The sequence below is a fragment of the Rhincodon typus genome, chromosome 7, assembly GCF_021869965.1.
Source record: "Rhincodon typus isolate 14 chromosome 7, sRhiTyp1.1, whole genome shotgun sequence".
Lineage (NCBI taxonomy): Eukaryota > Metazoa > Chordata > Chondrichthyes > Orectolobiformes > Rhincodontidae > Rhincodon > Rhincodon typus.
Window position 1 is genome coordinate 75,355,942 of NC_063338.1, and position 72,089 is coordinate 75,428,030.

A 72,089-nucleotide genomic window follows, 5' to 3' on the forward strand; every position below is an offset into this window, starting at 1 on the left:
ATATGCATACATGGAGTGCAATATTTCAAAATTGCCTTAGTCCTTTATTTAGAGTTGACGAAATGCTGAAAAATAAATGTTCCTTCAATTCTCTCCAAATTATCCAAATTTAAGTATTTAAATCAGAAGGCTGATAAATAGATGTCAAAAGCTGTGCTTTAATGTTCATTGATAAATTACCGAGCAACAATATTAAATCGAAAAAGAATGCCCCAACCTTTCCTGCACACCTCAACAGACAGATGGATTTTAAAAAAAGCTAATTATGTTGATGTCTTTGTTAAAGACTTAACAATCAGATTGTAAAGTTGATAAATTATCCACCACTGGCCCAAGAATGTTGCAAGATTTAAATTCCACGACCTTCTTTAGTAGGTATTTTGTCAATGTAACAGTGATGATACATCATTGGCTGTATGTGCTGTGCCATTCGGCTAATGTGAGAAGATTAACGCAGTTGTTTCACTTTGTCACCAATACAGCTGCAGCAATTTTAACCCATTCCTACCAGAACATACTATCATTCTTAATATTCTTAATATTGTATCATATGCAGTTGTGGAAGGCTCATGATGCTGATTTGCACCCAAGCTGACCTAGAGCAAGTGAACTCAAAACCAAATGAAATAGTAAAAAATACCTTCAGAAAAGTGCATCTCCTGTAACATTTAATATAGGGATATATAGTATATAAGCACAGTAACAAGAGCAAGTCAGAAGCTAGGAACCCTGCTGCACATAACTCACTTCTTGACTCTTCAAAACCTATCCACCATCTACAAAGCACAAGTCGGGAGTGTTATGGAATACTGCCTACTTGCCTGGATGGGTGCAGCTCCAATAACACTCAAGAAACTTGACACCATCGAGGACAAAGCAGCCCACTTTGATTGGCAACATATTCACAAGCATTGATGCTCAACAGCTGCGGTGTGTACCATCCGCAAGTTACACTGTAGAAATTCACCAGCAAATAAACTGCAGCAGTTCAAGAAGGAAGCTCACCACCACCTTCTTGGCCCAGCAAAGTTCACATCTCATGAATGAATTAAAAATTCTAAACAGAACTGGAATTTTATGCTCTATATTTCACTGATTTGGTATGATACCATGGGTGATTTGGATTCCATTTTGAGCCAAATACTGACTTGTGCACATGTGCAGATACACACACACAGATGAGTAGATATTTTAATTCAAGAATATTATTGTCACTTTCTGCAGTTTATCATATATTTTAAAGGTTCCAAAATTAGCCAAAGCCTTCTATTACATCCTTCAATTGAGATGCGTGGAAGTTTTATTCTTTATTTGTTAGTTTGTTTGTTATTAACAAATCTAAATAAAAGGATGAATTTCATAAAATTTGGTTTACAGATAGGGTATGGGCCAATGTAGAACTTATCAATTCTTGACAAAGGTACAGGTACATGATATTAATATTTCTAAAATGATCCATTATCATTAGGAAGTGGTGTAAATTAATCATTTTTCAGAATATTGTGAGTTGTTTTATTTAAACAATTGTTGATTGTCTTAGAACATCGTAGACTGTCACAGTGTGTGTGTTGTAATTTGTCTCAGCTTTAAAATGTGAACGGAGTTTTCAGAGCAGGTTGTTAAATAAAAGTGGTCCAAAAGTGCAGTTTTGGTCTCCTTACTTGAGAAGAGATATATTAGCACTGGAGGGGGTGCAAAAGAGATTCACTCAGTTGAATCCAGAGTTGAGAGATTATGAGGAGAGACTGACTGGACTGGGATTATACTCATTGGAATTCAGAAGAATGAGGGGAGATCTTATAGAAACATATAAGATTATGAAGGGAATAGATAAGGTGGAGGCAGGGAGGTTGTTTCCGCCAGCAGGTGAAACTAGGACTAGAGGGCATTGCCTCAAAATAAAGGGAAGCAGATGTAGGACTGAGGTCAGGAGGAACTTCTTCACCCGAAGGGTTGTGAATCTGTGGAATTCCCTGCCCAGTGAAGCAGTTGAAGCTACCTCGCTGAATGTTTTTAAGGCAGGGCTAGATAAATTTTTGAACAGTAAAGGAATTAAGGGTTATGGTGTGTGGGAGGGTAAGTGGAGCTGAGTCTCAAAAAGATCAGCCATGATCTCATTAAATGGCGGGGCAGGCTTGAGGGGCCAGATGGCCTACTCCTGCTCCTAGTTCTTATGTTCTTATAAAGTCTTCTCAGGGATTAGAAGTTCTAAATAAAAGAAATCTTTTTTCAGCACTTTCGTAACAGAGAGTCAATCAGGCTAATAGAAAACGTTGCATAATTATAATACCATTGTATTAACACAACATGTTGGAAGTACATGTTCTCCTGAGCATCTTCTTCACTTGTTTTATTATTTAATTCAGTGACATTTTATTGTCAGTCTTACTTATTGCCTCATTTGTAAAAAACATTTTGTGGTGAAATTCAGTATAGCATCATTTCACTGTTATAAGCTCTAATTACAAATAAATATCTGTATCTCCTTCTAAATGAGAAAAAAGTATTCTATTTGTGGAAAATTGCAATGCACTCACTTCAGAAATTATCACTTCTTTTAGAGAGGGTTTATTGCAAGATACTTTCTATTGAATCCTTCTCCATGGAGAACCACATTGGTATGAAATGGGAACTCTAGATTGTCATCTCATACTCACTCGTGTAATTTTGTGCTTGCTTGTGGGTTGGTGATTTGGAAACAAAAATGAGAAGAACTGTCAAGAGGCTATTCTGACCTCACTGTAAGGGCAGTGGTTGTTCCAAAATACCCCGCTAACCTGTATAATGCCAAATAACATTCAAGATGCAATATTCTACTCTCAAAGCATATTGCAGTATAGCTTCTAAATGTTGCACCAATTTTAATTTTCTAGATATATAACCAGTACAAGGTCATCTCAACTTCTTGACATTGTAAATGACAGCTCTATTGTTTTAAAACAGGCATTTTGGAAGTTTTTCTTTATTTCTTCCATGTTGAAAATACACAACACAGTGGTAAGCTCTGCTGTACATTTTAGGCATCAGCAAAGTCATCCTGGATAATGTCAAGTGCTAGAAGGTGAAAAGGAGATTGCAATTTAGGAGAACTTTGAAGCCAGATTAATTTAGCAGAACAATAAGGAACAGCCTGTTCTTAGTTCATTCAATTCCAGTTCATATGTTCCCAGTTTTTAAAGGATATATTACATTTAATTAATTAGTTTTGTTTTCTCTCAGAGCTAGAGTTTCCTGAGTGCTTCCCTGGCTGGGAGGATTCATGCTTCAGCCCAACAAAATAATGTTGTCTACAGTCAACTGCTAAAAGTTGAGCATAAACTGTCTGGGATGGTGACTGTTCTTTAAGTTTTTCATTTTTATCTGTGCAATGCACTTGCCTGCAATATGGCCATTTCTATTTGGAATAATTAATATGAAGTTTGAGAGGCCTTGGTATGACAGATTGTCCACAGGCAATAGAAGGAATGGCTTTGATGAGATGCATAAGTCTTTGTTCATTTCTTCATTGCCTAAGCTGCTCTTTGTCTATCTCCTGGAACTGCATGAACAGCCAGCAATGGGAAAGGCTTGGGAATAATTGACTGGCTCCTTTCCTGTTTGTGTGACAAACAGCTTCCAGAATTATGAGAGGGTGGGGTGTATTTGAGGGTGAGGGAAGTAAAGTAACAAATCAATCCAATTCTTTTAGTCATTCCATTGGCACATTTTCTTCAAAGTGTTCTAGTCAGGTATTTGAAATGTTATTAAAATGTCATGTGCAAATGCTGGGAGAATGCATGAATACCATGATCTTAGTTCTTGCTTAAACAAATGTTTTCTGCATTATTCAAGTTATTAGCTGGTATCCAAGTGACTGTATTTTCCCAGCTTTGGAGATTAACAGTTCTGACCTGCAGCCGATGAATGCTGGCAAGAGGGCTGATCTTTTGTTAACCATGTCATTACTCTTGTGTTTAGAGTGGTGAAAGGCAGAGGTCACAGCACATAATTGTCCAGTGATTATTTGACATGATTTCTAACTACCAGACATTTAGACACAGGTATAAGCAGTTTGCTTGGGAAGAATAATTAAAAACAATCCAGGCCAAAAAAATAACTTTTGAAATGCCAACTCTTATTTGGGGAGCTCTCACTGAGCACTGTGAAGATGAACCTTGTGGGGAACAGATAGCAGACAATTGCACTTATTGTAACAAATAAGAAACAAAAAGTTTGTTTCACTGCCAGTCAGTCTCTGTTAAAAGTCAGTCTCTGTTAAATTTTGAGTGCTGATCTGTGTCTGTGTAAAAAGAAAAATGTGTAGAATCTGTGCCCACTTTGTAAACAGTGCATAAGCTTTTTGCAAAAAGATTACCCATGGGGCTTAAATCGGAAAATTCATTCCAGATGCTTTACAGGTTACATTGTTCAATGGATAATGTGTGTTCCAGCAGAAACTGAACAAGTAACTGGGTTTGTTGTGAACTTTTTAACCATTGCATTTTGATGATTTCATTTCCATTTATTGTGGCAACTGTTTGAGAAATATTCTCACCTTTCTGAGTTTTAGATTCTATTCATAGGATATACATCACAGAAAGTTTTGATGTCCTTTTGCACAAGAGTTCTTTGAATCTCATCTGATAGAACAGCTCGGATTTTGTCCAGTCAACAGGGGTCTTCCCAACTGGTTGGAGAACAGACAGGGAACCTGCAACAGTTCCTTGGCAGTGGTTTGATGCAGTGAAATGCCCTTCAAGCATTTTAGTTGGCCACTATCAGGCCTTCCCTGCGATTGATGTTCTTGATAGTGGAAGTCCTGCCCACCAAGAGCTGCCAACTAATCAGAGACCAGAATCTCTTCAGCTGCCAGCACAAACAGGAATGGTAGCTGCTGTTGGCATTGAACCCACTGGGGGCCCAGGATCATTGTGAGGGTAGGATGGAGACAACAAAAGAGGGGCTCATTGGAGATGGTCTTGGGAGGATGCCAAATTTCTTGATCGGGACTGACTGTACCCGACTGTGAGGAGCCGCCTGTACAAGAGGCACCAAACAGGGTTTGTTGAGCAACTTTCTGAGGGGTTGGGAGAGCCCATATCACTCCCATTTAATCCCTGATCTACTGCCCATATCACTCCCATTTAATCCCTGATCTAAATTGCAGTGGGCCGAGGCAGAATGAGTGTCAATTGACTCAATAATGATTCTCATTGAAATCCTGCCACTGGTGTTCAGGAATCCCACATTAACTCCTTCTTCAACCTAATCAGGGGAAATTGTTACTGCTGCCTGGAGACTGGCCTGATTAAGTGGGCCTGCCCTACCATGTTAACATTGCCACAATAATTAAACAAATGATCCAACATTCTAGAATATTCTCCTTCTGGAAAATTCAGCTTTTGCAGTTGGCAATTTGAAATATAGATATTTTTCAGAATCTGTGAGCAAATTCTGCCCATTTCTCTGAGGTAATTTGTCACCATCCCAGCCCTCTTTTACAGGCTCTTCCTGTCAGTGGTTCAGACTCTGGGTAGATACAATAAGCTCTCCTGTTCGGTAAAGAGCACTAACATGTAAAAACTGATTCCAAAGGGCAACATTCTCTTGGTCATTCATCTGGTGCTGTTACTGCATAGTTAAATGCACGAGTGAATGTGCAGGCTAGGTACAGTGCATGTTATTTTTATGAAATTACATCTTCCGGGGGAGTTGCCTTATCAGCATGTGGCTTTTTCATTGCAGAAACTAGAGGGTGAGACAATGATGACCAATTAGTTTGTATAACTGATTTAATTATGATTAATATGACCTGTAAACTGCAGTTTTCAACCACTCAGCAGCAGCAGCCTGTTTAGATATTTGATCAAAGGCTTATTTAAGTTATTTAACTTAATTCTGAAATGGACTGAAATTGAAATTAATTTGTGTTCTTGTCCTAATACTACTCTCAGAAGATTTTTTTTAGTAACAAGCTGCACCCTGTTTAAAAAGATATGATTCCATTAAACTCTTCACCCTCCAGTGGTAATTTTTACAGCAAACTTTGGTAGAGGACAAACATTTGCTCATTTCTCAAGTTGGTTTTTCTCTAACAATGCATGGATAATGATTTGTGGGATTGTTCACATGCCCACTATAAATCTATTTAATTTGCATTTAACTCTTGAATTATAATACAACTATAACTTTTTAAAGGAAACAGGAATATACATTTGCTAACGTTCAAATTTTACTTTGGTCCAATCTTAACTATAGGTTTCTATTCATGAAGTAAGTTTTGAATTAGGCACAAAAAGAAGACCCTATCCTTAGATACTAAGTAAGATCTGATAAGCTGAACTAATGTAAGATTAAAAAAGTACCCTTTTGCAAACATAATTATGTATCAAGTGGTATAGTACATATTGTCACATTATGCACAGTGCCACTCAGTCTTACAATAGCTTGTTCTATCACCCGCATTAAAGATATAATGTTACAGGCCACCAGTTGCTCAAAAGTATTAATTATTTTTCACAACATTTCCTTTCTATTACCTTTCTTTAGATTTTTGCATATTTGCAACTCCCTTTTCTGGGCTGAAGAAGTGCTATTTTAACATTTTAAACTAGACAAAACTGAACATGCACCAACTCAGCAGAAAGCGCCTTTTTTTTCTCATAATCCTAGCTTCTGCAATTGGTTTGGTTCATATCTCAATAAGAGGCCAGAAAGCATTTCTTTTAGTGAGTGAGCAGTGAGGAGTTCAAGGAATGTAAAACCTTAAATTTAAGTAGTTAATGCCATTGCAAGGAAACAGATGAAAATTTTACGCTCGCCAGTCCAAAACAATGGTTCATCTCAAAAATCTAGTTGTAGACAAGTCTTCTTCACTGGATTACTATTGAAGTTATACATACTATGACCAGTGCCATTTATTTCTTGCTTCTGACATATCTTATCATTTGTGAAACACACACTCTTGGTGAGTTATGTCAGTTGTATAAGATGAATTTTCATTTCTGCAATATTCTTTGTTCTCAACATCATCTAGCCAAAAACTTTTACTATATTATACAACAGACAGTCTGAAAGCCTCAGTGGAAGAACTTCAACTGCAGACAGAAAGCCAAGTGAGGCAAGAGGCAAAACAGTTTTTTTTTCTGTTGAGAATGTAAAAAGTACATCTCACGATGGGAAAGCTCAGGGTTTGTTTATTTAGAAAATTTTGTCAGATGAAATTGCTTTATCCTCTTCTGCCTCTTTTCTGTTTTCTTTCCTTTTTGCCTATCTGTAACGTTATTTTTCCATGTTTGTGAATGAATATCTTAAAAGCAGTAATTGCAGTTTGTATCTTCAGTGTCATTCTTCTACACATGGTTTTAGGCTAGAAATTCTGGATGGATAAATTTAGTCAGATCTAAGCCTGAGTTCGCATGGCACAAAAATTCCAGGAGGTGCCCATGTGATAAATTTACTTCACCTGAGATCAAACCTGGGTTACAATGTCAGAATGATAATGGACAATATTCAGTTTATAATTTCTTTCTCTTTCATCTGGGGAACGGAGAAATGGAGAACAGACACTAGTCGTGAGCAGAAGAGCAATATTTTGAATACTGAAGTGTGACGCTGCAAATGGATGGAAGAGGTACAGAGAGTTTGAAGAAAAAAATTGAAAAAGTGGGAGTGAGAGCTATGACTAATTTAAATGGAAGCATGAAATATGAGCTAATATGGAAGTACACTTACAGTACAGAACATGAGTCAGAGAGCGAGGTATATGGTGACTGACTTTACAATCACCATATCTGTGGAAAGAAATCATTGACGAATGTTAAAAATATTTTCTCACAGATGTTAAACATTTCTGTGGATAACTGCAAACCATGATAGGCTTCAATATGCACTGACTTGTGCAATTGTTGTGCTATAGTTTATCAATACCTGTAGAGGTGGTTTATAGTCCAAACTGTTAGACACAAAGCTAGTGGGAGGGTGAACTATGAGGAGGATGCAAAGATGCTTCAGTGTGATTTGGACAAATTGAGTGAGTAGGCAACTGCATGGCAAATGAAATATAATGTGGATAAATGTGAGGTTATCCAGTTTGGTAACAAAAACAAGAAGGCAGATTATTATCTGAATGGTGATAGATTGGGAAAGGGGGAGATGCAATGGAACTTGGGAGTCCTTGTACACCAGTCACTGAAAGTAAACCTGCAGGTACCACAGGCAGTGAAGAAAGCAAATGGCATTTTAGCCTTCATAATGAGAAGATTAGCATACAGGAACTTAGTGAGATCATATCTGGAGTATTGAGTGCAGTTTCGGTTTCCTCATCTGTGGAAGGATGAACTGGCCATGTGGCCATGGAGGGAGCGCAACAAAGGTTTATCAGACTGATTCCTGGGATGTCAGGAGAATAAATGGATCTGTTGGAGTTTAAACAGGTTAAATGCAGGAAAGATATTCCCGATGTCCAGGGAGTCCAGAACCTGGAGTCACAGTTTAAGGATATGGGATAGGCCAATTAGGACTGAGATGGGAGAAATTTCTTCACTCAGAGACTGTTGAGCCTGTGGAATTCTCTGCCACTGAAAACAGTTGAGACAAAGTGTTCAATGTTTTCAAGAATGAGTTAGATACAGTTCTGAAGGCTAAAGAAATCAAAAAACATGGCAAGAAAGCAGGAATATGATACTGAGTTTGATGATCAGGCATGATCATATTGAATGGTAGAGCAGGCTCAAAGGGCTGAATGGTCTACTCCTGCTCCTGATTCTATGCTTCTTTGTTTAGTACAAATTATTGGCTACATGCATTAGGTGTTGTTTATGACGTCCCTGTAACTACAGAATAAATATCAAAAATAATAAGTAGATAAACTTGGAATTAACCGTAAATGATAGAAAGGTAAAGTCATCATAGTATGAAAAGGGTGACATTGCATTGGTGCAATGTAGGGTCATACCCTAGAATCTTCACATAAATTTTCAGTCCAAATAACTTTCAGGAAATGAGGTGAAATAGAGTCTGTGTTTCCCTGTAATGATGGAGAAATAGTGAATATCCAATTTCTTTAGTGTTTGTACTGAAACTTGTACAAGCATTTGAATAGGTTTCCAGGCTGTTTCTTGTTAAACATCAGCAATAAAATACAAAAGGGTGGTGTTATTTATCAGCTATTTTAAAACTGACCAATCAAAAACTTTACTCACAAATAGATTGAATAGTTAATTAAGAGAATTGGATTTAGCACCTTAGGGAGCTAAGGTTGAACGACAGCTCTGATGATTGGGTGCACGTTTTATTTTCCAGAACTTAAATATTCCAAGTAAAATTAATTTCGATAGTTCAAAAATAGTTGCATGAATCCACAGTATGTAATTCCCTCTAGAATTCATAATTGGCACAAATAACAATAACAAAATGAAATACAGTTTTTCTTTAATTGATAATGACGATGGATGAAATTGTAATGGTGCCTTGATAAACTCCCACTTGTCTGGAACATGCATTCAATATCCTGAAGTCTCCATCTCAACAGCATGCCAGAACCAGTCAGATAAACCTTGGACTAATATGTGAATCTCAATGTTCAATATGAGAGGTGCAAAAGCTGAAGTGTGAGCCAATGTCCCGCTGTTTTGAGTAAGGACAGGGAAAATCATATACTTAATAACCAAAAGCAAGTTAACACAATTTTTTGTGGTGCCTCTATTTCAGCTGTGTAATAACTTAATTTTCTGTTTGTACCAGGGTATATTTTTAAATTAAATCTGTCTGCTTTTGAAACTATAACAAAGAACTGGGGAGCTTGTTTGGTGCTTTTTCCATAGTGAAGGCCTTGTTACCATCTGTTTGTGTGTCCCCATTAGGAATTTGTTCCCACTTTTCTAAAATAGTTGGAGCTATAACAATTGTGTCGATGATATAGAATATCCATCTCCAGAATAATAAAGAGTTGAGTCTTTCCATTCCCTGAATGACATTCACATTGGAGAAAAAGCTAAGACAATCATGAAAGATAAACAGTAAGGGGATTCTTGACATTGTGAGCAAAAAATCCCATTTTTCAACCAAGTGCTGAACGGAGGCAAGATTCTTGCTCGTGAGTGGTGAGAGTCCCATTTGTCTGTTTAAGCTTGCATGTATGTCCTCAGTATTACGTCAACTCACCTCACCATGCACCTCCTACATGGAAAAATATGCAGTTTCCCATTATTCTACCTGCTGGATAGAAACTAGCCAGTGACAACTCCCATCATACAAACTGGCTCCATTAGTCCTTCAGCTTGGACACAAGGCACCAACATCTCAGGGCAGTGACCACATGCACACCCCGTCCACAAGGATCTCCATGTCCCTTTTGTCAAAGTGGGTTAGCAAAATTCCCCTGTCCAACATACCTGGGGCAATTAACAGGAACACTGTCAGAGCATTGGACTGCCAACATTTGATCAGAGCATGGCTGTGCTTTAAAGATAGTGCCAGCTATGGTAAGTGGTAATATTACGAGCAGGGTGCCATATGGGTGAGGTGTATAAGGTTTGAGAAGATAGCATGAAGAAATTCATTCAGGCTTGCAGAGAGAAAACTCCCATTAAACTTGCCAATAAACTTGACAATGAGGTGATCACTAGTAAAATTCAGCCGAATGCATTTGGGTAAATTCTGCCTTTTGGACTGGAAAATAGGAAGCCTGAGTAGAATATGGTTGAAGAAAGCCCTAACAGTTTTACTTTCTCTAATTACCTAACCACTGAAAAGACTTGTTTAGGTATGACAGCCTCAAGAACCTCCAAAACAGTTTAAAGTTGATGAAGCTCCGTCATTATTGTAACAAAGTCATAGAGTCATACAGTATGGAAACTAATGTAGGAAGAAGAAAAAGGCCAGGGATGGGGAAAAGGAGCATTTTGAATAATGCTGGGACAGTGCTCTTGACAGACATAGGCAGAGAATAGAGGAGTATGGACTGCGTAGAGGCAAAGGGTTTTTAGTTTAGAAAGGCATAATGTATCAGTGCATGAAGGGTCTGCTCCTGTGCTGTACTGTTCTTTGTTCTTAATATACCACACCATGGATGATATTTAATGGCAGCGACTGAGGTCATACTTGCTAGCTGGAGAGACATCTAGAGCCATGCATCGACTGTTTTAGGAAAGGCCCAAAGTAATAAGTGCCACTCATGCACTTAACCAGCCAACAGTGGGCATACCTCAGGATCGAGGACCTTGGCATACCCATCGAGACCGACTGACCAATCAAAATCTGGCTGCCTTATTGAACTGCAGCACCATTGGTGATTCAGCGCTGCTGCAATTGCAACACCCAGTCACAGTTTAGGATTGTCACAAGATTCCAGGTCACAGGTGTATGACCCCAGATGAGGTTTGCAAACGCAGGGGGCTCAACAGCAAAGGCAATGTCATGGCTCACAAAAAACTCGCCTGGCCTCTGGCATAACTGCCTTAATTGTCTGTGGGCTTAACTGAGGTGAGCCGGCTAGGTGGCAGGGTCCTAATCCACCATGATTCTACCTGGAAAATGCTCCCACCACCAAACTCACCAGAAGGAAGGGCATTAAATGCCATTGTGTCCAATAGCTTAATGCACTCAATGTTGCAAATGGAGAAGCTAAATACAGGTAATTTCGTTTTACAAATTATTTTTTTCAGAAACTGGTTTTGTGCAATGAGAACACAAACAGATGTGATATTGAGAAGCCTCAGTCATGTTTTTCATAGTGCTTGTCAGGGATTTTAAATATTTTAAAAAATTAAGGAAATTATAGTAAAGAGAATTTCCTTTCATTTGACCGCTTCTATTTTTCCATGCAAATGTTTATCAGTTTCTGCTTTTAGTTCAGTGGTAGCCTAAGATTCTAGGCTCAAGCCTAACTCCAAAGATTCAGGATTGGACTTTCTGCACAGTTGTGTCCATCCCCCAGACCCTCAAAAATGGCAGGTGGGACCCAGATGTAGCAGTCCCACCCCAGCTTCTGACAAATTCCATTTTTGCAAATAGGAGAAAAGGCCAGGGTGTATTTCACACAGGGGGATAGTGTAACTCACAGAACCATTTAAACTTAGTGCTGAGTTCCAAATGGTCTTGTTTTTGCTGTTCCGATACCCTTTATCCTTTATGTGTGAGTCAAGAATTTAGGGAATAAACATTGCAGCTCTTGAAGGTTGGATGAAGTGTGTTTAACTGTCATGATTGAAGCTTTTTAAATTTCCCGCTCTTTAAACTATATAAGGAAATGACCTGTAGTGGTCAGTGACTGTTAATAAAGCTTCAAGCAGATTCTTCAATTATGTGCCGACTTGTAGAACATCTGTTTAACCAATTTCAAGGGAGCTTCTTGTTGAAAATTTTCAATGGGTTATTATTATGTAATTGTAAATGATTGGCTGAGTTTAAAAAGAAACAATTATTTGCATCAGTTATCTGAGTTCATACCATAATCAAAAGCAATTAAAGGACTAAGGAATGAACAGGCGTTTGTTTTTATAACTGGCTGATGATTTGAAGAGATTGGAGAATAGTAATGTTTGCATGAATGGTAGATCTTCTCATACCAAGTCTGTCTAATGAGAGTTGGATTGGGTGTTTTAAAAGTTCTTTTTTCATCTCCACATGTCTCCTGAGGCTTGCACATGCTAGATACTAGTCATGGAATAGGAGATATGATGAGTCATGGTGAGGTGTATAGAAAGTATAATTTGACAGTCAGTTGACATGGACAGTTTTCAGGGCCAGATGAGATGGCTTCTGGAATGAGGGGATGTAAGGGAAAAGATCACTGGGCTTAAAATCATGTAAAACAATCAGAACTATGACTCAGAGAACAAAGGTGGGCCTTCTAACCAGTCTGCCTTAGTTCTTACCCCACGGAGGTGGTAGGTTGGTAGGGAAACTTGGGGTGCAGACAAAACCACATAGGTGTTCACAGGGCAGATATCTGCTGTAATAACAAGATGTGGAGCTGGATGAATACAGCAGGCCAGGCAGCATCAGAGGAGCAGGAAAGCTGACGTTTCGCGTCTGGACCCTTCTTCAGAAATGGGGGAGGGGAAGGGGATTCTGAAATAAATAGAGAGAGGGGGAGGCGGTGTTAGAAGGTGGATACTGGATCATATCGGTGGAGACAAGACAGACAGGTCAAGGAGGTGGGGATGAAGCTAGTAAAGGTCAGAGTAGGTAGGAAGTGGAGGTGGGGTTTGGTCAGTGAGGTGGGAGGAGTGGATAGGATGGAGAGAAGATGGACAGGTCAAGGAGGCGGGGATGAAAGGGGTGGCTGATCTTGGGATGAGGTTGGGGGTGGGGAGATTTTGAAGCTCGTAAAGTCCACATTGAGACCATTGGGTTGTAGGATTCCAAGGCAGAATATGAGGTGCTGTTCCTCCAGTTTTCGGGTGGCATTGTTGTGACACTGGAGGAGGCACTGTTGTCGTTTGTCACGTACCGAACGTAGGTGATCCACAAAGCAGACAAACGACAACACCTCCCAGTCGTGAACCACTTCAACTCCCCCTCCCACTCCTTGGACAACATGTCCATCCTGTGCCTCCTCCAGTGTCACAACAATGCCACCCGAAAACTGAAGGAACAGCACCTCATATTCCGCCTTGATAGAAAATTTTCTATCCATTTTCTGAAGAAGGGTCCAGACCTGAAACATCAGCTTTCCTGCTCTTCTGATGCTACCTGGCCTGCTGTGTTCATCCAGCTCTAACCTTGTTATCTCAGATTCTCCAGCATCGGCATAGTTCCTACTATCTCCTTGTAGCTAGGAAAATGTTGGTTTTTATGTAGAAGATAGGATGGAGGAAGGGGTTAAGGAGTAAATGATAGATGGAGATGGAGCCCAAAGAAAGACAAGGACAGTTGGACAGACAAAGGAGTGGATAATGGTTTGGCTAGGAGGAACAATAGTTATTAATGGGGACTGTTATTGGTAACAAAAGCTTGTGTTTAAAGCAGACTATGTGATAACAAGGACTGGAGTGTGGGGGTTGGGGTAAGGACATGGGAGAAACTCAAGCTCTCAAGTTATTGAACTAGATATTGAGGACAGAAGGCTGTAGAGCTCCCAAGCGGAAAACAAGATGCTGTTCTCCAAGACTGCGCTGAGCTTCGCTGGAGCACTACAGCAAGTTTGAGACAGAGATGATGGCCAGGGTTTAGTTTCACAGTTACCATTGTGATAATGCCCTGAAACATATTCTGTTCCCGTCAATTAACCATTTCATTCAAGTCAGTGTAATTTTATCTTCGTAAACATAGGGGGTGACACAAAAACAGACAGTAATATATGTGGCTGTACTACCAAAACAGTGATGCAAAGACAGGTGTACTGTAAAGCAGGCTTAGAGGAGTATCTTCTGATTTAAATACATGCTGGAAAAGTAAGAAACAGAGAGTCCAATAAAACACAGACAAGCATTCAAACTGATTCCCATTGCAGCAATGAGACATTGTTTCAAACTCACAAAAACTACAAATACAGCTTTGTAACCTCCAATATGTTTGTTGTATGCGAGATATCCATGGAATACGAACTGTCTGGATATTGAGGACTAAATGTTCACCATAGTAAGTCTGGTTTGATCCAGGGACGAAGAGCTGATGCTGCTTGCTTTTTACGGCCTTGTGACTATATATTACATTTACTGCATTCCTGCTATCCTGCATCATGGCTTTAACACACAGTAAAAATAAAAAGCAAATTAAGTGTTAAAGTTCATGGAATCCATTTAAAAAGCCAGAATTTTATGTTTATTTGTATGTGGGAAAAGTGTGTCCTTTTCCTACATTCATGTTTGACATATTCCAGCTATCCATATGTTTTAGTATCTGGGATGCTAGAGCGGAGGAGAGCTTCCTCTTGGATGCTCACTGTTTTCTTTCGAGGAGATGACATTCCAAAGCTGTTTCAGTTTCTTACAGGAAGTGGACTTTTGCCAAAAATGATTAACGCTGAAGTAGCATAACAGTTCCAGAGCTAAGGCAATTCCACAGGAGTCCTGGACTTGACATTATTTCAAACACATGTGAAATATTATTTAATAAATTTGAATAATGGAAGGATAGGATGAATGGTTCTTGGCTTGTGTTATAATGGTATTCTGCAAACATAGGAGACTCTCTTGTACTAATGACTGGAAACATCTATGTAAATAAACTTGTGTACACTTTATTTGAATAGTTTATTTTGTAAAGTCAACAACTGTTGAGTATTTCTGGTATAATGTAACCAAACCCATCAATGAAGCCAATTATGACAACACCCACTTGGCAGTTCTGTAGCAAAATAATAAAAGAGCAAAGCCCTCATGCAATACATTCTGCAGTACCCTAAGTTGGAAATGTCTTTGCACAGCTATTTATCCTTCAGGCTTTTTATTATTTTAAACAGCAATAATTTTGGATCTTTATTAAAAAGTAAATTAATTCAGATTGACCGAAACTGCACCTTGTCTCTGTAGGAAACATACTTTGCAACGAAAGCTTCTGTTTTTAAAAGCTTCATTGTTACCACTTCTTAAGTGGAAACAAAAAAACGTTTACTTCTCAAGGGTGAGAATTATCAACTGGTTAGGAAGCTTGATTTTTGATGAAAGAAGAAGCTCTCAAAAAAGGGTCTTGTGCTGCAGTTGTAGTGTCTGCGATAGGGATGTCGCAGGTCTGTGTTTCAAGATCCACCCATCCTGGAGGTGTATGATAACATGTCCACACAAGTTAATTAAAATAACTGTTAACTCTGAATCTGTCTTATTAACTCTTTTCTATTTTTATATTTAATATCATATATGTACGTTACCAATAAAAATTGATAGGAGTTCACATGTCAGGCAGTGCAAAAAACATCTTTATGGTCTGACTGGCATATTCTGTTGAAGGGCCTCATTCCAAATGTAAAGCTTAACTTCAAATGTTGACTGACATATGGACCTTTTTGAACATCTTCAGTTTTTTTTTATTTTGCATTCCCATCATTTGTAGTTTGCTTTTTCTCTGCTTTTAGACCAGTTTGGCAGCAATGCTGATATTTCTTGTATTAATTGGTGCAGATCTAAGCTAACACTGTTATAATGGGAGCATAAATACAGTACAAGACATACACAGATTATTGAGAGACTTGCTGTCACCTTGCTGAGGGCTGGTAACTATGGAAATGTTTTCCATATGCCTAAAAGTTGTAATATCACAACAACTAAGTGATGTCATCATATGGCAATGAAGATAACTTTATTTTTGTCTTACAAAAAAAAATAAAACATGAATAAAATTAGCTTATGGTACTCTTGTTAAATGTAGCTCTTAAAGGAATGAGGAACCAATACCTCAACCATAAAAATAAAAATTATATTTTGCAGAGTTTTTTGAGGCTTTGTCAAGTAATAGCGTTTCATGTAATTAACTGTTGATCATCAGTTAAAAAAATTGTGTCACCATCATTAACTCTTGAATTTTATGTAAAACTAAAGAAATGACAATTTTTCTGAGTGGGACAGTCACTTAGGGGACAAATTCAGTGAAATTATACTATCACAATGAAAAAGAGTACAGATCAGAAAAATTAAATTGTATTGCCACAGCCTCATCTCTAATCTGAATAACGTAACAAAATCAGCTTCTCGATTGCAATCTTATTGCTTTTGCCCCTTTTAAAGTTCATGAAATCAATTCAATGCACTTCACTATTTTGAAATTCCCCCTCTATCTCTTTCATATATTTTTTGATAAAATATTTTGACATCACAAAAAATCTCACTGCTAGGAGATTGAACAAGAGCTATTATATACTGTTTATTCTCACCATGCTCAGCTGATCCTAAGATCTTGCAAGGACAATCAAGTTGTTTCTCTATTGATGAAAATATATGTTTATTTTAATTTTCAGTTAGAAATTGAGAATGATATATTTAAAGAAAACTTATGATGCTGTTCATCTATTTTTCTAATGCGATTTTTTTCCCATATGTTTTATGAAGCATATGATGTTTAGTGCAGGTATGGAGGCAAGCGCTAAAGATGGTTTTGAATATCTGGATTTGAGAAAATTAAAGGAGCTGAATTTGTTTTCTTTGGAAGTGGAAAGACTTAGAGGTAATCTGGATGAAGTTTTAAATATCATGAAAGTGATCCAGAAAAATTGTTTACCGTGGTTCAAAAACAAAGTGTCAAAAGTCAGAAGTAAACAAGTTACTTTAAAAGAAGAAATTTTCAACTGTTTGTGTTTACACAGCCTTTTTAATAGCCTTGTAAAATAAGTTAACTAAGAAATCTATTAAACACACAATATATTTAATCAAAAGCAAATAATTCTCATTCTGATTTGGGATGCGAACGAGGAATGTGACATTGACAATGATGATGATTTGTAATTATGTCACTTCTTTTATGTAATAAATATTCCAAGGCACTTCACAAGCACAATTTAAAACAAGACCTGGCACCGAGATGTACAAGGAAGCAGTTTTTACAGCATGTAAAACCACAAGTTTGTGAAGCAGTGTCTTAAAGGTGGAAAATGAAGCAGTAAGATGGAAAGGGATAGGGAGAGAATTCCAGAGTTAGGCACTAAAGCAGAGCCATCAATGATGAAATGACTACAATTGGGATGCTCAAGAGGTCAGAATTAGAGAAGCAAAGATAGTTCAGAGGATTGTGTCTGGAGGAGATTTCATAGACTAGAAGGCGTATAGTCATGGAGGGATTTGGAAACAAAGTGAGAATTTTATATCTGTAATGCCTAACTAGCAGACATTGTGGCTCAGCATGCACAATGGTGGTAGAGAATAGGCAACGGGTGATAAAGAGAACAAGTGTTGGCATTGTCCGCATCTACCAAAAACATGATGGGGGAGGAATGACCATTACTCGTTCTCAAAAGTTCTGATAAATTTTAACTGTAAAACAAAATCATGAACTATTTCCATTAAATTATTTGTTAAATACTTTGTCAAACAAAGAGTTGGAAGAGCATCATTGGTATCTACTTATTGTAGTCTAGTCATTGTTTTAACAGGATCAGAAAATGGTGACAAACAGCACATTTTAAGCAAGCAGCGACTACCGGTTCACTATACTGTGACAGACACCACAGCCTGCTTGTAAACCCACCTTCTGTCAAAGTGCGCACTGCGGAAATCTCAATGTATGCCGGTGTATTAGTAATTTACCCAACCCTCTGTTTCAGACTGTTTAAAGTTTAATACTTCAGTGTTGATCAGTGTTTTCATGACACAGTCATGAAAGTCAGCTGTGTCACTATCACGCAATGTCAGGTTGAATAGTCTTTATGATAAAGTATGATATTTATCACACAATTTTATCATATAGACTGTAGAATGCACAGTCCATACACAGACCTTTTGACCTAATTGGTCCATGCTGGTGTTTATGCTCGATATGAGACTTTTCCCAAACCTTCTTCATCTAACCCTATCAGCATAATCTTCAAATTATTTTCTCCTCATGTTTTTATCTTGATTATTCCATAAATGCATTGATACCATTCACCTCAACCAATCCTTATGGTTGCAATCTCCACATTCTTACTACTTCATGGCTAAAAGAAAGTTTCTCTTGAATTTTTGGAAGTGTGTTTCGATAGCACTGCATCTCAGTTACAATTATTCAAATTGATCAATATTATAAAATAATAATGACAAAATAGTATTTTTCCAAACAACTTACTGAAAACTACATCCCAAAAAAATATTATTGAAGATATTAAGTAGTCTTAACACACTTAACACATTTGCATGGGACTCGTCTGTCAGCTAATTTAAAATAAACAGGTTAACACTGGTGTTAGAATAGCAGATAAAGGAATGCTACAACAACATGAGTCTGCCTCAGCCCATCTGCTGCAAAAATCCTCAGCAATGCCTTTGTCACCTCCAGACAACTAATCCAATACTATATTACAAGCCTCCAATTCTCCACTCCACGTATAATTCAATGTATCAAAGATACTGTCTGTCCAACTCCAAGTATTTGTGATATATCATTCCTGAACTTGTTGGTCTACATTGGTTCCTGGTTTCCAGTATGTCAAATTTAAAACTCTCACCCTTGTCTTTAAATTGTGAAATTCAATATCGAGTCCTGGAGGCTATAACGTGCCTCAGTGGAAAATGAGGCGTTGTCCCTCGAACTAGTGTGGTACTTTGTTGGACCATTGCATCAGATCCAGAACAGAAATATGAACATGAGGGAAAGGTGGTTTATTGAAATGGCAAAGAACTGGAAGGTTTGGATCATTCCAATGGACACAGGTATTCCACAAAGTAGTGATCCAGTATGTGATTGTCTCACCATGTAGACTGCCTTATGAGCAGCAAATACAGTAGACTAGATTGAAAGTAAAATGCTGCTTCAACTCGAAAGCATATTTGAGGCCTTAGTCAATGAAGAGGGATGAGATGGGCAATTGTTATACCTTCTACAATTGCACAGGATAGTGCCACAGGGGAGTGAGCACATGTTGGGAGTGATGGAGGAATAGACCAGGGTGTCACAGAGCGATTGGTCCCTATTTCTGTCTCCACAGATATTACCAAACCTGCAGAATTTCTCTAGCATTTTCTGTGATTGTTTCAGATTTCCAGCATCCACAGAATTTTGCATTTATCTGAAGTGAGAAGCATACAAGCAAGGCCTTGAGTAGATGAATATTCTTCAGAACAAAAAGATTTGTTTTTAATACAAGTCATTTCCCTATTTTTAAAGTAATGTGGATCCTATGTGCGGCTATATTTTGATTAACAGGACATAATCAAGATATAGTTAATACTGAAAAAAACACATTTTGTTGAAGTTTTTCATTCTCAACTCATCAGGTCAATTCACAAGAATATCAATTCAATGGGAAAACCAACATTTGTAATGCATCAGAGAAGGGTGCTAATCAACTTTGATTGGTTGAGGCATTACCATGGGGAATGCACCAATCAAAAATGATTGACAATTAATTGTTTGGTTTGTCTAAGCTTTAAATTAGGCAGATTGACTCTGGTTTTTCAGTGAATACCCTGAGAAATGAATCAGCAAATGGGCATAACCTATTTTATTGAGCTGAAACAGGCACAGTGCATGTACATATTCTTGTGTTTTAACATTTGTAGCTTGCAGAACATGTAAGTGCACCACATTGAGAGCCTGACTAATAATCCTAAATTGCTTGTCAGCATAGTTCTTTGCAGACTCGGGATTATGCAGCAAACGTTGTCTCATTGCAGAATCACATCTAACGTTAAACACTATGTTACAGGTTTTGCAAGGGTTAGCTGGTTGGATGAGGGTAACATCGTACTTGTTGTTAACAGTGGAAGTGATGCGCAATTTGATATAATCTGCCAAATCTGGTCCCACACTAGCACTGTAACTTATCTTCTGCTTTACTCATGGTATGCATGATAGGCAGAATGTCATTGTGGTTTGAGGGCAGCATCCCGCTAGTGGTGAATACCATTCATTTCACTATTGAATAGAAGCGACCTAAAACAGCTAACTTCGCTTAATACTCAAACTTGTGAGATAACCTACTCTTCCAATGTAATCTGAGGTAGACTGGCACTGTTCAGGACCAAGAGTGACTGCCCACTTCATTTTGAATTCATTTTATTTCTAATTCCTTAGTTTTGCTAGCCAGATAATTGCATTAGATGTGATCAGCACTGATAAGTTATGCAATAGCGTGCATTTAAATACTAGTTATTTCTGATTATTTATTAACAGTTAAGCATGCCAATGAATGGAATAATTAATTTCTGTCTTACAAGGCTCCAAAACTTTGATTTGCTAAACAGTGTTATCTTACAATCTCTGCTAAAATAGCACCAATTGAAAAATCTACACATTTTATTGTCAATGATGTGCATTTTTAAAAACCATGTCATTTGTCAATAAAATATGGAAAGTCTAACAGTAATAGTTTTGGAAGGATAATACATTACAGTGGAGTCCTGTTACTGTCATGTTTGATTTGGTTTATAAATAGGAAGCCCAAGCAGGAAGTGACAATAAAAGGGCTTAATTCCAGCAGTTCTCTGAGTTGCTTTAAAGCCAAAAAAGACTTAAAATCACTATGTTGCTGTGTTGTGGAGATTTTGGTAACAATGGACTATGTGAAGAAAACATTTTTCTATCTGGATTCTGTTACATTAATATTAGACTGTTACAAAGAATTGATATTACCCGCAGCTGATTTACTTTGGGTTAATTTTTGAAAGTACTTTCGCTTGAATAGTGATGGCATCATTGGAAGAAATGGCTGTGAGAAACTACTCAAGAAAGGAAAATATTTTATACAATAACATTGCCAAAAGATTTCGGCACAAAAGTAGGTCATTTGGCCCATCGAGTCAATCCTTAACAATCTAGCCTAGATCATTCTCTGCTATAAAGAATTCCACAAAGTCACTACACACTGAGAGAAGAAATTTATCCTCATCTCTGTCTTAAGTGGAGACCGCTTACTTTGAAAATATGTCCTCTTGTCCTAGATTCTCCTGCAAGAGGGAAAAAAAACCTCTCCAAATCTACATTGTCAAACGCTCTAAGAATTTTATACATTTTCATGAGATATATCCCGTCATTCCTCTGAGCTCTAATGAGTAGCAGCCCAACTTACTTACTCCTTCCTCATAAGAAAATCCCTCCGTATGTGGAATCAACCTACTGAACCATCTCTGGAATGCCTCCATTGACAGTATAGATAACAGGATCAAAGCTTTTCAGATTCTTGGTGTGGTGTGGCATTATGTTTAAGCAAGACTTTCCTATTTTTATATTCTATTGCCTTTGAATTAAAGGCTTACAGATCATTTGCCTTCCCTATTACTTGTTGAACATGAATGTTAGCAATTTGTGATTCATTCACAAGTATCCAAGATCCATTTTTGTTAGTGTGGCATCAAGCCCTTGCAAAATTGTCTTGAATGAGAATCAGGGGAAAATTCTCTGCTTGGAGTCATAACTTGCACAAAGGAAGATGATTGTGATTGTTGGAGGTCAACATTCAACTTCAGGACATCTCTGTAGGAGATCCTCAGGATAGCATGCTCAGACCAACCACCTTCAACTGCTTCCTCAATGATTTTCCTCCATCAGAAGGTCAGAAGTTAGGATTGCACAATTTTCAGCACCTCTCACACCTCGTCCAATACTGAAACACTCCATGTCCAAAGTGTAGCAGGTTGTGGACAGCATCCAGGTTTGGGCAGGGTAAGTGGTAAGTGATATTCACATTGCATAAATGCTAGGCAATGACAAGCTCCAACAAGAGAGAATCTAACCAGTGCATCTTGGAATTGGTGTATCCTCCATTGTCAACATCTTAAGGGTTATCATTTACCAACTACTGAACTGAGACAGCCACATAAATACTGTTGTTACAAGAATAGGCTAAAAGCTAAGAAGTCTGCAGCGAGTAACTCTCACATCCTGACTCCCCAAAGTCTGTCTGCAATCTCCGAGGCATAGGTCAGATGTGTGATGGAGTACTCTCCATTTGGCAGGATGAATGTAGCTCCAACAACACTCAAGATACTTGTTATCAGTTTGATCAAATAAGCCCACTTGATTGGCACCTTTAGCATTCATGCACTCACCAGCAACACACAATGACTGTAGTGTGGGCCAACTACAAGATTCATTTCAGTGACTCACTAAAATTCCCTCAACTGCTACCTGTGACCCCTACCATCTAGAAGAACAAGGAAAGCAGATGCATGGCAACACCATCACCTTCAAATTCCCCTCTAAACATAACCAATCCTACCTACGACGAGCTCACCAGTCCTTCACAGCTGCTGGCTCAACGTCACAGAACTCTCGTTCTGAGTACATTGTGGGTGTCCCTACACCTCAACAACTGCAGCAGTTCAAGAAGACAACTTGCCACCGCTTTTCCATGGCAACTCTTTCCATAAAGACACAGAATCCCATACTACAGATAAGCCACAGGTCAATTATCTGAAGCACCAACCATTGTTGTTCTTCTTACAACCAATGGGCTTCTGCTAAGAAAATACCTAATATTGAAGTTGAACGTTCAAACAACTTTGTAGATCAGAGTAGTATACAAGAGCTTCCTATTGATCCCAGTCCTCCTGCATGTGTCCAACACTGTTTCATTCACTTGAACCTTCAAGTTCATTCTATTGTTTATGATCTTGTACTCCTACTTTCTGATGACATTGCCTGTATGTTATTATCAGCATAAAACCAACTTTAAGCTGAAGCCAGAGTGGAAATGATACCATTCCCTACAGGAAAATTATTTTCTTCTCTAGGAATAGGAAGGAAGATCTCACTTCCTCACCTCTAGATGGTTTTCAAAATCTTCTTTGTTATTCTTTTTGATGACCAATTCATCCTTGTAGACAATATTCATTGATTCTTTCATCATTACAGTTACCATGGATGACGGTTGCAAATTCTTCATTGCAGCTGAAAGTGCCTCATTTTTTCAAGTTAACACTTTAGTTTTACCATGGTGTACAACATAGAAGAGGTGAACAGGCACTTCAGTTTGCTGTGTTCCATGACAAGGCACAGTGATGTTTTGGATTCTGGAGATTTGTCTCTTGAGTCAGTATTTCCTCAATTGGTCTTCACTGACTTTATATTCAAGTCATGATAAGTGTCAAAGCCAAAGAACCATCTGTTGCGAGAAGCTGCCATCCCACTCCACCAATGTGTTCAGCTTCCAACAAAATTATAAGGGAGCAAATACATCCCACACGTCCGCCAAGAGAGCTGAGAACACTGCTGGGTATTTAAGTTTTATGCGGAAAGGAATTCAGGATGTTGTGGAGAGATGGGGGTGCAGTGAAGAGTAGGAATGGATGGAAGTTGTAAATAATTTATGAGTTTGGCAGTTTGTAGAAAGACTGAACTTGGGGTGGTTGGGGTTTGCAGATGTAAGGTAAATGATTAACAGGTACCTTCACACTAAGAATAGCTCCTAAGCATGTGCATAAATAACAATGTCATGATGACATCAACTCACATGAAAGTGGGACCCAAGCTGTGTTTCAGAAATGTCCTCTCTTATAATCTCTTGCACATAGTTAATATTTAATAAAGGTTGTTGATGTTTACTGACATTGATATGGTTACTTACTATTAACAATCTAGAGTTAGCCATGCTATAAGTAGGTACCTCTTTTCTGACATAAATATGTTACAACAGATCTATGGAAAGGCATATTTTGGGGAAGAATAACCTTTTTAAATGTGCTAATGTCCAACTTTGAACCTGAACTCTTGGGTTGATGTAGTTTGCATTTGAGAATGCCTTACATCTCTTTTTCTTTCCTCAGATTCTTCAATGTCTGAATGGTGGAAAGCTCAGATTTTAAATTGCCAAATCTATTTTCAGACAATCTCAACTGCTAAAACAATGAGAAGTGCAGTAGATGAACATGTTTTTACATGAAACTTTTATGGAGAATCTTGTTACTAATGCCTCTAATATTGCTACTACCATGGTGCATGCATTATTAAACCACAGCTTTAGACATCAATGTCCAAATATTTACCTGACAGACATCCTTTGAAACAGTGTGCTGCTTACAGAAAATATGGCAGAAACCATATATCCATTCATAATTAATTCACATCATATGCTAGAGATTTGAAGTGAAGAATTTGTTTGATGCATTGTTATTGTGTGTTTGAATCTTGATTGTAGAGCCAACAGATTTGTGATTTCAAAACACCAATAATTTAAATAAAGATGAAATTCACCTGCCAATGAACAGGTATTTCAGAATGACTGAGCAATCCTGGTCCATTGCATGCCCATTTAGATTATTTAACTAACAATAATATTTTGAGAGTGTGTTCTAAATATAATTAAATTGAACCACTCTGTGGTCATTGGTATACATTTTGAAACAACCCAGTGCTTGAGCTGCCCTGCTGCACTTGAAATGATTTCAGCAGTCCTAAGCCAGAATTCTAGGTGTACTCCCTTGTAGCAGTGAAGCATCTTGCCTGTCAGGGAGGAAATTCTGGTCATAGGCCATTTGCCCTGTGGGGAGTGCACCTGCTCCCAGTGCATACATGGCAGGAGTGGCCTTTAAGTCATGCAGAAAAACACAACTCACTAACCCTCAGAGCCATTGGAGATAATTCATGAATGAGGGAAAATCAGAGCAGGATCGAGGATTGGAGGAATTAAAAAAGATTGTGCAGATATATTTAATGTCACTTCGGCAATTATAAATATTCAGATTTTGTCTATTTCCTCAATTTCTCTTGTAGTGAGAGTTTGCATTTCTTGATTGTGCTGTCAGTCAGCAGTGACAGCCGCTTGCAAGCACTTTGCAGTCACGCCGCATTGATTACTTGAGTCTGTCAATGTCACTCGGAGATACATGCCACTTTATAGGCAGTGCTGATCCAACACTGTCTAAATACAAAAGTACAGTCAATCCTCTGTTGATAAATCACATCAAAAAGCATAGATGGATGCTATCCCTTGATCCATAATTGGTAGCACCCTCTGCTGTCAGTAATGTTCAATCCCATGGTTCCATAATGGAACTTGGAATGGATCGACACCGGCAATGGAAATGCATCTGCTCTCAAAGCTCTTCCTGAATGAAATGTTTAGGTTACAATAAGTATTAACAGACAGATATCAGGAATATTACATCAACTATGGTGTAGTACTGGAACTGTAGCTTTAATATCTCAAAATCTTCTTGCAAGTGAACTTATTGCTTCTCACGTCAATGTTTTGAAGGAAGAATGACAAGTATATAAAGTTTGCCAACACGCGTGAAGAGAACTGTACTGAATGTAAAGAAATCATTTTATTCTTAGCTTTGCATAATGCTTTATTTGCATATTTACATTTGTTTTTAAATTGTTATGCCATGAATACTTTTCTTTGGGCTTTAGTCTCTGTTGAAGAGTGATAATATATAAGTTGGTTGGAGAAATGCCTCTTGATGCATTCTTTGCTCTACTTGCAGATATGGTGTGAATAAATTGTAACAACAATGCAGTGATTTACCGAACTTAAAATGAAGCAAATATTTCTTTGTTCAATCAAAGGGAGGCAGAATTTTGGAAAGAAATTGAAAATAAAAGTATAGTGATGTAGCCCTGATAATAGAGAAAAAAAAAATGTTATTAGCTGTATGGGGGAATGTGGAATCAGGCCAAGTGCTAAACACATTATTAATAATTAAAAAATATTTTTGAGCTTGCAATTCTTAATTGATCAGTCATTAACAGGAAAGGCGATGACAGTTATTACCTTTATATCCATCTAGATAAATGCCACATGTGAATCACAAACATTTGATTTCTCCGAGCAATGATATATGAGCAGCAGTCAGAGCAAGAACATAGAGAGAGTCAGAACATCAGCAATCCTTTAAAATTCAGTGAAAAATGTTTCTCTTATTATTTTGTGTAACTTCTGACATATGTTTTCCTTTAAGGGGTGGTTGTTGATGATACCATCAAGGAACTAGGTTGAAGAGATAGTGATCCTGACAGGACGATTGAGCTGAATTAACATATATGTCTGAAACCAAAAGATTGCTGAAGTACGTTGAGTTAATGACCATATCTCTACTGATGTTAATTAAGCTTTCCTCAAACTGCTTCAAGCCAGCTCTCTGTGATGATGACATCAGCAATGTCCATTATCACAAACTGACTCAGTTTCAGTTCTCAGTTACTAGTCCTCTCATAAGGAATGTTATTTACATGCAGCAATAAGGAAGAGGGGCTCATTTGAATTTGCAGTCATCTCAGTGAAATTATTCATCAGAGGCCAATATCCCATCACCAATAAATCTTTATTTACAAATGCATAGTCTTTGACAATAGCACTGACTCTTATTGAATCAGACATTTAGGGGCTCAATATCCCTCACACTTACCCTTTTATATCACCTGGGTCTCCCCGATTGGGACTGTAAATCTGGTCCAATCAGGGAACTCATATTCTATCAGGTCTAACTGGCTGACCTCATTACAATCACTACACATAGCAAACCCCAAACTTTTTCTCAACTAGCCAAAATTAGCCACCTCCAGCAGATTTTCACCAAGGGGACTGACTGTGACAGTAATTCTCAGGTGGGGATTTTGTAAGATTCCCACATTGAGATTAATTCAACATAGACAGAGAATCACATATACAGCTTTCCTGGATTCATTTGCTGAGCTGATACAACATTATTATAGATTGCCAAGGTGATGACGACTTGTTGGTGTTTGTGTTTTGAATAGAAAACTGATGGTGTAATAGCCTTTGAATCATTTTCAGAAGTTTCATGAGCTGGTTTTCTTAGGTTGACTACCTATCATAATTGGCAGAATATGATTACTTTAGTAAACAAACTGTTAATTGACTTTTATACTAGTTAGTTATCCAGAAACAATTCCCAAATTATTGTATCTGTGTCAATAAATGCTGTCAGCTTAAAGCCAATACCTAATGTCTATTCTATGGTTGAATACAAGAACCAAAAGAAAAAGACATTTCTCTCCTAAATTGAATTGGCTTGCTCAATTTATTGGGCTACTCATGCTAGGTGAAGAATTAATATTCTTACTTTTGTCACAAAATTTTGGTATTAAGAATATGTAGGCCAGTTAACTTATGGCTCATGACAATTCCTCAGCCAACACTAGCGGAACACCTCCTACATATGATGTATCTTGGGGTAAATTAGGAGAATCAGTGCTAAACAGGGGTGTCTTCATGCTGTGCATTCATGCCAAATACTAGCAAGATTGAAACCTTTCCAAAAATACGTTCCATTTTGAACTTGTAATAGTCTAATAGAGAGAAAAAAGACATTCATCAGCTCAGACTAGGTATGATAGTGTTCTTGATTAATTATAAGGCAATGCATCATTGGTCATTTTGCATCCTGTTTGTGCAGTTACTATAGCTTTGTTACAAAGGGATTCAACAATCTTTTTGTTACATCTCTGAAATTTTACAAGAAGACATAATCACAGCTTAAAACAGGCATTAAATATCAATAAATGATACTAAAAACATCAAATTTATATATCCATCAATTATGGTCTAAATTTTTGCCATGATAGAGAGCCTTTCCATTGTGGTGTCAATAGCAGATGAGACAAATAGCCCTAGTAACATCAATAAAATAGAACGTTCCATTTTCACAGGGGTGGGAATGGGCTTGGGTCAGGCTTTGTGCCTGCAGGGTATATGGAGGCAGCTGGCCACTTAACATATCAGTTGTCTCCACTGAAGTGGGATACTTGTAGACTTGGATTGCTAAAATTGAATTCTGCAGAATAGATCTGGTACATCCAAGACTGCACTTTGCAAATTTGTTTGGATAGCTTTGTAAAGGCAAGATATATTTTTGCATCTGGTCTTAGGACACCTTTTAAGGACCCAGGCGATCCTAGGAGCCATAAATGTGCATAAAAAATTCACTCATTTCTGTCAAACCCATTGGAAAAGTTAACAGACCTGTCAAACTCAACTGTTGAAACTGTCAAAATTATATGCCCGAATAAAGATTTTACAAGAACCTGTTGAAAGTTTATATAGGACTTGTGAAAGGAAGCTGTTAAGAGGAGTTTTCAAAATGTTTATAGGACCTGTCTAAAGAACTGCCCACATGAGTTGTCAGTCTGACAAGACATTTAAAAGTCCTGCTCTTTAATTTTTGGAAAAAGTATCTGAGGTGTCAGAAAGAAAGGATTTCTTGCTAGTTTACTCTGTCTGTTGACATTAGCCTGACTGTTTCATTACTGGATTAGAGCAGCTTAATTAATTTCACAATCTTTCATTAAAAGGGAGGTGTCTGCAATTTCTCAGTTTGATTGGCATCGAGAAATGGTTGTAGACTCTTTGATGTGGGACCATGAATTAATTTGTTGTTATAAGGGATTGTGCACTTGAATGAAATGTGGTTATAAGACTTTATTTAGTTGAAAGAGAGTAAATGCAGTAATTATTTTATAGAGAAGAGTGCTTTGTTTAATATGCTGAAGTCTGCAATGGACTCTTAAAACTTTATTTTATTTTATCTCATCCCTGCATGTGACCTGATGTCTACCTATGGTGGCTACTAGGTGAGTGAGTACAATAAGTGTAAGGGAATAGTGGTAGTGAGGCATGTATTGACATGGAAGGTATGAAGAATCATAGGGTTGAGTTGCAGGCCTTATGTTGGCAAAGAGTGCATGAGGAGTCATGGGTTGATGTGGATGGGATTATATCAAAAAAGGAGATAAGAAGGGTTAGGGCTAGAGGGATGTTCATTTATTGTGTTCTTTTTTGTATTAGCCAGTGCAACAAGGTGGACTTTCTGCTCATTTTGCCTGTGCACCTGGCAATCTACTGCCATTTTGTAGATATCCAGCTTGCCTCCCAGAGAATCAGGGCACCCCAGAATGACAATCCAAATTTCTGGGCCATTTTTTCATGAGCTGTGTTTGTGGAGTCTAGAAATGTCCTGAATTTGATAGTAGCAAAAATGCAGCTTGATAACTTGTGTCACAGATGAATAACTAGAAGGGAACAAAATACTACACCTGTTTGACATTAACTTTGAAAATGGAAGAAAACTCCATGAAAATCAAAAAAAAATGTTTTCCCTCATCTATTGAATGCAAACAACTTTAAATTACTTGGAAAAAGACTGAAGCTAATCAATTGTGTATCTTCACTAAAAACACAAATTCTTTTCTCCACCCATTATCGGACACAAAATAATATCCTCTAAATCACATTAAGCAGTCATCAGTCATTGTGAAGTGTTCCTGTTCAACCGAGACTTTACACCATTTAAAAAAATCTCGCACTGTTTTCATTGTCTAACCAGGAAAAGGGGAATGCCAAAATAAAGTAATTATAGAAGGGTATGTTAAAAATGCTCAAAAAGTAGGTTATAGCTACACTTATCATAGATGAAGCATAGACTCAATTTGTCATGCAAAATTCCATGGGTATGAGTAATTTTTTAGCAACTCCAAAGGTATACATATGTATTTTGAACTGGCACCAATTGTTTATAAAAACAGATCATATCAGTTGTAATTTGAAATGTTAAAAAATAATCTAAATTCCATCGTTTACTAGAAATTATTGGGTATATTTGCTTCCTAAAGTTGCACTCATTCTAAAATAACGGACTGTGAAGGTCGCATCAAAATTTCAAGATTCAGATCAATGACAAATAGGAATAAAGCCTCTGATAAGCCTTTAAAGCCCCAGGGAATCACTAAGACTTAAACTTGATCTTCCTACTGACTGCTATAATGCAGCTGCTGCCAGAACATACTTACAAGTGCTGATGATAGAACTGAAGACCTTTACAAATATTTAATCATAAACTGTAATCTATTATTAATTATCTCCACTTATTCTTACATATAATTAACTTCTCTGAAAGGGTAAATGTTTTGGCCTGAACAGATGAAAAAAAAACCTTCACTCTGTTGCTATAGGATCCAGAATTTGCCCTATAGAATGCTGTTAGATCCAATGAGACAGAAGCAAATCCTGCCAAATTTCCAATTTGTTCTTCAGTTCCCCATATGGTTTGTTCAAAAACTCTGTGAGGAATCCCTCTGGATTACTCTTAGGTAACCCTTTGATTGCTTCTTACTCGTTGCAGCTTTTGAAGATGGCTGACATCAATACTTAAATGAACCGATTTAAGTGGTGAAATGTGTCTGTAAAACTAATTAGATTTTTTGCTACAGAAATGTCCTGAATTTGATAGTAGCAAAAATGCAGCTTGATAACTTGTGTCACAGATGAATAACTAGAAGGGAACAAAATACTACACTTTGATGCCATGTACTGTATTGTGTTATTTCTTTTCTGCCTTTGTACCATGTAATATTTGATTTTACTTTTCATGTTTTCTAATCTTAGATGATCAACCAGGCCAATTTTCACTGTACTGAAATTTATTAGCTAATAACATTCTTTGGGTAAATAAGAAGATGCATTCTTACAATTTATTATTATAGAAATTTACAGCGTTCTTGGTTCTTTGTCAATAGATTAGCCAACAGTCTTTGTAGACTGTAACACGGGTATATCTGCTATTCTGGATCAAGAGGACCTTACTTTCAGAACACCAGTCGCCGAAATGTAAATGTGGAATATAGATTTTCTCATTTTTATTGAAATTGCCTAAAGCAGTCCATAATATCACTGATGGCACTTCAGCGGATTTAGACAAAAATGGTTTAATTTCATGGCTTCAAGTTCAAATGTAATTCAAATGATGAGAATACGTCGAATGTGTGTTAAAGATCTTATGTGAAATGCATTTAGACAGTGTTTATATACTTCTAACAGGCTTTAATCAGATGCACATATCTGCCTATACAAATATTTTGCAAGTGAGGATTTATGGTTAAGACAGGGTATAAGAATTTCACAGTTTTGAGTTCTTAAGTATGAATTTCAACTGTGTTCCTAGTCGAAAGCAATGCTCACAGGAAGCTGGCTCAAGATTCAAGGCTACAATATCATGCCCCTAATTCCATCCAGTACTCCCTTTGAATTGAAATTCCCCACTGAAGTCATGGATCAGAGAATTACTCTGTTAGAACTGGCTGACTCCGTTCTTTCACAATGACTCCTGAGATAGGAAACCTTACTGTGTATAATTTGGAAGTAATATTTCTGCATTCTGTGCCCACAGAAGTGTGTACCTATCAGGTTAGAAATTAACACAATAGCAATAATCTGTTTAAGGTATTTACTATAGTCTTTTTGTCTCAATCCAATTCCTTCAAAATGGTATCTAAGAACATAGGAACATGTCTAGTTCATTTCTGGTATCGAGCCTGCCATTCAGTATGATCACAGTTGATTGCCCACACCAAAGCCTTTGTTCCCACATGATACCCATATGTCTTATTTTATTGATATTTAGAAATCTGTCATTTTCTGCAATAAAATATTCACTGACTGAGCTTCCACAGCCCGCTGTGGTCAAGAATTCAAAGTATTCACAACATTCTGATTAATATTAAAATCTCCTCATCTTAGTCCGAAGCGTTTTTTGCCCTTATTTTAAAAATATGCCCCCCTGTTTAAGTCGACCCAATCTGGGGAAACATCGAATCAACGTCTACCCTGTCCATCCCTTCAGGTTTTAATGAGAGTACCTAACATTTGCCAAAATTCTAGAAAATACAACCCAAGTTTTCCCAGTCTCTCTTCACAGGACAGTCCTGCCATCACAGAGACAAATCTGGTGGCATAAAACAAAAGACTATGGACACTGAAGATCTAAAACAAAAATGGAAATTGCTAGAGAAACTCAGCAGCTGCGGAGAGAAAGCAGAGCAAACATTTTGAGTTTCTGAATAGAGGTCACTGAACTCCAAATTTCAATTCTGCTTTCTTTTCACAGATGCTGCCAGACCTGATGAACTTCTCCACCAAGTTTTGTTTTTGTTTCAAATCTGGTGTACATTGTTTGCACTCCCTCAATAATGATGTACATATGGGATTACATTATCGACTAGCAGACTAACTCATTCAAAACAAACTGTACTGTGAAGGACCATAATTAACAAATGGTGACCAGTATATTAGGTGCATATGTTGTATAACATCAAAAACTTCACAAAGAGCAATTCCTGTTTGACAGAACACATCTCTGATTGAATTTGAGTCTTAGATGAATAATGAAGGAGTTCCAATTATGGCACAGTAAAATTTAAACCTTGACCTTGCATGAACCTCTTTTTAATGATTTTGTTCCTCAAGCAGGGAATGGCATTTATACTCTCATTCTGCTCTAGCAAAGTTCACAGTAATGAAAAATTCGTTCTGAAGAAGATCACCGGACTCGAAATGTTAACTTTGCTTTCTCTACACGGATACTGCCAGACCTGCTGAGTTCCTCCAGCAATTTCCGCTTTTGTTTCAGATTTCCAGCATCTATAGTTCTTTGCTTTATTTTTGCAATAATGAGCCCTATTTGGAACCAAAACAGAAGTTGCTGTTAAACGTCAGCAGGTCTGGTAGCATCTGTGAAGAGAAGTCAGAGTTTACGTTTTGGGTCCAGTGAGCCTATCTCTGAGGAAGGGTCACTGGACCTGAAATATTAATTCTGACTTCTCTTAACCGATGCCAGACCTGCTGAGCTTTTCCAGCAACTTCTGTTTATGTTTCTGATTTGCAGCATCTGCAATTCTTTCAGTTTCAGTTTGGAACACCCTTGTTTTAATCCCTTAAATTAAATTAACATATGTTAATTCTTTGAAGTAAAGGTTCCCATCTGAGTTTAACAATATTTTAATACATTATCCATCCAATGCTGGAATGCAGATATAGCAAATAAATTTGTGCTACACTAGGATGGCACCAACAGTACGCATCTTCACAATGAAACACCTGTTCTTTTAGCTTAAACAAACTTGTTACTACTTTATAAGGTAAATAAACCAATTTGATTTGTTGATTAAAGATGAAATCTGCTCTGTATGCACACACAACAAGCAGTCCAGAGAAAGGGCTGTCTGTATCCTGTAATTTTTCATTAAAAGTTAAATATTTAATTGTTCACGATGACAATCCATTTTTCTACATGTTCAAAACCATTCACCTGTCATTCCACATAATAGGGTATTTTTGAATATCTAGCCTGCTAAGTGGAATGTAAGTGGAAGTGAAGCAGAAAGTGAGACTTCTGTGACTGACATATGCATTTTCAGATCCTGTTATCCAAGTTATTTGATTAACATTACATAGAACCTAGAGCATACATATCAACCATTCTGCCCAATTCAACTAATCAGTGTTCATTCTCCACAAGAATCATATTTGCTCCAATCACTACTTTTCATTCTGCCCCCATATCCCTCTCTTCCATTCTCCCTCAGGTAGACATCAAACATTACAGTAAATTCATCATGCTATGTGAACTAGTCTTCCACAAATTGTGCTTGACAATTTATCCATTTTTTAGCGAAGACATTCTTCCTAAATTCTTTAATTGAATGGCTACCTTTATCCCACTTTAATTGGAAGCAATTTATTCACATCCACCCCATCCAACCACTTCATGACTTAAAAAATTTCGAACAAGTCAACAGATCAAGATTCTGTTCTCTTCCCCATCCTGCTTGTTAAACCTGATAGTTGAAGCCTTTCAATTTTGGTAACAGCCTTTTCATTCTTTACTGCACTTTCTCCAAGACTCAATATATTTCTGTGGTATGAGAAACCAGAACTGAACATTTTACTCCAAACCTAATCTAGCTAAGACACTATATAATTGCAGTATTCCATTCTTTTGTATTAAATTTCTATAAAAATGAAAGATTGTTCTCCTTTCCCCTCTTCAGATTTCGTCAATTTATATTGCTATTCAATGATACTTTGTTCTGCTATTTTAATGGCTTCTTGTCTTAAGAAATTGTGGCCTTGTTATTCCTTCAATCAAAATGAACCAAAAGTACATGTTATATATTGAATTCCTTTTGCCATTCATTTTCCCCCTTTTGCAAGCTCCATATTATGAAGTATGTCCACACCCCTCAATACAATGGCTATCATCTGAAAAACATCTAATTTCTCAAGTTCAAATCATTCACAAAAATACATTGAACACTGGGTTGAACACTCACCCTTGCAGTACACCTTTTCCCACTTCCCACATTGAAAACTGCTTTCAATGTTCTCCCTTTATCTGCTACTGGACCCTTGACTGTGCAGGTCCTGATCTTCTTCATTTGTCTTTTACATAACACTTCATTGAAGAAAGCTTGTGTATGTCAAATCCAATGCATTGGCCTGTCTGCTCTGTTACTTCTTCAAAGCATTCAAGGAGTTGATCAATGAGGGTCTTCTTTTCAGACATTTACGTTCACTCTTTTTCATTATGTTCTGTGGCTCCAGCTGTTTTGTCATTTAATCTTTTGCAAAAAAAACAAACATTTTTCCTCCCATAACATGAAGTTCACTGGCAGCCCTTCACAATGTGGGCAGAGGAGTGTCAGTTACCAAAATATGGTGAGATTGAAAAAGAACAGATACCAGATGTCATGGACAAAATGTCCAATTTTCTATGCAAGGTAAATTATTGCACAATGTTCAGCACCATTCATGACTCCTCAGACACTGAAGCAGGCAATGTTTAAATGCAATAAGATCTGAACAATATCCAGACTTGGGCTGACAATTGGCAAGTACAATTTGTACCACACAAATGCTAGGAAATGACCATCTCCAATAAGAGATAATCTAACCATGCCCCTTAATACTTAATGGTGTTACCGTCACTGAAACCCCCATTATCAATATCCTGGGGTTACCATTGATCAGAAACACAACTGGTTGAGCTATATAAATATAATGGCTACAGAGCAGGTTAGATGTTGGGAATACTGTGACAAGTAACAAACCTCCTGACTTCCCTGTCCGCAAGCCTGTCCACAATCTATAAGGCACAAGTCAAAAGTGTGCTGAAACATTCCCCACTTTTCTGGATGGGTGCAGCTCCAACCTGTTTGATTGGCATCACGTCAACAAACATCTACTCCCTCCCCCACTGACGGTCAGTAGTAGCAGTATGTACTATCTACAAAATGCACTGCAGAAATTCACCAAAGATCCTTAGATACCACCACCCAAACCCATGACCACTTCCATATAGAAGGACAAGGGCAGCAGATACATGGGAACACCATCACCTGCAAGTTCTCCTTCGAGCCACTCTCCACCCTGACTGGGAAAAATATCGCCGTTCCTTCACTGTCGCTGGATCGAAACCCTGGAATTCCCTCCCCAATTCCCTCATTGTGGCTTTATCTACAGCACACTGACTGCTGTGGTTCAAGAAGGCAGATCACCATCTCCTTCTCAAGGGCAACTTGGGATGGTGAATAATTACTGGCTCAGCCAGCAACATCCACATTCCGTGATTGGAAAAATAAAGGAGGAAGTCCTACTTGTGCACCACTGTCCAGCAGAGCTCCAGGGCCATGTCCATAAAGCCAGCCATCCATTTTCTTTTGTCTGCCACATCAATTAAAAATGTCAGCAACTGTGCAGACTGACAGAGCTTTTCTGGGTATACATTGGTCTTCAAATTATGGCATTGGCACTAGAGATGTCAATCAATTTCGGGCCTTCAGGTGAGTGGTGTGTTGGTCCAGGTATGGTACATGGTGCAAAGGATAGAAATCAGTGATGATATTTGACATAAGTGCTGAAATATCAATTATTATGGGCATGGTAAAATACGGGGTAAAAAATGCTGGGTCTTGCAGCAAATTTCATTCCACCAAACTTGACGTGACTTGTGATTTGCCAATGAAGTCGTGAGGTTCAGTCCTATAAGCAGGTGTACCAACTCACATCACAGCTAGCATACACTATTCTACTAATCAATAAATTGAATACAACTGAGCATTAATATCACCATAGTTTTATAAAAGGTTATCTATTTAAATGAATAAATATAGTCAGAAAATTATATTATTCATTATTATAACTGTTGCACTGTGATTACACAAATTGCAGCAGTGTTGCACAGATGCAAACCTGAAAATGTTGGTCTGTCGGGAAGAAGTAAAATACTTTTCAGGGAAAAGCAAAACAAAGAAGAATTCTGAATTAAAAATGTTTGTATTTAAGTTACCCCTCTTAACTTGGATCCATTGCAATGTTCTGAATCCATTTTGGGTTCACAGTCTTGTCTCTCAGTAACTTGTCTTATAAGGGTCAGAATCTGCTTTGGGTCTGTTTCAGGGCAAAGTCTAATCAGTTATGATGTTAGATATAATTTGTGTCATATTTTTCCCAAGGGAATTTTTTAGACTGATTTTTCCTTCTTCTAAATTCTTTCAAGCTCAATAAATTAATCTATCAACACAAATTTAGCTCACAATTTTTTTCTATTTTATGGATCCTATAGTGGACCAAAACACTGCTAAAAATATAAATTGAGACATTTAAGCAGTTTTTTTTCAGGACGAGGACAAAGATCTAAAAGAGTTGCAGTGAATCAAAAGACCCTAGGCAGAAGAAAGCACATGAACATTAATAGGCAGTAATTATCAAGTTAAAGAGCAGCTAAACCTCAATTATGACCGTGGGCGTGCTGAAATGTCACTTAACTTGATAGCCATTGGGGTCCCTGTTGATATGAAATTTTAAAATCACTTACTCTCATTTTAGGAAAACTGCTTAACTCATTGGGAAGGGTTAAATTGTTAAGAAACAAAAAAAAATTCTTTATCAGGAAGAATAAAAGGAGGAATTCAGAAAGAAAAATCGTAAATACTGAACACAGGTTGTTTCTATTTGTTGAAGGGTGTCAAGGTGAACAGAGATGGATTTCATTGTTGTGTCAGTTTAGAACTGAAGTAAAAATAGTTAATTGGATGCTACAGGAAAACAGCATACCTTATACATTATTACTTGATATCTATCACTTCAGTCTGCTTTAGTCTGATTTGTGTGACCTTTTGCTGTTTTTCATTTCTTTTTATGTGATACAATGACAATTAAATCAATCAAATCTCCACTTCTGCTCATTTCTACATCTAATTTTCTTCCTCCTTTCTAAAAGACTTAGTTTTAAATTAATGAATACGACCAGGAGAGCAGCAGACAGAGGAATTTGCTAGCTACTGTCTTTTAATGTTGCCAATGTTTGAAATCTTTTCAACACTGCTCTTATAGCAAAGGATGGCACGTAGTGGGGATATTTTTACAAAACTCTTTAGGTGTAGGTGGCATCTTTAAACTCAATTCCTCCAGTTTCTTTTGTCTATTTTGATCAATACTGATTTTTAGTATTTTCAGATTCTCTGCTTTCTAGATTCCAGTTAGATAGCAGTTTATGTATTAATATATGCATGCTATTTTTCCTCCTATCTGACTTTATTTAGAACATAGAACATAGAACAGTACAGCACAGTACAGGCCCTTCGGCCCACAATGTTGTGCCGAACTTTTAGCCTAATCCTAAGGTCTATCTAACCTCCACCCCTACCTTATACTGTCATCCATATGCCTATCTAATAGCCGCTTAAATGCCCCTAATGAGGCCGACTCCACTACCCTCATACCCTCATTTAGTGAGGTCAATTTCTGTTGGTAAGTGTTAGCTAAAAGAGGCCCGTGTTTTAGGATTCCAGTTTCCAATCTGACTATAAAACTTTTAATAAGGCTCAAATATATCTCTCAATAGTTATGGGTTTCATTTGAAAAAGCTTTTTTGATGAATTTTCATATTGACTTGATGAGAAATGGGTAATTAAATTCTTTCCACTCTGGACACAGTTCCAGTTTTGGGTACCCCTTGGACAATTGTACATGAGTAGTTATAGTGTAATGACCCTATACCTTGGTCTGACAATGTTCCTAAGTCCAACCTTGTTAGTGCAGGTCGTTCTGCTCAGCTATTATCCTCAGTCATTGACTTCAACAATTTAACATCAATTTATGTCAAGTTAGTGTGAGTTTTGCGCTGTGTATCCACATCTGTAATTATATCTCATTTTGGATCATATTTACAGCTAGTAGACAGAGGAGATTATCTAGGTCAGACCCAAAACATGAAAATGAAACGCCTAATCTAAAGTATGAGCAATTCTATCCTGCTTAGTAAATGTTTTGTTAGTGGTTGTTATTTGAGCAACGTGCATTTTTAAAATTAAGCCATGGGATATGGATTTCATTGGTAACCACGACATTTATTACCTATTCCTTACTTAACTTGAGAGGATGGATGTAAACCATTGTCTTGAGCTGTTGCAGTCTGCATGCCGTTGGGTAGGAAGCTCCAGAATTTTAATCCAGGGATTGAAGGAAGAAGTCTGATAAATATCTACATTAACATGTTGATGTGTTGAACCTATCAAGAGTACAACAAAGTCATTGCAGGTAGGTGGCTATTTTATGAGCCAATGCTGTAATCATGACAGCAGACAAAAGTCACCTCCAACTCACTGGCTGACCCAATGGTGTTCATAGATATTTTGGAGAAAGGTGCTGGATAATATCTGATAAAACAACTGGGAACATTTTCTTATCTTGCAGTAGATGATGGGATTGTTACTACCTGACTAACCTCTCATTCCAAAGCATTCAGCCATCCATCAAGAAAGCCATTGAAGTAGAATAAGGAGAGCTATAGAAATGTGGGATTCGGATTGTGTACATAATTAGGCAGACAATCAACAAATTACATTTAAAACGGATAAAATCAATACAGTTCACAGGTCAAAATGAATATTTATTGTAATTTCACTTTAATTATGATTAAGTTAGGAGATTTAGAAAGGAATCTGTGAGTATTCATGATTTGTCATTTACAATGTCCTGAAGGAATGGTGAAGGAATTAAAAGAGGTAAATAAGAGACTAAGATGCTGGTAAGGTAGAATAAAAATGTATGTTAAAGCCTTCATATGCACTAATCAGATCACACTAAGATTACTGCATTCATTTTTGGTCACCACATCACTAAAAGCTATGAGAATTGTAAAGGGCACAGAGAAGGACAACAACACTTATCCCAAGTGTAAGGAGGACAAACTAGAAGAAAGATTAAAGAAGCTTAAGCTTTACAGTCAATAAGAAGGCACTTGAGGGAGGGGAATTTCATTGAAGTACATAACATTTTAATGGCACAGATAAGGTAATTACTACTTCAAAGTAAGCAAGGGAAGTACAAGTCAGCATAAGTGGAAATGAATGAAAAGTGATTTAAAACCTTTCAGGAAGAAGTACTTCATTTGAAGGGTAATAAATGTTAGGAATAATCCAGCAGACAGGGTATTAAAATGAAATAAGAATTGGAAGTATTTCATTACAGTTAGGTAATATGAATGGATAACTGAGGTGCACATGGAATTAACTTTGATAGGCCCAAAGACCGATTCTCCTCTTAGAAATTTCTGACAGAAGGGGCTTTGATTTCCACATTTAAGATGATGTCCAGAAAAGATGAGCAATTAAACAGGAACTGAGATTTTTGCCCATATCAGTTGTACTACGCACCACTTATCATGCACAGCATCAGTGTACATATGCTTTCAAATATTAAGTACTTTTGAAGAACTGGTGTATTGTAGGGAAGTCCTGTATATAACTATGCCACAGTAAGGTCATAAGAATGGTACTGAGATTATAATAAGATCATATGTTTCAGTGATGTAGCTTGAGGACAAATGTTGATCAGAACACCAAGTAGAACCCATCTACTCTTTCTTGACTGCTGTCTCACTTTTAAAATATTTTTAAATTATTCACAGGTTGTGGGCATCACTGGATGGCCAGCATTTATTGCTTATCCCTAGTTGCCCTTGAGAAGGTAATAGTGAGCTGCCTTCTTGAACTGCTGTAGTGCACTTGCTGTGGGTTAACCCATAATGCTGTAAGGGAAGGAGTATCATTCTAAAGACTGCTTGTAGCGCAGTACTATCGTGTCAGCCTAGACTAGTCTCTGTAATAGAATTTGTATTTTTTACATGCTTGCATACATATAAACAAAAATTAAAGCACAAATTAAACAGATTAGAGCGGAGCTTCTGTTGTATTGTGTTTTCAGCACAATTTGCCCTAATTTGGGGACATCAGCTCTAAGGTCGCACCTTCAAGTGCAAGTTCCAATGCTTATTTTCTGTGATAAATCCATTTTCAGTTATTTCAATTAAATTGTACTAAGTTACCACTCTTCAATAAATCAAAGAATATTATTCTACATGCTACCCTTTGCACTGATACCAGATAGATATCATGTTCAGCAATGTGCAAATATAGATGGAGTGGTATATAGTGTTAGATTTAAAATTTGAACACCCCTTAGCACTTTTCTGCCCATTCTGGCAGTTTAAAGTTACCCTAAGATGATGAACATAGGCACACTCCTGGCTGATCTGTGGCCTAATTCTATATGCCTGCCTCTGGCCCATATTCCTTAATACCTCTGTTTAAAAAACAGCTTATCGATCTGAGATTTAAAATGAACCAGCACCCACTGCCATTTGTGGAAGAGAGTTCCAAACATCTAGAATCATAGAATCCCTGTAGTGCAGATATTAGCTATTCTGCCCATTGAGTCTGTACCGACCCTCTCAAAGACATCTCAGCCAGATATCCCCGTAGCCCCACATTTACTACGGCTACTCCACTGAGCTTGCGCATCACACTAAAGGGGGCAATTTAGCATGGCCAATCTACCTAACCTGCACATCTTTGGACTGTGGAGGAAACAGAACTCAACAGAAACCCATAGAGACACAGGGAGAACATGCAAACTCCACACAGACAGTCACCCAAGGCTGAAATCAAACTCTGTCCTTGGCACTATGAGGCAGCAGTGCTAACCGCCATGCCACCATGCCACCCCTGTCTACTATCCTTTGTGTGTAGATGTGCTTCCTAACATCTCACTTGCATAGTCTGGCCCTAATTCTCAGACTGTGTTCTTGTTCTAGAATCCCCAACCAGGGGACGTAGTTTCTTCACCTAACCTGTCCTTTCCTGTTAACATCTCAAAGACATCAATCAGATCATCCCTTAACTTTCTGAATTCAAGAGAAAACAGGCATAATTTGTATAATTTCTCTTCATAACTTAATAACTGAAGTCCAGGTATCACTCTTGTAAACCTACATTGTCCTCCCTCCAAGGCCAATAAAATCTTCCGGAGGTGTAGTGCCCAGATCTGCCCATGGCTCTCTAATTAGAGTTTTGTGTAACTGCAGTTTAATTTCTGCGTCCTTATACTCCAGTCCTCTCGATATAAAGGCCAGCATTCCATTAGATTTCTTGATTGTGTTCTGCACTGTTTGTGGCATTTTAAAGATCTATGCACCTGAACCCAGGTCTCTTTGGACATCCACAGTATTTATCTTCATACCATCCAGAAAGTATACTGATCTGTCCTTCTTTGGTCGAACATGGATAACTTCACACTTGCTTATATTTAACTGCATCTGCCACAGTTTTGCCCATTTACTAAATCTATAAATATCCTTTTGTAATTTAATGCTATCATCCACACTGTCTACAAAGCTATCTAATTTTGTGTCATGATCAAATTTGAATATATGACTTTCTATGCCATTATGCAAGTCATGAAAAAAATGTGAATAGTTGGGCCCCTAAAACAGATCTCTGTGGGACACCACTGATACATCCCTGCAATTTGAGTGTCTACCTATTATTCTAACTTTCTGTCACCTGTCTCTTAACCAACATCCCAGCCATATCAGTAATTTGTCCGCAATTCTGTGGGCTTCTACCTTAGTTAACAGTCTCTCCTGTGGAAATTTATCAAATGCTTTCTGCAAGTCTATGTAACAACATCCATAGATATTCCCCTGTTCCCTACCTTAATCATCTCTTCAAAAAATTCAATGAGGTTTGTCAGGCATGACCTACCTGTCGTTAATCAATGCTGGCTGTCCTGATTAACCAAAAATTTTCAACTTGTTCAGTTCATTCTTCTTGATTAAAGACTCCTAACATTTTCCCCATCACAGATGTTAGGCTAACTGGTCTTGCCTCTTTCATCCTTCTTCTAAAATGGAGTGTCATATACAATTTTCCAATCCAGAGGGATGAGCCCTGCATGTAGGGAACTCTGAAAGATTATAGTTATGGCGTCTACAATGCGGTCCGGTGGAAACCATCAAGTCCTGGGGATTTAAAACTCCTTAATTCCTTAGTTTCCTCATTAACAATGTTTTACTTACATTAATTTTGTTCACTCCCTGTTCCCAATCCACTCTTAATTTCCTCTGGAGGGATGAACCCTCCATCCTACCACGACTGTCCAGAGGTGGTTAGGCCATTGGTTGTCATAGGATCAATATGCTAGTTGTTGTTTAATTTTATCAACCAAGACTGTGATTGTACAGCCCACTTTTTTCATTCTTTTCAACAAACTTTCCCTCACTATCCTACATGTTGTCAACTGGAAAGGTGGCAATTTTGAAAGTGGTTATGGTGTATAATAATACTAAAGAGTTTGGGACTGAATGCCCTTCCAGAAAATGTTGCATCTTAATATTTTGTTTGGTGTTTTTTCTAGCATGTCAGACTGGATTTCAACAGTTAAATATTTTATGACATATTCAATAGTTCCCATTGAGCAAATTTCCAACTTTAAGATTGGACAATTAACCATTATATTTGAATTAACTTATTAGTAAAATAACATATAGGCTTGTTCCTTGACAGTGGTCAGATTTTATTGGTTATGGGTGCCAATTGAAGTACACACTCGTATTCAGTTTCCTGGGCTGCTGATATTGTGCCTGTGATGGGCCTGTTTCCTGCCAGAGTGATGAGGCCATGAAATGCACGGAGGTGACCTTGTGATAGCTTCCTGACAATGAGAGGGTTGGCCATGGAAACTTTCAGCAGCATATCCAGAGGCCCAAGGAGCAGGCCCCTGCCAACAACAAGCAGCCCCATGGCCTCAAATTCACCACCAGAATGATGTCAGGTCATGGCATTTAAGAAACATTTCTCCCTCCTCTCAAGGTACCACACTCTCTCTTACAACCTCAGCATTAGCTATCCCTCGCAAGGGCATTGCCAGTGCGCTAACTGTGTTAACACAATGTACTGCAGGTCCAAGGACCTTTTCAGAATTGGCCACTATCCCAGGAAGATTGACACTGTGTTGAGTCTCGTTTGGTGCCCTCCAGGGACTCAGAATCCACATGTGGTCCTGACATCAGGACTCACCTACACTAGGGCATCCTGGCCACTCAGTTCTTATCTTCCAACAATACTTTCACGTCTAAAATCACTGCAGGCGGCAAACTGAAAGATGAGAGGTGCTCTATCGATGTGAAACTCTTAATTAGCAGCAAAATCAGTCACCCAACTGTTCACTTTGACTTTAGAAAAGCCTAATATCTCTCCTTTTATTCATCTTTCCTTTCCTACTTCCCAAAATCCATCTTCTGAAGGCCACTTTACAAAGCATCGAGGTGTTTTCTACATTAAATGCATTGTGAAAATGCAAGTTGATGTTATTTCGAGGGCGGCACAGTTGACTTCATCCTGTTAAAGCTGCATCTATCATCAATGTATACTTCAATCTCATTTCCATGTAGAGTGCAGAAATGTGTCAGATGACCTGGATGCATTGACACAGAACCAAAATAATAGAATTTCACACTATGTCAATTGGGAAAATGTCACCGTTTTAGAGTGCTTCATTCATGGTATACAAATACCAGAAATGACAGAAATTCATAGAAGCAACAGAAGAAATAATTTTTCTTAAAAAAATAACAATTAAATCAGATTTTGTCATCTTTTATTAGGCAGAAGTAGAAAGATGGTTCATTGAACCAAGTGGAATCCCTGAAGCTACCCAGCAAAAGTCTGCTTATCAATTAGAACATCACATCGGCAACTGTGGGACCCTTTGATATAAAACCTCACTCATGTCATGAACCTCATTTCAAGTAATTAGATCCAAACTTTGTCTCTCACAATTTGAGGATTATGAAAGACTATCCAATATCTTATCAAATCTATCTCCCATTAATTCAGTGTAGGGAAACATTTGTACTTTAGTTGAAATCACTGATCAGAGTTTTGTTCACTCTCCTAGTCTTCCAAATTGAAGTTAGGATGTATTAAAGATAAGAATCTTTCATGAGAGCTGGGTTTTGGCAAAGAGAGAGATAAAAATATAAATACAAGTGTATCAAAAGTTCATAAAATAGAAGAGTCAATCCTGTATTAATGAAATAGAATAGGACATAAATACAACTGCTGTATGCAGTGTGTACAAACAGAACAGTGAGTGTTTAACCTCAACTGGAAAAAGACTGGGTCTTCACAAAATCTCCACATTTCCCATTCAGATGTTTTGGAATCTATGTGCATGAAATGATGCTTCTACATTCAGAAGTGTATCAGGTGAATATAGTGAATGATTCAGTGCTGCGCTGGAACAGGGCCCTAAGCACTAATTAAGGCACAAATTCAAAGAACATGCTGGATCATTCAACACAGCGAATAACATTTGACTCAGGGTGAGTCATTCTAACATTTCTTTTAGGTAAGATAGTTTTGTTCTGCTATTTTCTGCTGACAGTTTAGAATTTGAAGTTTGTTTTTAGGGCTTTCTTAGTTCTACTTGTTAATGTTGACAGAAATTTAGAAGATTTGTGCAGTTTTTTTTGTTTGCATCGTACCCTTTTAAACTGACATATTGCAGATTGTTTTTTTCTTAAATATACATTATATATATATATGTATATAGATTGCTTTACTTTAAGTCAATGGGTTGTATTTTATTCGGCTGTAGCTTTATGCCATAGTTTGTGATATACTGTCTGGTGTCAGGAAGCATATTTAGGGAGCTGGCTGAATGGGTGACTGTGAGGAAACATAATAATTTGCATGGGCCATTTTGGTCAGATGTTTTCCATTTTTAAATGGCCCGGCTATGACTTTGATTCAGATCATATAAGTGGAATAATTTGTTTTTGAAAATGGAAGCCAGATTTCATGGTGATGTCAACTTTTCCATATAGGACAAAATTTCATCTACAACGTTCTACTGATATCCCTTGATTTCAATGAGAACAACACACTTATTGCAGTAATATTTTGTTTTATATTTCCTAATTAGCAAAATTGTGATCTTTCTGCAAGAGAATATTAACACATCTTCTGTGCTGGGGCTTTCATCTGAAGGAATCTTGGTTGAGAATGTAAAATACATTTCACTCAGAACCTTATGATTCCCACAAATCAGAAAATCTCGAAACCAGGAGGAGAAAGGACAATGTTCTAATCAAATATTCAAACCTGCGCTCTGAAAGAATATCCACTACAAGGCTCAAACAGTGAGATGAACTAAATTTGAACAAAAAAACCATCTGCTTCTTGAAGTATGTAACATAATTTAACATTAGCACAATATCCAATTTGTACTGTCTTGATTTTGGTTCATAATTTGCGCATTTGCTACCATATATCTGCAATCCCTCCATCAGCACTATTTTTCCCATTGTGCCTTCCCTGATGAAAGACCACCTACCTGAACTGTCTCTATCTTCCTCTATCTCAATAAATACTGGCTAACCAGCTGTGTACTACCAGTTTTTTTTTTGTTTGAAAGTCAACCACAGACATTGGTGTCGTTTACAAATTGTTCAAGCTTCACACTGTCTATGATGTCCTCAGAATAAGCATAACTGAGTTATTGCTGTGTAAGTAGCTGCTAGCTTAGCATTATCTTGCATACATTGCATGTATGATATTTATTTTTAAACAGTAAATTGCTCTTTACTGCAGAGCCAATATATTAAAATATTACCTAGCTACTCAATCAATTACTATTTACCAGACAAATAAATAACCGTTCAGCATTGATTTTGTTCCAGTTCCTGAAATGTCTAGTATCTCAGTCAATTGCAATAAAAATTCTCCTAAGTTTTGAACAGTATAGATACAAACAGTAAGACTCTCAGAAGAATAGATTGTGAGCTTTGAACTATAACATAGGAAACCAGTAAGTCCTGTTTAATCACAGTTCCTTGCAGCAGATTGATGTAGATTTTAATTTTTTTTTTCCAAAGTGAAGCTTCAGGCAAGCTCAGCTCCTGGAACCCCAAAGTACAATAACTTTCTGAAAAACTCAAGTGCACATTTGCCCTGTTGGCCACAGTGTCAAATGTATCCTATCATGGGTGGTGTGGGAACCTTTGGATCATTTTTTGAAAAAAGCAGCTTTCAATCACAGCTTCAGATACAAACTAAACCTATATAGTTGACATCATTTAGTTGTAATTAAATTTTTTGTTATCTTTCCAATCCAGTCCTTGATCACCCTCTCCATAAGCGAAGGAGTCAATGACTTGTCCCTACACATCAGTTAATTAAATTAACAAAAATCAGGAGCCACAAAAGCTGACTCTCTTTTCTACTTATTGTCCCTTCTTCAGCTCACAGGTGATATTTCGGTCATAAACTCAGAATCTCTCATTTTTCGGCCCAATATACATGATGCACCAGGGCAAAGCTTTCTCTTGGTCTCTCCCATTACTTTCCAGGCATCTCAATGGTGGAAGATAAAACAGAAGACAATCTTTGCACACCTGCAAAAGCATTTATTCACATCACAAGCAATGGCCTCCTGAACCTAAACCCTAGTTCCGGGCTGTTCCTATTTATAGGGGCCCAAGTGAATCCCAAGTCAATATCCACCACCTACACCAAATTTCACATAATTAATATAGAACTACTGTCTCCAAATTGAGTAACCTAAAATATTTCCACTGAAGAACAGCTCTACAAGACAAGGAAATGCTTTGAAATGTCTAATTGCAAGAATTTCTGACTTTTCAGAGTAGCCTGAGCAATTTGTTAAAGATATTATTGAAGGATGGCAAGTAACATTGCTTTTTTATCCTGATCTTATTTTTAAAGTACAAATTGAAGACAATTGTAATGGCCTCAAGAACAAAGCAATTAAGTTAGCAGCCTTTTCCGGATTCAACTTGGCAGAATTACAAAAGTATTCATATTTCCCAGCAACAGAATACAAACTGCCCTTTTCAAAGCTGAACTTCACACAGGATTTCATAAACTTTGTAAAAGTTGCTGATCTTAGCAATGAAGCATTGCTGCAATAATAAAACAGATCACATGAAGTAAGCCTAGATCATTTCAGTTAGGATGCCTTTTTGTTACCATTCTAGAATATGTTATTCAATTACAATGGAAGAAATTGAGAATAAATATTTTAGGGGACTTTGTAGTATGCTATATATTCTTTGATAGTAAACTACATTTGCTTCTTTCATTGCCAATCAAAGTTCAAACAATGTATGCTTCTATTTAACATCTTAAAGGAGGGGGAGAATATATTGTTTTGTAAAGCTACTAATTCTTAGGATGTGGACCTTATCAGTATCAAGAATGAATATAATTTAATTCATCTTTTGTACAACTGAGTGTCTTGTTAAGCCCCTTCAGCAAGCGGTTCGGAGTTATCCAAGGTGGTGTGAGATTGGGGGCATATAATCAGTCACTTGAGGGTTAGGACAGCAGATATCTTTTCCTGAAAAAGGACAATTTGTATTTTTGTGAAAATCCCAACAACGTCATGATCACATTTCCAGATACCATCTTTAGTCAGTTGTGGCTTAATTGTTGCACTCTCTCTGAGTCAGAAGGTCAAATCCTGCTACGTCACCTGGGATATATTGCTCAGGCCAGCATTTCAATGCAGGGTCATGAAGTCAAAGAGATCTACAGCATAGAAAAAGGCCCTTTGGTCTATAGGGTCTGTGCCAGTCAAAATCAACTACCTAACTATTCTAATCTTATTTTTCAGTACTTGGCCCATAGCCTTATATGCCTTGGGATTGCAGATGTGCATCTACATACTTTTAAATGTTATGAGGTATTCTGCCTCTAACACCCTTATCGGCAGTGATTTCCAGATTCCTACCACCCTGTGGATGAATTTTTTTTTCTCACATTCCCTTGCAAACTTTCTGCCTCTTACCTTAAATCTATTTCCCTAGATTTGATCCATCTGCCAAGGGAAAAAGTTTCTTCCCTTGCTTTCAGAGGGTTTTTTAAATTCATTCACAGGATGAGGGTGTTGCTGGCTAGGCCAGCATTTATTGCCCTTCCTTAATTGCCCAAAGGGCAGTTCAGAGTCAACCACATTGCTGTGGGTCTGGAGTCACATGTAGGCCAGACCAGGTTAAGATGGCAGTTTTCTTCCCTAAAGGACATTAGTGAAATAGATGGGTTTTTCCAACAATCAACAATGGATTCATGGTCATCATTAGACCCTTAATTCCAGATATTTATTGAATTCAAATTCCACTATCTGCTGTGGCAGGATTTGAACCCAGGTCCCCAGAACATTATCTGGGTCTCTGGTTTAACAGTCCAGCAATAATACCACTAGACCATTGCCTCCCCTATATTTTTTGGACATATTTTGGATGGAACTTTGAACTGGGCATCAACCTGCCCTGTCATTGCCACAGAAGGCTGTGGAGGTCAAGTCATTGAATGTATTTACAGTGGTGGTAGATAGATTCTTGATTAAGGGAATCAAGAGTTACAAGAAGAAAGTAGGAGAACAAGGTTGAGAAGCATATAGGCCACAACTGAATGGTGGAGCAGACTCAATCAACCAAATGATCTAATTCAATCTTATGAATGCACAAGATTCCATGACACAATTTTTGAAGAAAAGCAAAGGAGACTTCTGTGTCATTCTGCCCAATATCTATTGCTCAAATTGTTCACTGAGAAACCAGATTATGTGATCATTATTGCTGTTGTTGAGGTCTTACTGCATAGGACCTTGCTATTCACATATTGGCTATGTCTTTCCTTTATTACAATAATGACTACATTTCAAAAATTAGGTTAAAGGGCTGTTCTGGTGCAGTAGTAGTCGGCCTACCTCTGAGCCAGGAAGACAAGATTCAAGTTCCACCTGCTCCAGAGGTGTGTCATAAGATCTCTAAATAGGTTGATTAGAAAATATCAAAAAGTGCTTTATTAGCTAAAATCATTTGGTATGGCCTGAGGTTGTGAAAGACACTATATAAATGGAAGTTCTTTCTTTCAGTTCCAGTTTGGTTTGTGCCCTATTTACAGTTTATAAACCTTTGTTTCGGTTAGTTAGGTAGCAATCTATAAGCTGGACTCTGGCTTCTTACATTTATCGTGTTGAAAATGCAATTTGTTCTGAAGGTTACCAATTCCTATCTAAAGAAAGATTAACCTATCTTTAAATGTACAGTTGTCTGCATGAAGCAAGGTGACAAAGAGGTAACTTTTTGTCACCATCTTTCTTTTGAAAGAACATTAACATGGAACAAGTCTTATTCTGATATTTTGGGAAATGACTTGCTGACTGTGGGTGGGATAATGCAGACTATGGTTAGAGAATGACACATGGCATATGTGGATATGGCACTGCTTTGATAGCAGAATTTTTGCATGGTATTTATTAAAAAAGAATAATTTTGTGGCATTTCTGAAAATTCTGGTATTATGCAATGCTTCACTAAAACGGAAGCTAGATTCTGCAATTTGCAGAGAACAGAAATTTCAAGGTGAGTCATTGGGTCATCTTTATAGCAAGAGCCCTGTCTGCCTATCCAAATGTGTTAATCACACTCACAATATTGCAAAAACAGAAACCTTTCCTTTAGCACCTTTTAATATCATAACAATGTCCTGTGACATTTCACAAGAAAGTTACCAGAAAAAAAATGACTGTACCGCACAGAAATCTTTCTACAGGTGACCAGCAATGTGGACGAAGAAGTCTTTTTTAAGAAGCGTTTTAAAAAGAGGAAAGAAAACTAAAGAATAGACAGTTTTAGGGAGAGAAGATGAGGAACTTAAAGGCACAACTGCTAATTGTAGAGCTATGTGTATTTCTGATTTACAAAATGGAGGTATGCAGAATGCAGAGATCTTGGAATTTGATAGGTCTTGACTAAGTTAGAAAGGTGGGAGTGGTGAGACTCTGAAAAGAAGAATAAGGGCCATTTTAGTTAATAGCAGAAGTCAGAAACTAAATTGAAAAGTGTAATATACAATTGCTGACGTCAAATCGAGCAGCACCAACGTATTACCAACACTAGGGCCCGAATCATGTCATTTTGTTAAGTGTCATTTCATCCAGTTCTTTGGAGAGTGTTTTTCACCACAAGACCTATCATGATCTCTTACTGTATCGTACCAAAGTCACCTCATTAATTAGCTACTACATCCCTGTGGCACCCCTCTCGCCTGATTCTAACTCCATCTTGCCACAGGCCATTTCTGGAAGAATTAATCACTCACTGGATGAGGCTGGTGGGATGTGAACATGATGTCAGAGATGGAGAGGGGGTGGAGCAGATAGTCAGTGCTACTTCAGTTTTGATGATATATTGCTTCCTTTTCCTCTGTACCCTGTAATACCCGTCAGATAAGTAATTCTGATATCATTCCTTCAAATCGAGAGGGTCAAGGTAACTCCATTCTTCAGCTGATTTCCTCATTATTGTTCTTTTTAGTCACCTTAAGAAGAACCTAGCAAGTTCATCCCACGTTCTCAGCACCTTGTGACACGTGCCATTAATCATTCACACCAACCACTCACACAGAAGATTTCCGTCATCAAGGGATCCCACAATTGAACGAATGGAATTTAAATTCAATTCATAATTATGGATTTGAAAACTAGTCCCAATAATGATAACCCTGAAACCATTGTTGACTATTTTCAAAACTCATCTCATTCACTATTATCATTCAGGCAAGGAAATCTGCCATCCTTACCCTTATCTGTCCTACTTGAGTCATCATAGCTACGGTAATGTGGTGGATGAAAAGGTTCTTCATCAAATCCTCCTTGCAACTGTTGTTCAAAACCTGTGAGCCCTCAATTTTTTATCACCAGTGGGAACATCATTTCTTTGTCTGTCATTGTCTTGCAGAGACTTTTATCAAACTGACCTCTTCATCTCAAACCGCTGCCACAACATCAATCGCTTGGATCTCTCCACTGCTCTCACTTACTCCAACCTCTTCCCATTGGAATGTGCAGCCCTCCACTCCCTTCGCTCCACCCCCAAATGCACTATTAGATTCACCGACAAGGGGGACACAGTGGTAGTATGGTGTACTGACCTCGCATCGCTGAGGCCAGATGCTAACTTTCTGACATCTCCTCCTCCTGTCCTCTCAATCATGACCCAACCTCTGATGACAAGGCATCATCTCCCTGACCACCAACAACTTCATCACTTCAGGAGATCTCCCATGCACAGCCTCCAACCTGATAGTTTCCCAACCCTGCACTGCCTGTTTCTATCTCCTACCCAAAATCCATCAACCCGACTGCCCTGGTTGACACATTGTCTCTGCATGCTCCTGCTCCACTGAGCTCATCTCCTTCTACCTCAACACTGTTGTCTCCCCTTTGGTCCAGGAACTCCTCACCCACATTTGTAACACAACTCACAACCTCCACCCTATCCAAAACTTTCAATCCCCTGGCCCCCAACACCGCATCTTTACCATGGACATACAGTCCCTATACACCTGTATCCCTCACAAAGAGGACTTCAAAGACCTTCACTTCTTCCTCTTGCATAGGCCCAACCAATCCCCCTCCACCGACCCTCTCATTCGCTTGGCTGAACTGGTCCTCACTCTCAACAAATTCTCCTTCGATTCCTTCCACTTCCTACAAACCAAAGAGGTTGCCATGGGCACCCGCATGAGCCCAAGCTATCCCTGCCTCTTTGTAGGATTTGTGGAACAGTCCCTCTTCTGCGACTACACTGGCACCATCCCTCACCTCTTTCTCTGTTTTATTGATGCCTGCATCGGTGCGGCCTTGTGCTCATGAGATGAGCTCGAACAGTTCATCAACTTCGCCAACACCTTCCACCCTGCCCTCAAATTCACCTGGACTATTTCTGACACCTCCCTCCCCTTCCTGGACTGCTCTGTCTCCATCTCCAAAAACCGATTCACCACCGACATCTATCTCAAACTCACTGACTCCCACAACTACTCTGACTACATCTCCTCTCATGCACCCTCATGCAAAAATACTATCCCATACACCTAATGGGGGGGGGGGGCAATAGCCTAGTGGTATTATCACTGGACTATTATTCTAGAGACGTAGATAATGTTCTAGGGACCTGTGTTCAAATCTCACCATTGCAGATGGTGGAATTCAAATTCAATAAATATCTGGAATTAAGAGTCTAATGATGACCATGAATCCATTGTTGATTGTCAGGAAAAACCCATCTGGTTCACTAATGTCCTTTTGGGAAGGAAACTGCCATCCTTACCTGGTCTGGTCTACATGTGGCTTTAGACCCACAACAATGTGGTTGACGCTTAACTGCCTTTTGGGCAATTAGGGATAGGCAATAAATGCTGCCTAGCCAGCGACACCCTCATCCTATGAATGAACAACAAAAAATTCCTCTGCTTCTGCCACACCTGCTCCCAGGATGAGGCATTCCACTCCATTACTTCCCAGATATCCTCCTTATTTAGGGAGCGTAATTTCCCCTCCTGTCTAATTAAGATGCCCTCAACCGCATTCCCCTCCATTTCCCACACTTCAGCCCTCAAACTCCCTCCCCGCAACAGCAATAATGACAGAATCCTCTTAGTCCTCACGTACCACCCCACCAACCTTCAGATCAAACATATCATCCTTCGACATTTTTACCACCTACAAGCAGAGCCCACCACCAAAAAGATATTTCCCTCCCCACCCCTGTCCACTTTCCGCAGGGATCGTTCATTCTGTGGCTTCCTTGTCAGCTCTACACTCCCCTCCAATTCCTCCACCAGATCCGGTATCTTTCCCTGCAACCGCAAGAGGTGCAACACCTACCCCCACACCTTCCCTCTAACCTCTGAGCAAGGCCCCAAACTATCCTTCCAGATCCAGCAGAGATTCACCTGCACTTCACCCAACCTTGTCTATTGCATCTGTTGCTCCCGATATAGTCTCCTCTATATCGGGAGACCGAACACAGAGTTGGGGACTGGTTCGCGGGGCAGCTGCGCTCTACATACAGCAAACAACCAGACCTTCCAGTTGCCATCCATTTTAATTCTCCCTCCCACTTCCCTGATGACAGGTCCATCCTTGGCCTCGTCCACTGTCAAAGTGAGGCCAAATGTAAACTAGTGGAACAACACAGGATATTTCACCTTGGAAGCCTACAACTCAAAGGTTTGGTTTAATTTAACTTACTTGAAAAGAAACAAGGAAGTTATTGGTTTGCAGTGATTTGCTTCAACTGAAATATTTTGTGTAATTCAGGCATTATGCATTAGGATGGACATAATGGCCTTAGAGAAGATGCATGAAGATTTACAAACATAATTCCAGGGATGATAGATTTCATTTACATGGATAGATTGGAGAAACATGGGGCATTTTTGTTTCGAAGAAGGTTGACTTAAAGGGGATTTGATAGAAGTGCTCAAAATCATGAGGATTCAGGACAGAGTAAATGGAGGAACCTATTCTCGTTATTGGAAGGGTTAAGAATTAGAGGAAATCAACTAATGGTAACGGCAGAAAAAGCAACAGCAGTATCAAGAAAAGCATTTTAATGCAGTGAGTGGTTAGGACCTGAGAAAAACTGACCTACCCTCTTGACTGGAAATGGATGAATCTCTTCTTTGATTGTGATTGTATTCCCTGATTGACTGTGGTTCATCTCAGTAAGGACTGTTCCACTATGACTTTCACACAAGGCCATTTGCTTGAATCACAATAAGTGCACCCTCTGTGTAAACTGCTGACACATGCTGCACATGGGATGTTGAGGTGGCATGGTGCCATGCAATGACATGTCCAACCCCTTGACTGTTCTGTGCTCCCCACTTTAACAAGCTCCCTTTCTCTTTTTCTGTGTTAAAAAAGCAATGTAAGTCACAAAGGCTGGCTACTTCTAATAGCACTGAACTCCATGTGTACAAAGAATTTGACATGAAGTAGAAAGACTGGCAGCCTCCATGCAAGTGCAATGTGAGTGAATGCTAAAAAAAAACTAAAGAGCCATAAGATGCCTACGATGCAAAAATCAACCTGGCAGAAGCATGCAAGATGTCCTTTAGCTCCAACATAAAGTGTTGAAAGGCTAAAACAGTGCCTGGGTTGTTAGGTGAGCAGGCATAATGATTGTGTTGATGCTGAACATTTCAGAATGTGGATTTTCATACTAGGGAGGCAAAAATTCCACCCTTCATCTCAACAACAGTAGTTCAAAACTTTATTTGTTTTAATGGTATGACTGACGTTATAAATACATTTGGATTTCATGATTAGACGTCACAAAGATTTGGCATCACCGTCACACAACCTGGTCAGCATGTTTAAGATCATGGGTGCTTTGCTGATTAATTGGTGGAAAATCTCACGCAAACCATTCTGCTATTCTGCTTATTGAATACAATGTCTTGATGATGTGTTTTGATCATAGAATAGTCACATCACAGAATGAAGCCATTGGTTTGTTGTGTTCATGCTGTTTCTCTGTTTCTCATATCATCTCTCATAATCCTGCAAATCAATTCTTTACAGGTTCTTATCTAATTCACATAGGAATTGTAGATTAGGATTCAATCTACCGCCACACCTTTTCAGGCATTGCATTCTGGGTACTAATCCATTGCCCAAGCATATCCCTTCATCTGTTTGCAATTGGCAGAGCCTTGGCCATATTCAACCAGCCTGTGCTTAAAGAACTCATAACATAGTGTCTACTGTTAGATATAATTCTACAATTGTGCACCTTTTACACAATAGTCCTGAATGTGTTAAGAAGTACATGAAAAAAAAAGATCAGTTGGGCCACAAAGCGACTCACTTATGACAAGCTGTATACATTCATACTTAGGTGCCTATTCTCTGCAGGAAAGGAGAAAGATGTCTAGTTATTTTACTATGTTTCAAGTTAAAGAAATATATGGTGTTGGGGGGGCAACGATAATTTATTGGTGTGTTCTCTATGGCAATGTCTTGACTAATCAGAGTTGTTTTGCCAACCAATCAGCACCTTTTTCTCATGCTGTATAGATTTTTTCTCCCTTTGAAATTTGACATTCTTTCACTTGGCCTAATGAGCACAAGATGGAAGTTTCAACACTATGCCTCTTTCTTCAACAATACTGAAAATAGATCTTCCCTTTGCCACCACTTCTTTTTCCAATCACCTTAGAACAATGCTATCTGGTTTTCAACTCTTTTCTTCCTATCGACTCTGTTGAGACCCCAGATTATTTTGAAGATCTCGATCAAATCTCCTCTCTATCTTCTCTTCTATAAAGAAACCAAACCCAGCTTCTCCAATCTATCCAAGTAACTGAAAACCCTCACTACTCGAACCATTTTCTTAAATTTTTTCTGTGCCCTCTCTAATGCCTTTGAATCCATCCTAAGTGTAATGCGCAAAGTTCCAGCTCAGGCTTAGTCACTGTATTTTCTTGATTTTGTGCTCTAATCCTCTATTTACCAAGTCTATAATTCCAAATGCTCTTTTAATCGTATTTGTGACTCGTCCTGCTACCTCCAATCAATCTTATTTTTGCGAAGAGTTCTCTGTTCCTTCATCCCTTCATGATTATACTCTATTTATATTGTCTTTCTTTGACCTCTCTATCAAAATGCAGCACTTAACGCTTCATTGCATTATATTTCATTTAATACGTTTCACCAATTCCACAGCCCGGCTAGGTCCTTTCAAAGTTTATCAATATCTTTTTCGCAGTTCATAATACGTCCAAATATTGTGCCATCTGCAAATTTGAGACAGTGCCCTGTACACTCAAGGCTAGGTCATTATTGTATCAAGAAAAGCAGTGGTCATACTACCGACTCCTGGGGAGCCCATACCTTCTTCAGTATGAAAAACAGCTGTTCCGTCCAACTTACTGTTTTCAAGAATTCAGCTGAATATGTATCCATGCTTTTATTCCATAGACTTCAACTTTGCTGACCAGCCTGTTTATATAGCAATTTACCAAATGTCTTATGGAAGTTCATATTCACAACATCAGCCATATGACCATCATGAACTCTCTTTGTTAGCTCATCAAAAAGACTTTACATTCCTCCCTATACATTTCAATAAATATAGATACTATTATTTGAAATTATGGTGGCAATGATTGTAGACAAAGTTAATTGAAACTAGATAGACTTAAGTGCTGGAATCCATCCAAATAGTTCTAAGCTGGCCTAATTCAGATGTAAGAAAAAAACCCCACACATTTAAGCATGGTGTTACTTTATGAAAGAGACAGTTCAAGTTCTTATGAGGCAGAATGTGCAGATGAAATAATGTTTAGGTATATTAGAAAAAATATTAGATGAACACCTACTCGAATGAAATAGCTTTTTAACTTAAATGAATTGAAATTTGTCACTCAGGGAAATATTTGAATGTCTCATCTGTCACCTTGAAATATACATGTGGTCGAGCCTCAAGGGTAGATGGCAGCTCAGCGTGTCTTAAGAGAAGGGGTTGTGAAGTGAACTTTTATATCCTTCCCCTTCATAAAGTGTGCACAATTGTCCTGTTTTCTGAATGAGCTTTGAATTGAGTTTCATTCAGAAGCGGATGAGGAAAGAAAATCTGTTCTCCCATTCAAGATTAATTCTCCAGTATTGCACATCACGTTCCTTGTCAACATGTGTGCTACACATGACCTTGCTTAAGTGGGGACAGAGTGTAAGAGCAATTTTTGTCAGAAACAATATTTGCCAGAATCTGCGAGAATTATAAAGCTACATTGATATTGGCAGTTTATCCAGTTTTTAGGTAAGTATTTAGATATCCAACTTTTGGACTTGACATATGTCTGTGTTTTGATATGTGGTAAACACCATACAGAGAGAACCCACGCTGAAAAAGACACATAGTGAGTTAAAATAATTGGACTGAATTAAATCACTTTAATTCATTTGTAGCAAATGTTTCTATTTTTGTAAGTTTTCAGAGCCATTTTCAGGAAATCCTGTATTTCCCAGGGTGAAATCAGATCCTGCCTGACAGACTCGGTGCACAATGAGAGTTTCAATTCAGACGACATCATGCAACAATGGGGTGTCCTTCACTACAATAGGATATTCTAACAGATGGCCTATAGGTTCAGTTCACTGAAGGGTTAAGATTCTTCAAACTCAAACAGGCCGCAGTCTGGTCCTGTCAGCCATAACAACCATTTTCACTGAGCGTTATATGTTCTTGAACAGTATTCAAACGGACAATGTTAATTCTGCTTCAGTCTGATTTAACCTTTTGAGGTTGAAATTTCCCACAGGACTTTGCTGAGCAAGAACCTGCTTTTCATCATCTAACATCTGTGAGGCTATTTAAAGCAAAGCCTAACTCTGAATCCTTAAAGGACTAGAAACAGAGAGCAATACAATTGGGTGTGTTATACTGATAGTATTTGAATAAACTGAATATAATATAACATTGGATAAGTAGCTTATCAATTTAACTGGACAGTTCTCATGTTTTTTGTCTTTAATCCTGAGAGTATGTACTGTACATCTTACATATTTTACTATTAATCATAGAATCCCTACAGTGGGGAGGCAAACCATTCAGCACACAGCAACTCTCCAAAGAGTATCCCCTACCCTATCTATATAACTCTACATTTCCCATGGCTAACCCACCTAACCTGCACATCCCTGGGCACTATGGGCAATTTAGCTGATTAATCCACCTAACCTGCACATCGTTGGACTGTGGGAAGAAACTGGAGCACCTGGAGGAGACCCACGTAGACACGGGGAGAAGGTACAAACAACAGACATTTGCCTGAGGATGGAATTGAACCCAGGTGCCTGATGCTGTAAGGCAACAGTGCTAGCCACTGTGCCATCCCTGAAATGTAGGATATCATTGTGACAGAATATATGGGTGCACCTCACAGATTCATGCCTGTAATTTCTTCAGGAGATGAGCTTTCAGTGTTGGTCATGACAGGAAGGAAGAGGCATCATTCAGAAAGTAGATACCTCCAACACAGTTAACTTAGAGCAATTGGATCAGTATAGCAGGTGCCAAACTGCCGGGAACATGTGCACACTACTGGATTGTGATTTCAATCTAAAAGACAGCAAAAACCATTGGATATCTTGTTTAATGGATTTTAGTTGCCATGTTGTCCTGTCTATTCATGAAGGTTCTATGACTGGAGTTTTGTTCCACAGGTTAAGTAGACCTCCATTCCTCACCTGTCTGGCCAATCTTTATACAGATCCTGAAACAATGAGTGTTCATAATTGGCACTGCTAAGTATTACCCTTTCTTTTGTTTTAAATAGATCATCCCTCCAGGGTGGAAATAGGCCCTTCAGCCCAACAAGTCCACACTAACCCTCAGAGCATCCGACCTAGACCCATCCCCTTATAACCCACCCCTGAACACTACAGGCAATTTAGCATGGCCAATCCACTGTGGGAGGAAACCAGAGCACCCAGAGAAAAACCCATGCAGATACTGGGAGAACGTGCAAACTCCACACAGACAGTCACGAGAGGGAGGAATTGAACCAGGGTCCCTGGTGCTGTGAGGCAGCAGTGCTAACCACTGCGCCACCATACCACTCTTGCTAGGCTTCACATGTTTACACTATCCAGCACTGGATACAGGTTGAACCTCTCCTTAAGTTTAGGAGAGTTATCTAGTTGCAGCATCGAAGGTTTTAAGTTACATTTTATTTAATGCTAGTAAGCAAGCAAATGAATGAGTTCTTCCACTTCATGACAAAGACAGATTGAGTAGCTGCAAGTTTTTTCAAATGAAAGTTTAATTGAGCGTAAACAAAATTATGTTGCTACATAGAAGAAAAATATTGAACCTCAGTCCATGTTGGAGATATGTATAATAATAATGGTAATTGAAATGCATTAAAAGTAATTCCCACCCTTTTAACTACTTCACTGTTCAGCTGTTACATTTCTGAATATCCTTCAACTTATAGTGAACAATGCATAGGAAATACTGTCAGGGTGATAAACTGTGGAAACGATGAGACACTTCATCTCGGTGATGCTGGTGAAACATAGAGGGAGTCTGTAATTTGCAGGTCGGTGACCGCTTCACGTAATGTGCTGTTGGATAAAAGCCCCAATAGCCAGGCAGGTACTAAATAACCCTGATCATAAACTGCCAACATGCAGTGCCCAATATGTGCATAGTAACCAAGCCTACAGATACAGAAGAATTCAGGGGTGAAGCAAATTGCAGGAAAGCATGACTCAGGAGGCAAGTCAGAAACCCAAAGTATGCGACTGTCTTGGAAAATCTGAGAATGTTGATCACCCAGAATACCCTAGCAATATATTAAAAGTGTTAAATATGTTCTTGTCAATAAAATGCACTTCTTTTAATACTTTGCTGTCAAACTCACATCTGACATAATTTTTCTGTTAAGCTATTTCCATTTCACTTGTCTACTATGGTTTCTGTCAGTCTGACTGCTGTTATAACTCATATTTGTAAAGAAAGACAAATGATTCTTTGGAAATAGGGAGGAATAGATTACATGGGCAAGAAGAATGTACACCCACTGTCACTCACATCCTGTGTTTGAAGTGTGAGAAAGTAGGTTATTCAGTAGACCTTTCTGAGAAAAAAAAGGCTGAATTATGTGTGTGGTGCATTTTTTTGTTTGGCTTCATGGGAAACTTTGTGAGAGAGAGTCCATTTGCTCTACATTAATCTGTGTCCAAAATCTTAAACTGCATGGATTACATGTGTAAAGCAATAGAAGAAGGCTGTTCCAGCCTGAAATCTGAAGTACAGTAAATGTGAACTTGTGTATCATGTGCTACAGTAGCCTTATTGAATTAGATCTCACACAGATACCTACTATTCAGTGGTATGAGGTTTTTGGAAAATAATACGCAGAACGTGATGAACAACTTTACAGAAAGCCTCCCTGGGAGGCACTTGTAGTAGTTCTTACAGATGAAAAGTTCTGTGCTCGAGTGGATCTTTGCCCCTTTACTTTCTGCCTTCCTTCTTTTCTTTCTTCCTTCCTTCCTTCATCGTTCTTTTTTCCTTCCTTTAAATAATGTGGCACTGCCAGCAATTATTGTGCATCCCTAACTGCCTTTGAGAAGTGGTGCGGAGCTGTCTTCTTGAACCACTGCAACCATGTGGTGAAAGTATATCTACAGTGCTGTTAAAATGGAGGTTCCACGGTTTTGACCCAGTGATGATTACGAATGCTGATATATCTCCAGAATGGTGTGTAAGTTGAAGGGAAATCTGGTGGTGTTGTTTCTATAAACCTGCTGCCTTTGTTTTTCCATAGGTTGCAGGTTTCGGATGGGGCAGAGGTGATGTTGAAGAGGCTTTGGTGAGTTCTTGCAGTGCACGTCATAGATGGCATACTTTAGCTATGATGTACAAGTGGAGGGAGGGAGGGAATGTTTACAATGATGAATGAGATGCCACATTGAGCTTGCTGCTTTTTCCTGGATGGTGTTGAGCTACTTGAATCTTTTTGGGGTTGCAGATTAGTGGACAGTATTCCATCACACTCTTGACTTCTGCCTTCTCCACTACAAAGATGGAAAACAAGTAAGGTTGAGCCTTTGGTTGATTACATATGTGTGGAAACTCCAAGCCAAATAGAACCAGGTAACAGAACACATTAGTGGTGCTTGAATCTTGGGTTAACACATCTCAAAAGTTGATGCTAGTTAATTAGGGAGCAACTCCAAGTATAACTGCAGCCATCATGGTATTTACAGTTAGATTAAGACCTATAGATTTAAGATAGAACAACAGAATAATGGAAACATTGGAAATTCATTCCACACATTTATTTTCTTTTTTCCCAATCTCAGGCCAGAAACTAGGTATACTGTGGTGAGTAACTCACCTCCTGACTCCTCAAATCCTGTCCACCATCTACAAGGCACAAGTCAGGAGTGTAATGGAATACTCCCCACTTGCCAGGATGAGTGCAGGCCCAACAACACTCAAGAAGCTTGACACCATCCAGGACAAAGCAGCCCATTTGATTGGCATTACATCCACAAGCATTCACTCCCTCCACCACCGACGCTCAGTAGCAGCAGTGTGTACTGTCTACAAAATGCACTGCAGAAATTCACCAAAGATCCTCAGACAACACCTTCCAAACCCATGACCACTTCCATCCAGAAGGACAAGGGCAGCAGATGTGTGGGAACACCACCACGTCCACGTTCCCCTCCAAGTCACTCATCATCCTGACTTGGGAATATATTGCCTTTCCTTCGCTGTCGCTGGGTCAAAATCCTGGAATTCCCTCCCTAATAGCATTGTGGGTCAACCAACAGCAGAAGGGCCGCAGCAGTTTGAGAAGGCAGCTCACCACCACCTTCTCAAGGGCAACTAGGGATCGGCAAGGAATACTGGCCAGCCAGCCATGTCCACATCCAACAAATGAATGGAAAAAAAATTCCATTCTGTTTCAAGTGAGCCTTTGTACATAAATACAATTCCTCACATTTCCTGATTCTAGGTTTCAATATACCTAAGAACTTTTAGAACTCTAGGATAAGCCATCTTGTTTTACAGTCAATGAGTCACTGTTGTGATGTAGAAATGCTGTAAAACTCACAGTTTAATATCTCATCCAAAGAAAATTGCCTCTGACAGTGTAATTGCCCCTCTATACTGAGCTGGAGTGTCAGCCTAGATTTATGTGCTCAACTGTTTGGACTGAGACTTAAAACAAAAACGTTCTGATACTGCAGCAAGTTCCAATCGCTAAATTGGAGCGAACACGCTATATTCTTTGACGTCAAGGATGCCATCAGTGATCCATAATAGTAATATATGTTATACAAATGCATTGCTTTAAAGATTGGGGCTGAATCTCATGACTATTTTTTGATGAAGTGTTAGTTTCATTGAGTTTCAAAACCTTTTTATGGCCCTGTTGTGATATACAACCCCATTCAGGGACACAATCCACACCTGGGGGATGCCTGTTTTGTTCCTGAATCTTGCTGACTACGCCACAGCGTCACTGAGAAATGAAATAAATCCATTTGAACTTGCACAGATGGCACCGGTCACTGTCCCGATGCATTTGTCAGTGCACGACTGAGAGATTTCTCACAGATCTCCTGTCACTCCTTGGAAGGAGTCAGTCACTTGAGAGAGGATGGCCTCCCAATCCTGCAGCCCTTAAGTCTTGCTCCAACATTGGTTTAATTCTGCCACAGTGTCCAGTAATATACGGAGCTTGTATTGACACTGCACTCTGCTCATCCCTCGGAAATGGAGGTGGGGATGAAAATCTCTCATCTTCCTGCAGAGCCCACAAATCCTTATAGAGCCTTCGGCTACAATCTCTGTCTGAACACGGTGCTCCTTAGTCTCTGTGGTCTGTTGCTCCTGGGTTTGAACTCTAAGTGCATTCTCTCTGCAAAGCATTGTAAATGAATGGTGAAATGGTTTTAAACTAGATATAGATGCAGTTTGAAAGCCCATGTTTCATGTATTTGTCCCTTCTATGACCTAGCATCCCGCTGATGTTGATGGCACACATTCGTCCATTAAACCGATACCGACTTTGCCTTCCTTGGGCGTTGTCCCAGCCATTTCCGGTTCCAGTTAGAGTCTAGTCAACGGCAAGTGATGCCAGGTAACACAGGTCATGGTGGGCACGGTCACCTCTAGCCTCCACCTGGTCTCCAGGTACACCCCCAACCCCTACCCAGGATCCTTCATCTCACTTTCTCTGGCAGCCTATTTCCACTCAACCCTTCATGTGGAGATCAGCCACATTGAACTTTGCCTCCATCCACCCTCCTTGCTCCCTGAGCCACAAGATTACATGTTAAGGATACCTACCATTGTCCTCAATGTTCCTGATGGTGATCATCACTGCCAGTAACCCTACTTCCCATAACTTACCAGGGCTTCAAATGCCGTTTTGTATAAACCCCCATCCTTGACCCCACCACAAGAAACGCCTCTGCATCCCCCCCCCCCCACTCTTGATTGCCCCACACCTTTTGTCAGTAAGGTACCTTTGCACCTATAGTCCTCCCTTGCACGATCCTCAACAACCAATGCATGGAAACTCAAGTCTGTATTTGCCTCAGACATGACTGACCAGACCACTGTGTTTGTAGCTCCTTGACTGAGGAGATACAATTCCTCACACTGCCTGTGATAGCTCCATAGGCATTGCTGAAAAACCTCACAGACTGCAGTCAGATATATCTCCAACTGTGATTGGTCCAATTGGATGACTGATCATGACTGAGCCCCTGAACTACATGCAGACTGTACCCATACTGCACACATATCTCTCCCATACCTCAGGACAGATCTCTTGCTGACAAGCAGGCTGTCTGTGTGTCTGACCAAAAAAGCAAATCAATACAGCAACACTAATACCCAACATGCTAACAAGGCATGTCGAAGCATGAATCTGTGATCACCCAGGTAGGAGCTAAGCGAGTGGGTACAAAGAGAGTGAGCAAGCAGCCCTGAAATGTGGCCCAGTCTGTCCTGTCCCTGTGCACTGAGTGTCCTTGCAACAAACTTTAAATTCTATTTGCTACTGCATCCTGCAATGCAGGTCTACACTTCTGAAGTGTCTCATAAGTAAATTGATTGAGCTTTTGAAGAAGTAACGAAGAGGGTAGATGAGGACAGAGAGGTGAATATGATCTATATGGACTTCAGTAAGGCATTTGACAAGGTTCCACATGGTAGACTGGTTAGCAATGTTAGATCACATGGAAAACAGGGAGAGCTAGCCATTTGGATACGGAACTGGGTTGAAGCTAGAAGACGGCGGATGGAGATGGAGGGTTGCTTTGCAGACTGGAAGTCTGTGACCAGTGGTGAGCCACAAGGATTGGTGCTGGGTCCACTGTTTTTTGTCATTTATATAAATGATTAGAATGTGAACATAGGAGGTATGGTTAGTAAGTTTGCAGATGACACCAAAATGGGATGTGTAGTGGACAGTGAAGAAGGTTACCTCAGAGTACAATGCAATCTTGATCAGATGGGCCAATGGGCCGAGGATTGACAGATGGAGTAAGGTGCTACATTTTGGAAAGGCAAATCCTGGCAGGATTTATATACTTAATGGTAAGGTCCTAGGGAGTGTTGCTGAACAAAGACCTTGGGGTGCAGGTTCATAGCTCCTTGAAAGTGGATTCACAGGTAGACAGAATAGTGAAGAAGGTGTTTGGTATGTTTGCCTTTATTGGTCAGTGCATTGAGTAGAGGTGTTTGGAAGTTCTCATGCAGCTGTACAGGACATTGGTTAGGCCACTTTTTTGAATACTGCATGCAATTCTGGTCTCCCTGCTGTAAGAAGGATGTTGTGAAACTTGAAAGTGTTCAGAAATGATTTACAAGGATTTTGCCAGGGTTGGAGCGTTTGAGCTATATGGAGAGCCTGAATAGGCTGGGGGTTCAATGGGGCTATTTTCCCTGGAGTGTTGGAGGCTGAGGGGTGACCAAATAGAGCTTTATAGAATCATGAGGGGTATGGATAGGGCAAATAGACATGGTCTTTTTCCCGGAGTGGGGAAGTCCAAAACTGGATGGCATAGTTTTAAGGGGAGAGTGGAAAGATTTAAAAGGATTTTAAGGAGCAACTTTTTCACAAAGTTGGTGATGTGTGTATGGAATGAGCTGCCACAGGAAGTTGTGAAGGCTGGTACAATTGCAACATTTAAGAGGCATCTGGGTGGATACACGAATAGGAAGGGTTTGGAAGGATATGGGCCAAATGCTGGCAAATGGGACTAGATTAATTTAGGATATCTAGTCAGCATGGATGAGTGGGACCAAAGGGTCTGTTTCCGTGCTGTACATTTATATGACTCTGTGACTCTAAGTGCGAAATACCATGATGATCCTGTTGTGTTGGCAAATATTAGATGCCAATGTCCATGGACAAAGGGTGTGTACAGCAGTGCCCTGAGATGCTGTTGTGTAGTGCCTTATTGGAGCTAGTGGTGAGTTGAAATCACCAGATACCCTGACTTTCATATCAAGAATACTCCTGATCTAGTTTAGCTGCTGTAGTGGTAGGATGGGATGCTGTGTATTATTGAGGCAAAACATATACTTAATAACGTCATTAATGAGCAATAATCCCCCTTATTAAGCAATGCTGTTACCTAGTGAGAATCTGGCCTCAACAACCGGAACTTTAAAAAAAATTAAAAAGTTGCTCCCAATGTTGAGACCAGCCTTGCTGGACCTCTCACATAACTCCACCAACATTTCTTAACATAGTCCATGTCATTCAAGCCCCTGGAAAATACTGCCCATAGTGTTCGTTATGTCTGTTCAATTAACACCAAAGGATCATGTTGACAACATAACAGTAACAATGGTCAAGCCAATTTTTATTATTTTAATTTGAGACTGATTTTGACAATGCAATCAGCCTTATGCAGTGTGTACGGTTGGGATCCCACAAAGATTGGATCTCTCAGGCTAAGCTTCAGTGTGTAGGCAATGGCCTGACTTGGATAGCCACAGTCATAATTTGAGCTGTTTCTTCTGCTCCACTTATGGTGTACGTGGTCTCATCATCCTGGAGGGAGTCCTATTCGAAAATATGATTTCCAACCTGTAAGCTAAAATTGCCAAGAAGGCAAGAATCACAGCCTCTATGTTCTTGATCCAAGCAATTGAAACCCACTGGAAAATGGATTCTTTTAAGAATGTTAAAGTCAAGAAACATGACCAGCAATAAAAATCTAACAGATTTATGTTGAAGGTCTATCCTGGGAAACACATGAGCTGCTTGCAAAGAACCCTCTGACAGGAATGTGCACATTCAGCCATCACCCCACATTCCTGGGTACAAGCTCATTACAAACATAAATACCAAGAGCAACACTACCTACATGAAGGGAAGCTTCACCAAAGATGCTGAAGACCTAAACAAGATGATCCATACTCCATGCCCACCAAAATAAGCTAATTGTTTACAAAACACCAAATGACTGATGTGCCAACATCGATATATAGGCTGCAGAGCAACTGTCTACACTGGTGATTTCAACAGCCAACATCAGTAATGGGGATACCTCAACAACAATACTACACAGTAACACTGTCAGATTGGGCTTCCATATATGCTTTAAAACCTATGTACAATGCACAACAGCTTGTTGTACCAAGTCTGGCAATTGGAATGACTAGGTCATTCTGTTGAGAGATGAATCAACAATGGAAGTGTATCCTATCTTCTTGCACTCCCAACATCAGCCATCCCTCATTCCTAGCAGCAAATGGGATGCACCTTACTGAAGTCAATATAAGCCAAATGTTCAGCAGTTCAGGTTAAGAAGTTATTAACCAAGTATTATCCATCTTGATGTATCCTATTTCTCATTGTAACACTTGCCTTGAAGATCTGTTTTTAATGAGTGAATATACGCTAATACTTCTAAAATTTCACTGTAATTTAGCAAATAACAAACTGACATTAGATCAAGGATTTTATCATTGAAAAAAGGGACTTAATTTTCAATTCAGGCTCAGGGCAGGAGATTTCCAGATCTTGGTCCCTAGTTACAACTGCATCATGCAACTTTTTTACGCAGAAGGTCGTGCGTGTATGGAATGAGCTGACTGAGGAAGTGGTGGAGGCTGGTACAATTACAACATTTAAAAGGCAGCTGGGTGGTTATATGAATAGGAAGGGTTTGGAGGGATATGAGCCAAATGCAGGCAAATGGGGATAGATCAAAGAAGGATATCTGGTCGGCATGGACAAGTTGGACCGAAGTGTCTGTTTCCATGCTGTAAAACTCTATGACTCTGTGACACTCATGTAACATGATCTTGAAATGTAAATGCCTCAGTAGGGCTGGAAGTGAGCTCTAGTGGTGCCGAGCATGACCAGGAAGTGAGTGCTGCCTGTAAGAATGTCTGATTCAGATAAACAACAGTGATGAGAGTCCTGACCTGAAACGTCAAATTTCCTGCTCCTCTGATGCTGCCTGGCCCGTTGTGCTCCTTCAGCTCCACACTGTGTTGTCTCTGACTCCCGTATCGGCAGCTCTTATTATCTCTGAGTGATGAGAGTCCTGTTACTGCCTTGCAGAGGAGAAGAGACAGCACCTTGGTGGCCCAGCAGCCTCAACACAAATGAAAGTGGCCATTCTACCAAGTGAAAGGTCATCTACAAGATCCCCTACTGCTGAGATTTTTCACGTTATGAAAAAACCCAATACCTTCTCCCCTCATTGAACCCAACAGCTCAGTGTACATCATATTGGTAATTGCAATCTCACTCCTGCCCACCTGTTTAACAAATGTCACAAGGAAGTTTTCAGGCTGTTTGTTCTGGAAGCATTGGGATCTGGAGTACCCTCTGTGAACATAGTTTTCAAATTGTGTCTTCACACTTTCCTAACATCCTACCAACTGCATCCCCAAACTCCTGATGGCTGAAGTGATTTAGAAAAACCTAAACACTCCATTGATGAAAGGGAAAACTCCCAGATGCAATTGTTAGTGCCACAGGGCCTGCTTTCTCTACTTCTTACAAATAAAATACTCATCCCCTGGATGCCATTCTCCATCCAGGGGAGGGATTGTTGTTTGATCTGCCATTGGCAAAATGACGATAGCCTGATATAATGACCTTTTTCTCCCCACCTCCCTCTGATAGGAAGTCTATCAAAGTTGATTTCACAGTCAGGACTATGTCAGGGAGCAAATCTGGCATAGCTCCACCAGTATTAACCACATGCTCCAGCCCCACTCCCACACCACTGCCTCACCCTGACCTTACCATCATCCCTCATCAAGTGGGATGGTGAAACTATCCTCCTAATCTTTTCAATGCAGTAGGGGTAAAACAGCATCAATAACAAGCTTATTAATGACTTGATCTGCATCTCCCTCTTGAAAGCAGGTACAGCAAACTTTTAAGCATTTTTTAAAAAAAAAAAAGATGTTACTTCTAAACTGTTGTGAAAATACAGTTTACTTAGACATAAAACTCTAAAACTGAGCCAGGAAATCCCACCATGCACCTCTCAGAATCAGGAAAACACCAAAAACCACCATGCTGGGCAAGGTACCATAACATCTTTCCACATCAGAACACAGCAACAAATAGATGGTCAGTGGTCACTGTTGTTAGTTTTACTTCTTGGAAATCAGCATGTACTGACATGCATCGGCAAATGTCAATTGCGCAACCTTCTTTATAACCGCATTTTCTTCTGGTCTCTGTCTATTTTAATGAGTTACTGTACTGTATAGTTTTTTTTTCCAACTGACTTTCCAAACTGCTCAGGCTGACAACACACTCATAGACTACTTGCTAGGAGACTGTTAGATTTTCATTGAGATTCATCACAAACTAAATCGCATGCAGGAAGAGGAATTAGAAGCAATTTTAAAGGAGGGCGAGATTTGCTAGCTGGCTAGCAGGAAAGTCACTGAGCAGTAATGTTAGCGTGACTGTGTCAGTACTTTTCTTGTCTAGCACCATTCCCTTGAGTGCATCACATCACAGAGTATCCACCCTGCTGCCAAGTAAACTCTTGTGTTGAAAAAACTTTTAAAATGATCATTCTACTTTCTAAATGCAAATATAGCAATGGATTGACTATTGGCAGCAAGTATAGCTTGTGGTTTTGTTGTAAAGGATCCAAATCTCAGAAGTATCACAAATTTGAGCAAATGTTGATAGCATTGTACACTGATGGCAGAACCTCTGGAAATCAATGTGACTGGCGAGGCATTCTGTTCATGCTATTCCCAGAGAAAAAAAAACCTTTAGGACCTACTCTTGAGGAACTGCATTAATGCTTTTCTTCAAACATATGAATCATTGCTTTTAGTTTACATGTCTGCTATCTAGATGTGTCTGATTGTCAGTTGCAGATACAAATAAATAATAACAATGCTGGATGATATATAAAAGATCCATGAGGATGAATATTAAGGAATTGGAAAGGGACATTGAGCCTTCAGGCCCCAATGACAACATTTATTGTTTTAAACACATTTAAATGGAATGGCTGTTGACAGTGATGACATCAATGTTACCTCGTGAATTAGCTAATGGAGACAGGGATAAATGGGGTTTTAAAAACTTATCAGCTTTAACTGAGACAACTCTTTTGCCCCAAATGCTGTGGTTCAAATGGATTATTCATTTACCTTCTAACAGCCACCCAGACTATATAAGCAAATAATTGTAATAGGCAGCAATTGTATAATGTAGGTAAGATAGAATTGAATTTATACTATGATTTTTCTGTTCCAATTATTTTCTAAAGTACTTCATAATCAATTAAAATCTTTGGAGTTTTGTTGATATGTTTGCAAACATGACAATCAGTTGCAACTAAAATCTTTCTACAAGCAAAAATGAGTTGAATATTGATATAATTTTTCTGGTGGTAATCATGAAGGATGAACGTTGGCTCAGACAAAGGAAGAATATTCTTCTTTGCCCTCAAATTCACCCAATGAATGTTGATGTTGATCTGGGCTGATAGATGGATCTTTGGCTAACATCTCATGAAAAATTAGAATTCCAGCAATAAAGCACGCTCCCCATTACGGTACTGAAGTGTTAACTAGGATGTGAGTTCAGGTCCTGGACTGGTCTTGATATGAAGACCTTCTGACAGAAGTAAGTGTATCAAACTGATTCTGAAAGGGTTTAAGGAACTAATCTGAAAGAAATATGGCTACAAGTACATCTAAAACAAAATTTGCCAAATTTTAAAACATGACAAACTTGAACTGTGGTAAATATTTTTCTGCATTGTGCATCTAGTGCCAATTTTTACAGATCTCTATCTGCTGAGAAAGAAAATGCCAAAGTTTGCCAAATTTAATTCATTTATTAGTAGTGAAAAGTTAACATAGGGATGGTTTTGTGATGTCTTTCCTGATTTTCCATTTAACTTACATAAGCAATGTTAGCATCATCCCACAATACCATCCATTTCTCAAAGGACAGTTTTCAAGGTCTGCATCTGTATTACTTGTGCTCATTGGCTGCTTCCTGCTGATTCCCAGACATTTTTCCAGTTTCTCACTACTGAGGTAACTGATCAACAATAAAAAAATGCCAATAAAAGTGCGAACAAACATAATGCATCAATGCTATCTACATTAGGTCATGCAATCTAAGTTGCCTTAGGTAACCTGATATGTTTCTGCAGGGTGACTGTATTAGCTCCCGGGTAACTGGAAGTCTTTCATTTCCCTAAATGGATTTTTCCCAAAGAGGTGCCTATTTTTAGTTCCAAAGGGAATACTTTACAAATTGCTTAACAGGTTGCAAACGTCTCCTTGCAATAGGCAATGTAGTTCCTGTTAAACTGGTATTGTTGCATGGTTTAGAACATTAGCTGAATTAATTTGTCACTCTCACCAAACAGAATTTAGTTATTTTCAACCAAGGAGTTGTTCTCTTCAAAGAAATCTTGTTTTACGTTGTCAATTGGTTACAAATGATCTATAAACATATGGTCACTTCAATGGTTACGGTTATTACAAAAGGGAATAAGGAAGAGAAGAAGCAATAAGCTTGTCCATGAGCTTATGTCCCTGACTAGTACTGGACCTGTGTTATTTCCAATATTGCTGTGGCAACTAGCTTCCTTTGAGCAGCAACCCTTTATGAACAAGTTTCATAGATATTTTCCAATATACATGGTTTTTGAAAGTCATTGCATGAACACAATTTCATTTGCCATGTATATTGTAAAAAGGTAGCTTCCAGTGGCAAGTTAATTAACTTATTGAGTGCTGGAGAGTGAAGGAAAGAGCAAAGACAAAAAAGAATTTCAATTTGCTGAAAGCAGCACTGAAGTAATGTTCTTATAGTGAGACGGTATAAATGAGCCAAGTGCCAAAGAATACACTTTATAGACACAAATAATCGTAAATTAGAAATGTCACCTTTAGAAGAAGGCATTTCTTATTATTGTTAGTGGGGCTGGTGAGTAAGTTTGATGTTTTATTCTCCTGGGGATTAAATGTTCCAGTATGCTGGAGCCCTATCTCTATCAGCTTCACAGAAGGGAGCACAGCCAACTTGTTCCCATACTTCTCTGTGATTGATAGCAGATGGCATGGTTTAAAATAAACCTATCCATTAACAGTACTCAGTGTTTCTACTCAAGGCATTTACAACTGTCTGAACTGCTGCAGAGATTCAAGCAAGGGTACAGTGTGCAGCTCATTTTATCTCTAACAGCTGCACAGGTGCAAATCTTGCCCAGATTATGCATGTTCGATGAAAATTTTCATTAACTTTGCCTTTCCCACTATCAAGCTGCATTCACGCTCCCAGCAAGGGATGCATGTTGATGACTTATTAGTGAGCGTATGATCATTTTGTAATTAGCTTTGTTGTTTTGTTTTCCCCGACCCATGAAAGGAGCGAACATGTTTCTATCTCGAAGATTCTTTCCAGTTTTTAAAAAGGGTTGCTTAAAGCAGTTCTGCTTCCCGAACTATTTAAAAATCTGGAGTAAAATTGAATTGATTACTGATAAATTCCTCACCGACCTGTCACATCTATGACATTTG